Source organism: Balaenoptera ricei, chromosome 3 (assembly GCF_028023285.1).
Source record: "Balaenoptera ricei isolate mBalRic1 chromosome 3, mBalRic1.hap2, whole genome shotgun sequence".
Taxonomy (NCBI): Eukaryota; Metazoa; Chordata; class Mammalia; order Artiodactyla; family Balaenopteridae; genus Balaenoptera; species Balaenoptera ricei.
This window is the reverse complement of record NC_082641.1, coordinates 167,515,274-167,587,362: the sequence shown is the minus strand read 5'-3', so window position 1 is coordinate 167,587,362 and position 72,089 is coordinate 167,515,274. Positions and strand designations below refer to the sequence as shown.

The window sequence follows — 72,089 nt, the reverse complement described above, 5'->3', positions numbered from 1 at the left end:
GAAAATATAATTAAGCAACATAAAATAAATTGTACACACTACCAAGTAAGGTTTATGCCCAGGGTGCAATATTGATTCAATTTGCAAAACTCAGTCAATGTGAAGACAAAAGAAGGTTATTTACAAAATTCAACATCAATACATGTGGAAAACTCATTAAACTAGCAATACAACCCTAATCAGCTTGATGAAGATGATCTACCATAACATATTTAATATTGAAGGACTAAATGCTTTCCCCCAATACTATCAACAGGGCAAAAATGAATGTTCTCTCTTACCACTGCTATTCAACATAGCACAATAAGCCAAGAAAAGAAAAGAAAATCTTATAAAAAAAGAAGAAACAAGATTTCCTAACTGTATGTGACATGATGTGGAACCTACAAAAGAATCTACAAAAAAACTCTGAGAACAAAGAAGTGAATTCAGTAGTCACAGAATATGAGAAAAACGTACAAATATAAATTATATTTCTATATAAGAGCAAGGAACACATGGAAACTAATATTAAAAATAAAATATCAGCTCTAGTGACATCCTCATCTATTGAAATAAGGCATCTCTCACTTTGTCCCCACCCTCAACAAAAATAATTTGGTATTAAACCTTGGACAAAAAAATGTCTTTTTGGAAACTATAAGATCCAGTACCATATGCCAAAGGACCGTGTAGGAGTCTCACCCACCTGTGAACTGGGTAATAGGCATACTGACCTTGTTCCCAGCTATGACCCTGCAATGGCCCATGAACTGGTTCTACAAGTTCGGCTTTCTTAGATTTCACATTTAAGTGATATCATTTAGTGTTTGTCTTTTTCTCTATCTCACCTGGCATAATGCTCTCAAGGTCCATCAATGTTGTCAAAAATGGCAGGATTTCCTTCTTTTTAATGGCAGAATAATATGTATGTGTGTATGTATGTATGCATGTATGTATGTATCTATCATCTATCTATCAATATAGAAAACATATATAAATATAGGTAGATCAATTAATGATAGATAAATACCACAAAGATATCTGTACTCCCATGTTTATTAAAGCATTATTCACAATAGCAGATGTCTTTTGAATATCCTATTCTCTTGTTTCCTGAGGTAAGCTTGTATCACCATAAACTTCCCTCTTAGAACTGATTTTGCTGTGTCCCATAGGTTTTGGATCATCGTGTTTTCATTTTCACTTGTTTCTAGGAATTTTTTATTTCTTCAGTGAGCCATTGATTGTTTAGTAACATATTGTTTAGCCTCCACGTTTGTGTTTTTTTGCAGTTCTTTTTCTTGTAGTTGATTTCTAATCTCATAGTGTTGTGGTTGGAAAAGATGCTTGATAAGAATTTTTTTTAACTTTTTATTTTATATTGGAGTATAGCCGATTAACAATGTTGTGATAGTTTCAGGTGCACAGCAAAGTGACTCAGCCATACACATACATGTATCCATTCTTCCCCAGACTCCTCTCCCATCCAGGCTGCCACATAACATTAATCAGAGTTCCCTGTGCTATACAGTAGGTCCTTGTTGGTTATCCTTTTTAAATACAGCAGTGTGTACATGTCAATACCAAACTCCCTAACTATCCCTTCCCTCCACCCTTCCCTCCCCCCAATAACCATAAGTTCATTCTCTAAGTCTATGAGTCTGTTTCTGCTTTGTAAATACCATCATTTGTATCATTTCGTTTTAGATTTCACATGTAAGTGATATCATATGATATTTCTCTTTCCCTGTCTGACTTACTTCACTCAGTATGATAATCTCATAATCTCAGTATAATAGGTCCATCCATGTTGCTGCAAATGGCATTATTTCACTCTTTTTCATGGCTGAGTAATATTCCATTCCATTGTATAAATGTACCACATCTTCTTTATCCATTCCTCTGTCGATGGACATTTATGTTGCTTCCATGTCTTGGCTATTGTAAACAGTGCTGCAATGAACATTAGGGTGCATGTATGCTTTCAGAACATGTTTTTCTCTGGATATATGTCCAGGAGTGGGATTGCAGGGTCATGTGATAGCTTTATTTTTAGTTTTTTAAGGAACCTCCCTACTGTTCTCTATAGTGGCTGTACCAATTTACATTCCCACCAACAGTGTAGCAGGGTTCCCTTCTCTCCACAACCTCTCCAGCATTTATTGTTTGTGGATTTTTTGATGATAGCCATTTTGACTTGTGTGAGGTGATATCTCATTTTACTATTGATTTGTATTTTTCTAATCATTAGTGGTGTTGAACATATTTTCATGTGCCTTTTGGCCATCTGTATGTCTTCCTTGGAAAAATGTCTATTTAGGCCTTCTGCCTATTTTTTTATTGGGTTGTTTGTTTTGATGATATTAAGCCACATGAACTGTTTGTAAATTTTGGAGACTAATGCCTTGTCAGTCACATAATTTGCAAATATTTTCCCCCATTCTGTGGCTGATCTTTTCATTTTGTTTATGGTTTCCTTTGCTGTGCAAAAGATTTTGAGTTTCATTAGGTCCCATTTGTTTATTTTTGTTTTTATTTCCATTACTCTGGGAGATGGATTGGAAATGATATTACTGTGATTTATGTCAGAGAGTGTTCTGCCTGTTTTCCTCTAGGAGTTTTATAGTGTCCAGTTTCATATTTAGATCTTTAATCCATTTTGAGCTCATTTTTGTATATGGTGTTAAAGAATGATCTAATTTCATTTTTTTTACATGTATCTGTCCAGTTTTCCCAGAGCCATTTTTTGAAGAGACTGTCTTTCCACCATTGTATAGTCTTGTCTCCTTTGTCATAGGTTAATTGACCATAGATGTGTGGGTTTATTTCTGGGCTTTCTATCTTGTTCCATTGATCTGTAGTTCTATTTTTTTTTGCCAGTACCATACTGTTTTGATGACTATAGTTTTGTAGAAAGTCTGAAGTCAGGGAGCCTGATTCCTCCAGCTCCATATTTCTTTCTCAAGATTGCTTTGGATATTCGGGTTCTTTTGTGTTTCCATACAAATTTTAAGGTTTTTTGTTCTAGTTCTGTGAAAAATGACATTGGTAATATGATAGGGATTGCACTGAATCTGTAGATTGCCTTGGGTAGTATAGTCATTTTGACAATATTTATTCTTCCAATCCAAGAACATGGATTACTTTCCATCAGTTTGTGTCTTCTTCGATTTCTTTCATCAGCATCCTATAGTTTTTGGAGTACAGGTCTTTTCTCTCCTTAGGTAGGTTTATTCCTAGCAATTTTATTCTTTTTGATGCAGTGGTAAATGGGATTGTTTCTTGAATTTCTCTTTCTGATCTTTCATTGTTAGCATATAGAAATGCAACAGATTTCTGTGTATTAATTTTGTATCCTGCAAATTTACCAAATTCATTGATGAGCACTAGTAGTTTTCTGGTAGCATCTTGAGGATTTTCTATGTATAGTATCATGTCATCTGCAAACAGTGACAGTTTAACTTCCTCTTTTCCAATTTGGATTCCTTTTATTTCTTTTTCTTCTCTGATTGTCATAGCTAGGGCTTTCAAAACTGTTGAATAAAGGTGGTGAGAGTGGGCATCTCTGTCTTGTTCCTGATCTTAGAGGAACTACTTTCAGCTTTTCACCATTGAGTATGATGCTAGCTGTAGGTTTGTCATATATGGCCTTTATTATGTTGAGGTAGGTTCCCTCTATGCCCACTTTCTGGAGAGGTTTAATCCTAAATGGATGTTGAATTTTCTCAAAAGCTTTTTCTGCATCTATTGAGATGATCATATGGTTTTTATTCTTCAATTTGTTGATGTGGTGTATCACACTGATTGATTTGCAGATATTGAAAAATTCTTGCATTCCTGGGATAAATCCCACTTGACCATGGTGTGTGATCCTTTTAATGTACTGTTGGATTTTAATTGCTAGTATTCTGTTGAGGATTTTTGCATCTATGTTCATCAGTGATATTGGCCTATAATTTTCTTTTTTAGTGGTATCTTTGTGTGGTTTTTTAATCAGGGTCATGGTGGCCTCATATAATGATTTTGGGAGTGTTCCTTCCTCTGCAATTTTTTGGAAAAGTTTCAGAAGGATAGGTGTTATCTCCTCTCTAAATGTTTGATAGAATTTGCCTGTGAAGCCATCTGGTCCTTGACTTTGTTTGTTGAGATTTTTTAAATTACAGTTTCAATTTCAGTGCTTGTGATTGGTCTGTTCATATTTTCTAATTCTTCCTGGTTCAGTCTTGGGAGACTGTACTATTCTAAGAATTTGTCCATTTCTTCCAGGTTTTCCATTTTATTGGCATACAGTTGCAAATAGTAGTTTCTTATGATCCTTTGTATTTCTGTGGTGTCAGTTGTAACTTCTCCTTTCTCATTTCTAATTTTATTGATTTGAGTCCTTTCCTTTCTTTTCTTGATAAATCTGGCTAAAGTTTTATCAATTTTGTTTATCTTTTCAAAGAACCAGGTTTTACTTTCATTGATCTTTGCTATTTTCTTCTTTGTCTCTATTTCATTTATTTCTGCTCTGATCTTTTTGATTTTTTTCCTTTTACTAACTTTTGGTTTTGTTTGCTCTTCTTTCTCTAGTTGCTTTAGATGTAAGGTTCTGTTGTTTATTTGAGATTTTCCTTGTTTCCTGAGGTAAGATTGTATTGCTCTAAACTTTCTTCTGAGAACTGCTTTTGCTGTATCCCATAGGTTTTGGATCATTGTGCTTTCATTTTCACTTGTCTCTAGGTATTTTTGATTTCCTCTTTGATTTCTTCAGTGATCCATTGGTTGTTTAGTAGCATATTGTTTAGCCTCCACGTGTTTGTGTTTTTTATAGTTTTTTTCTTGTAGTTTATCTCTAATCTCATAGCGTTGTGGCCAGAAAAGATGCTTGATATGATTTCAATTTTCTTAAAATTTACCGAGGCTCATTTTGTGGCCCAGGATTTGGTCAATCCTGGAGAATGTTCTGTGTGCACTTTAGGAGAATGCATATTCTTCTGCTTTTGGATGGAGTGCTCTATAAATATCAATTAAGTCCATCTGGTCTAATGTGTCATTTAAGGCCCATGTTTCCTTATTGATTTTCTGTCTGGATGATCTGTCCATTGATGCAATTGGGATGTTAAAGTTCCCCCACTATTATTGTGTTACAGTCGATTTCTGCCTTTATGGCTGTTAGTATTTCCCTTATATATTGAGGTGCTCCTATTTTGGGTGCATATATGTTTACAATTGTTATATCTTCTCGGGTTGATCCCTTGATTGTTATGTAGTGTCCTTCTTTGTCTCTTACAACAGTCTTTATTTTTGTCTATTTTGTCTGATATGAGTATTGCTACTCCAGCTTTCTTTTGATTTCCATTTGCATGGAATACCTTCTTCCATCCCTTCACTTTCAGTCTGTATGTGTCCCTAGGTCTGAGGTGGGTCTCTTGTAGATAGCATATATAGGAGTGTTATTTTCGTATCCATTCAGCCAGTCTACGTCTTTTGGTTGATGCATTTAATCCATTTACATTTAAGGTAATTATTGATATGTGTGTTCCTATTGCCACTTTCTTAATTGCTTTGGGTTTATTTTTGTAGGTCTTTTTTCTTTCCTTCCTCTTTTGTTCTCTTCTCTTGTGGTTTGATGACCATCTTTAATGTTGTGTTTGGGTTGCCTTTTCTTTTTTGTGTGTATATTTATTATAGTTTTTGAGTTTGCTGTGAGGTTTTGCCCATGAGGTTTTGCCCAGGTTTGCCCATGAGGTTTTGATATAGCAGTATATATATATATACACAAGGTTGTTTTAAGTTGCATGTTTCTTTCCTTACTAGAGGATTTCCTTTAGCATTTGTTGCAAAGCTTGTCAGGTGGTGTTGAATTCTTAGATTTTGCTTGTCTGTAAAGGTTTTAATTTCTCTGTCAAATGGTAGAGTAATCCTGGTTGTAGGTTTTTCCCTTTCATCACTTTAAATATATCCTGCCACTCCCTTCTGGGTTGCAGAGTTTCTGCTGAAAGGTCAGCTGTCAACCTTATGGGGATTCCCTTGTATGCTATTTGTTGCTTTTCCCTTGCTGCTTTTAATTTTTTTTCTTTGTATTTTATTTTTGATAGATTGATTAATATGTGTCTTGGCATGTTTCTCCTTGGGTTTATCCTGTATGGGACTCTCTGCACTTCCTGGATTGACTGACTATTTCCATTCCCATATTAGGGAAGTTTTTTACTATAATCACTTCAAATATTTTCTCAGACCCCTTCTTTTTCTCTTCTTCTTCTGGGACCCCTATAATTCAAATGTTGGTGCATTTAATGTTGTCCCAGAAGTCTCTGAAACTGTCCTCAATTCTTTTCATTCTTTTTTCTTTATTTTGCTCTGTGACAGTTACTTCTACTATTTTATATTCCAGGTCACTTATCCATTCTTCTGTCTCAGTTATTCTGCTATTGATTCCTTCTGGAGAGCTTTTAATTTCATTTATTGTGTGATTCATCACTGTTTGTTTGCTCTTTAGTTCTTCTAGGTCCCTGTTAAACTTTTCTTGTATTTTTTCCATTCTATTTCTGAGATTTTGGATCACCTTTACTATCATTACTCTGAATTCTTTTCAGGTAGACCACCTATTTCCTCTTTATTTGTTGGCCTGGTGGGTTTTTGCTTGGCTCCTTCGTCTGCTGCATATTTTTCTGTCTCCTTATTTTATTTAACTTACTGTGTTTGGGGTCTCCTTTTTGCAAGCTGCAGGTTTGTCCTTCCTCTTACTTCTGGTGTCTGCCCCCAGTGGGTAAGGTTGTTTCAGTGGCTTGTGTAGGCTTCCTGTTGGGGGGGAACTGGTGCCTGTGTTCTTGTGGGTGGGGCTGGATCTTGTTCCTCTGGTGGGCAGGGCTGCATCCATTGGTGTGTTTTGGGGTGTCTGTGAACTTATTATGTGTTTAGGCAGCCTGTCTGCTAATGGGTGGGGTTGTGTTCCTGTCTTGCTAGTTGTTTGGCATGGGGCATCCAGCACTGGAGCTTGCTGGCTGTTGGGTGGAGCTGGGCTCTTGCCAATTAATATTCCAGGGGGCTGGGAGTTCTCTGATGGTCCAACGTCCTGGACTCAGCTCTCCCACCTTGGAGGCTCAGGCCTGACATCTGGCCAGAGCACCAACCCCTTGCCAGCTGCATGGCATGGAAGAAAAGAAAGAAAAAAAAAAAAGGCAGAACCCAAAAGCAACTGGTAAAAGCAAAGCTAAACAGACAATATCACACAAAGAAAAATATACACACACACTCACAAAAAGAAAAAAAAAAAAACGAACAGACAGAACCCCAAGACAAATGTTAAAAGCAAGACTAAACAGACAAAATCACACAATGCAACATACACACATTCACACACACACAAAGAAAAAAAACTAGACTGAATCCGAAGTCAAATGCTAAAAGCAAAACTAAACAGACAAAATCACACAAAGAAACATACCCACACACTCACAAAAAGAGAGAGAAAAAAAAAGGAAAGGAGCAACAAAAGCAATAAACAAACCCACAAACGAAGACAAACACTAAAACTAAGCTAAGATAAACATAAAACCGAAACCAAAACCCAAGTCCACAATTGCCCCCAAAGTCCACCACCTCAATTTTGGGAACACTCATTGTATATTCAGGTATTCCACAGAAGCAGTGTTTACCAAGCCAATTGCTGGGATTTAATCTGCTGCTCCTGAGGCTGCACAGAGAGATTTCCCTTTCTCGTCTTTGTTTGCACAGCTCCTAGGGTTCAGCTTCGGTTTTGGCCCCACCTCTGTATGTAGGTCACCCTCAGACGTCTGTTCCCCACCCAGAAAAGAGGGTGTTAAAGCAGTGGCTGATTAGGGCTCTCTTGCTCACTCTGGCCAGGGAGAGGGAGAGATACGGCAGTCACAACTGGAATGCAGGGAGTGTCTGTAGTGGCAGAGGTCGGCCTGATGTTGCAACAGGCTGAGGTGTGCCATGTGTTTTCCCGAAGTTGGCCCTGGATCACGGGACCCTGGCAGTGGCATGCTGCACAGGCTTCCGGGAGGGTGTAGGTAGTGACCTGCACTTGCACACAGGGTCCTTGGTGGCAGCGTCAGTAGTGGTAGCGGTCCATGCCCACCTCTGGCGTCCGAGATGATAGCCAGAGCTCACGCCCACCTCTGAAGCTAGCTTATGGCTCTCTGCCATCTGTGGGCACACAGAGCAGAAAGTCCCTCTCCTCATGCACCCAGAAACAATGCTCTCTTGCCTCTCTGGCAGGTCCAGACTTTTCCCCTGACTCCCTCCCGGCTGGCTATGGTGCACTAGCCCCCTTCAGGCTGTCTTCACACAGCCAACCACAGTCCTCTCCCTGGGATCTGACCTCTGAAGCCCAAGCCTCAGCTCCCAGCCCTTGCTGCCCCTACAGGTGAGCACACAAGCATCTCAGGCTGGTAAGTGCTGGTCGACACCTAACTTCTGTGCAGGAATCTCTCCACATTGCCCTCTGCACCCCTTTTGCTGTGTTCTCCTCTGAGGTTCCGAAGCTCCCCCCACTCCCATCCCCAACAGTGAGGGGGCTTCCTAGTGGGTGGAAATTTTTCCTCCTTCACAGCTCCCTCCCAGAGGTGCAGGTCTAGTCCTGATTCCTTTGTCTCTTCTTTTTTTATTTTTTCTTTTGCCCTACCCCAGTTCATGGGGATTTCCTTGCCTTTTTGGAAGTCTGAGGTCTTCTGAGGTTCAGTAGGTGTTCTGTAGAAGTTGTTCCACATGTAGATGTATTTCTGATATATTTGTGGGGAGGAAGGTGATCTCCCCGTCTTACTCCTCCACCATCCTGAAGGTTGCCCCCAGGATTTTCTATGCATAGTATCATGTCATCTGCTAACAGTGACAGTTTTACTTCTTCTTTTCCAAATTGGATTCCTTTTATTTCTTTTCCTCTCTGATTGCCATGGCTAGAACTTCCAAGACTATGTTGAATAATAGTGGCAAGAGTGGGTACCCTTGTCTTGTTCCTGATCTTAGGGGAAATGCTTTCTGTTTTTCACCATTGAGAACGATGTTGGCTGTGGGTTTGTCATATATTGCCTTTATTATGTTGAGGTAGGTTCCCTCTGTTCCCACTTTCTGGAGAGTTTTTATCATAAATAGGTGTGGAATTTTGTCAAAAGCTTTTTCTGCATCTATTGAGATGATCATACGATTTTTATTCTTCAATTTGTTAATATGGTGTATCACATTGATTGTTTTGCATATATTGAAGAATCCTTGCATCACTGGGATAAATCTCACTTTATCATGGTGTATGATCCTTCAAATGTGTTGTTAGATTCAGTTTGCTAGTATTTTTTTTTATAAAGAACTTTTTTTTTTTTTTTTTTAGCTGTGTTGGGTCTCCGTTTCTGTGCGAGGGCTTTCTCTAGTTGTGGCAAGCGGGGGCCACTCTTCATCGCGGTGCACAAGCCTCTCACTGTTGTGGCCTCTCTTGTTGCGGAGCACAGGCTCCAGACGTCCAGGCTCAGTAGTTGTGGTGCACAGGCCTAGCTGCTCTGCGGCATGTGGGATCTTCCCAGACCAGGGCTCGAACCTGTGTCCCCTGCACTAGCAGGCAGATTCTCAACCACTGCATCACCAGGGAAGCCCCAACAGTAACAATTTAAAACACACAAATGAACAGACAAACAAAACCCCAGATAAGTGGTAAAAGCAAAAACAAACAAGTAGAAACAAACAAACAGAAAAGAAAAAAACAAAGAACCACACACACATACAAAATAAGAAACAAAAACAAGAGAACAACCAGACAAACAAAAGAATCCCAAAACAAAATCAACAATTAAAAACAAAACTAACAAAAAGAAAAATAAAAAACAAAACAAAAGCAGAATGAAGACTGAAGGAAGAAGCAAAGAAAACAAAACAAACATACAAAAACGATTTTTAAAATGTAAAAAAAAGATAAGAACAAATAGAACAGAGGAAAAAAGATGAAAGCAAAATGGAACAAAGGAAAGAAAAAAACAGGAAAAAACACAGAACAACAGAAAAGTATCCTAAAAATAGAAATATTAGGAAATAAAAAATACATTAAATTTTTTTAAAGTAAATAAAAATGAAAACAAATAATAATGAAAAAACAACAGAACAAAAGAAAACATAAAAAATATTAATAATTATATTTTCCCGGGGTCTCAGCTGTCAGTTTCCTTGGCACCACTGTGAGTCACAGCCAACCTCTGCCTCCCCAGGGGGCCCTCCAAAACCTCTATATAGGTCTCTCGTCCTTTTGTGGGCACTGTCCGGGCAGCTCAGACTCTGACTTGGCCCAACTCCCATGTGTACTTGTCCCCAAAGTCCACAGTTGCTGGAGCTAGACTGGTTTCAGTAGTGGGAACACTCATTGTCCATTCAGATACCCCATAGATGTAGGGTTTACCAAGCTGATAGCAAGGATTTAATCTGCGGTTTGTGCAGCTGCACAGAAAAAGTTTTGTTCCTCTTTCTTAGTTGCCCCGCTCCTGGGGCTCAGCTGTGGTTTTAGCCCCAGCTCTGTGTGTGGGCAACCCACAGCAGTCTGCTCCTGAGGCTGCCCCAGAGCACTCAGGCCTGCCCCGCTGAGGACAGGGCACAGAGGTGGCACAACTTCCTGGGTCATGGGGGCCCTGGTGGCAACAGGTGTGCAGGAAAGCTGGCAGCCACCGGTGTGAGGGATCCAGCACTAGTCAGAGACTCTCCTAGCGCCTGGCAGCTGGCACAAGAAGGCCAGCCCTGGTGGGGTCTTTTTCTAGTGCCTAGTGGCAGGTGTGAGAAGGCCAGCCCTGGTGGGGGCTTTTCCTAGCACCTGGTGGGGCAGGGGCTGGCGTGTGGGGAGATAGAGGCTGCAATGGTGGCTACATCTCCTGAGCATCACTCAACAGTGGCACCTTGTTTCTATGGCTGTCTGGGTTTCCTCCACAAGCATTCCTGGTTTTGGACTTCCTCCCTCTCATCCCCTCAGGCTGTCTACTCACAGCCATCAGTGGTCCATGGATTTGCTTTCCAATCCCCACATTCCAGCTCTCAGCCCCTGTGTGTACTGACACACATCCCAGTCTGGCGTGCAGGGCTGTGGCATGGAACATCTGTGTAGGTCTCACTCTGTCCTGTCTGTCACAGACTGGCCATTTCACCCTCCTCCAACAGCTTCAGATGTTCCCCTTCTGTCCCAACTGATTTCCCCATTGGTGAGGGGGCTTTCTTGGATGTGGGAACCTCTTCTCTGCTTCAGCTCCCCGCCAAGGGCACAGATTCTGTCCTGCTTCCTCTCCTTTTGCTTTTCCCTTCTTTCTTTCATCCTACCCAGGTATGCAGGGATCTTTCTTGTCCTTTCTGGTGTCCAAGGTCTTCTGCTAGTGTTCAGCTGGTGTTCTGTGAGAACTGTCCCATCTGTAGATGTATTCTTGATGCATTTGTGGAGAGAGATGAACTCCACATTCTCCTACTCCTCCTCCATCTTGGTTTCTTGAACATCGTATATCTTTCCACCCTTTGTGTCATGTTTAATTTCTTTCATCCTTTCTTACAGTTTTCAGAGTACAGGTTTTTATCTACTTAGGTAAGTTTATGCATAGGTATTTCATTGGTTTTCAAGTGACTTGAAAATGGGATCGTTTTCTTAATTTCTCTTTCTGATAGTTCATTGTTAGTGTATAGCAATGCAACATATTTCTGTATATTAATTTTGTATCCTGCACCTTTACCAAATTCATTGATGAGCTCTATGTGTCTTTTTGGTTTTTTTGGTACCATCTTTAGGATTTTCTATGCATAGTATCTTGTCAACAGCAAATAGTAATTGTCCAATTTGGATTTCTTTTTTCACTTTTTCTAGTCAGATTGCTGTGGCTAGAGCTTCCAATACTATGTGGAATAAAAATGACAAGAGTGGGCATCCTTGTCTTGTTCCTGGTCATAGAGGAAATATTTTCAGCTTCTCACCATTGAGTATGGCTCACCACTGGCTTATCATATACGATTTTTATTATGTTGAGTTATGTTCCCTTAATACCCTTTTTCTGGACAGTCCTTATCATAAATGGATTGAATTTTGTCAAAAAATATCTGCATCTATTGAGATGATCGTATGTTTTTTATTCTTCAATTTGTTAACATGGTGTATTGCATTGATTGATTTGTGGATATGGAAAACTTCTTGCATCCCTGGGATAAATCTCACTTGATCATGGTGTATGATCTTTTTTGTTAACTGTAATTAGCACATTTTTTATTTTAATATGAATCAATGCTTCTAAAGGCCCTGAAATGGATTTAATCTCTAACATAAATTAAGCTCTTTCTACAAGGTCCTTCGTACTATTAACATGCCAAATTTTTTCTTGGTATAAATCACAAACTTCATCCTTCAAATAATCCCAAGCATATAAGCAACTAGGCTAAAAGTAATTATGTTTTATTGTAAATTATCCTCTGGGTTTCTCCAAAAATCCCAAAGAAAGAAGACGGAAAGCAGACCTCCTGCTAGGATCAAATTCTGATTAATCAAGAAGAAGGAACTATGTTTTTGGTAAAACCAATGATGGTGCTTTCTAGCCAGAAGTCCTGCCTGACACGGCCTGATGCAGGCAGGCAGGCAGGCAGCCAGGTTTGTGATTTCTCCAATCACTTGTGTTTGCACCTTCATCTATCAGGCTGAACAGAGAATCAATAACTAGTTGCCTAGCAGGATTTTTTTTTAAGTTATCACTTCAAATCCTTCATTTGATGGATGCTTAATGTAGATTATATTGACTGAGAGTTGAAAAGTTGCCTTCTGCAGGTTTGATGAGTTATCATTTTCTGCCAAATAAAGAAATTTCTATAAAGGAAGAAAACTTACTTTTCTGGGATTTGCTCTTGCCCTACAGAAACAGAAATGTGGCTAGGAGGCTTCAAGTGGAAACACCAGACAATTCAGTTGTTACCAAGGACTATGCCTGCTTTTGACAGAAAACTGCTCTTGTTCCATGCATATATTTTAAAAATCACTGTTCCTTTTTGTAGGAAAGAATTTTTAAAAGGTATTTTCTTGGAAAATTCCAAAGCAAAGCAAAATATATTAGATACCTGGGATACGGTCCTAGAATAATCCTAAGCAAGAATCAACATATATAAAAAGATGTCACTATCAAGATTCTGATTTATTTTACATGCATTCCTGTTTATCCAAAATTTTTCCAAATTCTGTGATATTTTTTAAAATTTAGATTGAAAAGAGTTTCCAGAGAGTGCCAGCTTTGGCAATGGTCATGCCTCCTTTCCATATCTGTAACTGCTTTGTCCAACAGTGAGAAACATACATTTTATGTTTAAAAAAGTAGTTTTCTTTCAGCTTTACTGAGGTGTAATTGACAAATAAAATTATAATATATGAAAAGTGTACCTGTGACAATTTGAGGTACATATACATTATGAAATGATGCCTACAGTCAAGTTAATTAACATATCCGTCACCTCATATTGTTACTTTTTTGTGTGTGTAAGAATTCAAGTTCTATTCTCTTCGCAAATTTCAACTGTACAATACAGTATTATAACCATAGTCACCATGTTATACATCAAATCCTCATACGTTATTCATCTTATAACTGAAAGTTTGTACCCTTTATCCCCATTTTCCCCACTTCTGAGCCCCTGGCAACCACCATTCTACTCTCTGTTTCTATGAGTTTGATCTTTTAATTTCTTTTTTTGTTTGTTTTTTAGATTTCACTAATAAGTAATACCATGAAGTATTTGCCTTTCTCTGTCTGGCTTATTTCACTTAGCATATTGACCTCAAGTTTTGCCTATGTTGCTGCAAATGGCAGGATTTCCTTCTTTTTTATGACTGAATAAGATTGCTGTGTGAGTGTGTGTGTGTGTGTTTGTGTGTATCACATTGATTGATTTGCTGATATTGAAAATTTCTTGCATTCCTGGGGTAAATCTCACTTGATCATGGTGTATGACCTTTTAAATGTATTGTTGGATTCAGTTTGCTAATATTTTGTTGAGGATTTTTGCATCTATATTTGTCAGTGATATTGGCCTGTAATTTTGTGTGTGTGTGATATCTTTGTTTTTGTTATCAGGTGATGTTCTCAAATGTGTTTGGAAGCATTCCTTTCTCTGCAATTTTTTGGAATAATTTGAGAAGAATAGGTGTTAATTCTCTAAATGTTTGGTAGAATTCACCTAAGAAACAATCTGGTTCTGTACTTTTGTTTGTTGGGATTTTTTAAATTACTGATTCAATTTCACTATAGGTAATTGGTCTGTTCATACTTTCTATTTCTTCTTGTTTAGGTGAGAGATTGTACATTTCTAAGATTTTGTCCATTTTTTCTAGGTTGTCCATTGCATTGGTATATAATTATCTGTAGTAATCACATAATTCTTTGTATACCTGTGGTTTTGTTTGTAACTTCTCCTTTTTCATTTCTGATTTAGTTGATTTGGGCTCTTTCTCTTTTTTCCTGATGAGTCTTGCTAAAGGTTTATCAATTTTGTTTATCTTTTCAAAGAACTAGTTCTTACTTTCATCAATCTTTCTATTGTACTTTAGTCTCTATTCCATTTATTTCTTGCTGATGTTTATGATTTATTTTCTTCTACTAAATTTGGGTTTTGTTGTTCTTCTTTTTTTAGTTCCTTTAGGTGTAAGAGTAGGTTGTTTATCTGAGACTTTTCTTGTTTCCTGAGTTAAGCTTGTACTGCTATAAACTTCCCTCTTAGAACTGCTTTTGCCGCATTTCACAGATTTTAGATCATTGTGTTTTTGTCTTTATTCCCCTCAGATTTTTTTTGTTTGTTGAAGGTTTTTGGCGGTTTATTTTTAGTAATTGTTTTCTAGTATAATAGCTTTGTGTTCAGAAAAGACACTTAATACTATTTCAATTTTCTTAAATTTACTGAGGCTTGTTTTGTGGCTTAGCATGTGGTCTATCCTGGAGAATGTTCCATGCGCACTTGAAAAGAATGTGTATTCTGCTGCTTTCAGATGAAAAGTTGTAAATAAAACTTTTAAGTCAATCTGGTCTAATGTGTCATTTAAGGCCAGTGTTTCTTTATTGACTTGCTGTCTGGATGATCTGTCCATTGGTGTAAGGGGGGTGTTAAAGTCTCCTACTATTTTTGTGTTACTCTCACTTTTTACCTTGATGTCCATTAATATTTCCTTTATGTATTTAGGTGCTCCTATATTTTGGCTGTGTATATATTACAATTTTGTAATCTTCTACTTTGATGAATTATGTAATATTCTTTTTTTCTCTTGAAATACTCTTTGTTTTAAAGTCTAATTTGTCTGATATAACTATTGCTATCTGTCTTTTTTTGTTCTCCATTTGTATGGCATAGCTTTTTAGGATTTACATAGGATTTACTGTATAGCACAGGGAACTATATTCAATATCTTGTAATAAATTTTAATGGGAAAGATTTGAAATATATATATATCCTAACCAATTTGCTGGACACCTAAATCTAACCCAATATTGTAAAGCAAGTATGCTTCAATTTAAAAAAGACAAAAATAAGGAGAATTTCAGACAAACAAAAGCTGAGAGAATACACTGAAGCAGACCATTACTATAAAAAATGTTAAAGGAAGTCCTTTAGGTGAAAAATGTTAGATAGAAATTTGGATCTACACAAAATAATTGAGTATCAAAAAAATGGGAACAGTTTCTTTCTTCCTCAAATAATTAAACATAAAATTACCATATGATCCAGCAATTCAATTCCTAGGTATATTAAGCCCCACTGACCTTTATAGCATATACTCCTAGGTATATGCCCGAAATAATTGAAAACAAATAATCACATATACAAGCATTTACATGCACGTACATAAAGACACTGTGCACAATAGCCAAAAGATGGAAACAGCTCAAATGCCCATAGGCAGATGAATGGATAAGAAAATTGTGATATATACATTCAATGGAATATTATTCAGTCATAAAAATGAATGAGGTACTGATACATGCTGCAATGTGGATGACCCTTTAAGACAATATGCCATGAGAACAAAGCCAGATACAAATATCACATTTTGATGATGTTATTACTATATCAAGAATAGACAGTCATAGAGACTGAATTCAGATCAGTGGTTTCCAGGTGTTGGGGGTAGGAAAGATGGGAAAAACTGTTCAATGAGTAAGTGGTTTTACATTGGAGTGATAGAAATGTTTTGGAAGTAGATAGAGATGTTAGTTGCACAACACTGTGAATGTACTAAATACCAATGAACTGTCATTCACTTTAAAATGGTTAATATTACTTTGTGAATTTCACCTCAATAAATTTATATATTTTATATATAAATATAATATATTATATATGTGGTTCCATTCTCCCCTGGCCTGCATAGTTTCTGCTGAAAAGTCAGCTGATAGTCTTATGGGTGTTCCGCTGTAAGTAACGGCTTGCTTCCCCTTGCTGCTTTTAATATTCTCTATTTGTCTTTAATTATTACCATTTTAATTACAATGTGTTTTGATGTGTTCCTCTTTGGGTTGATCCTCTTTAGGACACTCTCAGCTTTCTGGACGTGGATGTCTGTTTTATTTCTTCTCTGTTTTGTTCTTTAGATTTTCCAACACTTAATTAAAAACAAGCTTCTTACTCTGTGCGTTCATTCTTCTCCCGAGTTCTTTGATCATCTTTACAATCATTACCCTTAAATCTTTCCTGGGTAGATTGCCTATCTCCATTCAGTTCTTCTTCTGGAATTTTATTTGTTCCTTCATTTGCTAAAAGATCCTCTGTTATTTCATTTTGCTTAATTTTCTGTTTTCATTTCTATGTATCTGATAGATTGGTTATGTTTCCTGAACTTTGAGAACTGGCTTTTTGTAGGTGTACTTTGCATCCCAGAAGTACAGTCCTACTGGGTTACCAAAGCCATATGCTCTAGAGTTGCCCCTTACGTTGGCTGTGTGGGTCCTTCTGTTGTGCTAGGCTGGCTACTGTTGGTGTTCTTGTAGGTTTTGTTGCCCCTAGTTCAGTTAGTTGCCACTCTCTGCCTTACACAAAGGCCACTGGCCCCCGAATGTTAGGGCTGGGTCATGAGGCACTTGGCTGCAGAACCCCAGGGATCCTGGGGTTAGTGCTGGCTCACTGGCAGTCACATTAGGGGTTCAGGAGATCCAGGGGCTGGTGCTTATCCAACAATGAGTGAAGCCAGGTCTTGGTGCTTGTGTCAGTTCACTGGCAGGCAGAGCCAAGTCCTGGGGTCTGGCTTCAGGGTCCAGAGGCCCCAGAACTGGTGTTGGAGTGCTGGTGGGTCGGGACAATTCCTGACGTGACTATATGATCCAGGCTCTCTTAAAGCTTGTGTTGGCTTGATTGTGGGTGGGGCCAGGGCACAGTCAGTCCAGGGCAGGTGCTGGACTACTGGTGGGTGGCTTGTACTGCAGGATGCAGGACTGTGGTTGTCTTGCAGCTGGTGTCTGCCAGCTGGGGAATAAGCCTGGTCCTGAGTCTAGAGCAGGCTTGCTGGTGGTCAGGGCCAGGGATTCTGGGGCTGGTGCCTGCACACTAGTGCAGAGTCTCTGACTACAGGGCCCTAGGGGTCCTTGTTCTAGTTTCTGTGCACTGGTGTGTGGAGCCTGGTCCTGGGCCTGCTGAGGGGGAGGGGGGAGGGCAATGTCCAGGGGTGGCTGTGTGCTCCAGGGGTTTTAAGGCAGCCTTTCTGCTGGTGGGTGGAGCTGTGTCCCCCCTAGTTAGTTGCTTGGCTTGATGCATCCCAGTACTGGTGCCTATAGGCTGTTGGGCAGGGGCAGGGTTTAGTCTTGAGGCTAATAAGCTACACCAGGATTCCAAAATGGCACATGCCAATAAGTGTCCATGTGGTAGAAGGAGCTCCAAAAATTGGCTTCCACCAGTGTCTGTGTCCCCAGGGTGAGCTGCAGTTACCTCCTGCCTCTCCAGAAACTCTCCAAGAACAGCAGATAGGTCTGACACAGACCTTTCAAATTACTACTTGTGGCTGAGTCCAGGAGGGTGTCAGATTTTGTGTGCATACCTTAGGTGTGGAGTCTCTATTTTTCTCAGCACTCTGGGACTCACGAAATTAAGCCCCACTGGCCTGTATAGCCAAACGTTCTGAAGGCTCAACTTCCTGGCACAGGACTCCCAGGCTGGGGAGCCCAAAGTGGGGCTGAGACCCCTCACTTCTTGTGGAGAACTTCTGCAATTGTAATTATTTATCTGTCGGTTACCCACCTGGAGTTCTGGGATTTGACTATACCACAACTCCACCCCTCCTACCCGTCTTGTTGTGATTCTTTCTTTATATCTTTAGTTGAAGAAGATCTTTTCCAGTAGGTTTTGGTCTTTTTCATTGATGGTTGTCCTATAAATTGTTGGAATTTTGGTGTGCCCATGAGAGGAAGTGATCTCAGGGTCTTTCCACTCTGCCACTTTGGCCTATCTTCTTTTGGTGGTGTCTTTATGATTTTCTATATACAGTATCATGTTATCTGCAGACACTGTTTTACTTCTTCTTTAACAATTTGGATTCCTTTTATTTCTTTTTACTACCTGATTGCTGTGGCTAGGACTTGCAATGTGATGTTGAATAAGTGAGAGTGAACATCCTTGTCTTATTCCTTAACTTAGAGAAAATGCTCTCACATTTCACCATTGAGTATGATGTTAGCTATGTGCTTGTCATATGACCTTTATTATGTTGAGGTATGTCCATCTATGGCCATTTGCTAAAAGTTTTTATTATAAATGGATGTTGAATTTTTTTGCATCTATTTATATGATCATAAGATTTTTATTCTTCAATTTGTTAATGTGATGTATCACATTGATTGATATGTGGATATTGAACCAACCTTACATCCCTTGGATAAATCCTACTTGTTCATAGTATTTGCTCCTTTTAATGTATTGTTGAATTAGGTTTAGCAATAGTTTGTTGAGGCTTTGTGCATCTATGTCTATCAGTGATTTTGGCCCATAATTTTCTTTTGTGTGTGTGTGGTATCTTTGTTTTTGGTATCAGAGTGGTGCTGGCCTTGTAAAATTGGTTCAGAAGTGCTCCTTTTCTGCAATTTTTGGAATAGTTTGAAAGGGATAGGTGTTAACTCTTGTTTAAACGTTTGGTGAAATTCACCTGTGAAGCCATCTGTTCTTGGGCTTTCTTTGTTGAGAGTATTTTTGTTACTCATTCAATTTCATTACTGGTAACTGGTTTGGTCATAGTCTCTATTTCTTCCTTGTTCAATCTTTGGAGATTGTGCATTTATAGCAAACTGTCTGTTTCTTCTAGATTGTACATTTTATTGGCATATAATTGTTCATTAAAAGCTCATGATCCTTTGTATTTCTGTGCTGTCAGTTGTAATGTCTCCTCTTTCCTTTCCAGATAAAACCCAATAATAATGATGAAAAAAGACAGAGAACAAACCCAAATAGCAAATAACAACAACACCAAAAAGGAACATTACTGTAGAACCCATAGTCATCAAAAAGACAAAGGATATTGAGAAAAAACAAAAAAACAAAAAACCTCTGACAATAAACTTGACAATTTAGAAAACATGGATAAATTTTTCAAAGAACACAAATTACCCAAATTGCAAAAGAAGAAATAAATAATTTGAATCCTTTGATATCTATATAAAATATTGAATTTTTTAGAGCCCAGATGGCTTCCTTCATGAGTTATTCCAAGAATTGAGAAAAAATTATATAGCAATCTTACACACATTAGGATATAAAAAAGAGGAAATAATCTCCAACTTCTTCAGCAAACATAATCTTTGTTTATTGAAATACAGTTGATTTGCAATATTATATTAGTTTCAGGTATACTACAGTATGAGTTGACATTTGCACACATTATGAAATGAAGGAACCAATCTTGATACCTAGGCTTAACAAGGATATTTAAGAAAGTAAAATTATACCACAATATCTCTGTAAAGCATAAATGCAAAAATTGAACACTGATTCATGGGCAATAATGAATTAAGGGAGAAAATGAGAACATTTTTCCTCCCTCTTCCTAATTCCTACCTTTCACCTTGACCTAAGTGGTGTATTCTGTATATTAAATCCTTGTCAGATACATCATTTGCAAATGTTTTCTCCTATTTTATGGAGATCCTTACCTGTAATCAAATTCATGGCAAGGTTTTCAAGACAATAAGGGAACTAATAAAAACCACTATGCCCTCCACATAATGAAGGAAGAAAAATAAGGTTATGAAGACTTTACTCTCACATATGTATTGTTTTAATTAAAAATAGAACAGTTATACACAACACTAACTTTTGTTTAAGAATGAAAGGTAATTTACACACATACATATATATTCTATTTGCTTGTAGCTCCATAACTTATTATAAAACACATAATTATATTGAAGAGTATACAGGAATTATCTTTAAAAGTAAGACTAATTAGGAAGCACATGACACAAAGATTAAATATAGAGTAATACTAACTTAGGAAGAATGATACTGGTTTCAAAGCTTCAAGTCAGAAAAATGGGATAGACAAACATCAATATATGAAAGTTTCGTGTATGTCAAATGAAGCATCTTTTTCATAAAGAAAGGTTCACTTATTTTGCCACATGTACATAAAATCACTACAACTTTCAACTTACACAATGTCACATGGCATACTGTATCTTAATAAAGCTGGAAAAAAATAAGGTCTATTTAAATCCTGCCACATATACCTCCAGTTCCCTTTTCCCAACGGGCTCCAGTTTACCTTGGGATCCTGAGAAAAACTGTCATTAAATGATTGGCATTACAAGTGAGAAGAGACACATTTGCAATGACACCAGTAGCATCTGTATCTCATGCTCCACTCCAAAATAAATTACATTTAAATAAAATATTTAAGTGTAGAAATTAACACTATAAAGGAGCTATTATAAAAATGATATTTATAAAATATTCGAGGTAGAAACACCTGTCTAAAGATAGTCATTTGTGGATACTAAAGTTTGAACCTTGTTGGCCATTTCTAATTTAATTATTAGAAGAGCTACTTAAGATTGGATTTATGTATAAAGAGGAGTTCCCTTTTGGAGACTTCTGGACAGAATCTCATGGTGTCCTGAGGAATACTGAGGCAAAATTCAATTGATTTAAATAACTTTATTTCAAACAATGTTTATACTGATTACATTATTTTCAAGGTAAAGATTAAATATACCATTTTAACCATATTCAGTTTTTCAAACTTGTCCTATGCTAAGGAATTAGAAACATTCATTTTGTTCTTCATTAAAAAAATTCTACCTGAACACTACCCTTGGTGGTGATGCTGTACTTTTAGATGGCGGTATCTAAATTCTACATTTTTGAAACAGGAAGACAAGAGTACAGCCATTTTGGAAAAGGACGAGGGAATGGCCATGAGCCAGTGGGGCTTGACAAGCCCAGTAAAACAGAGCACCTAAAAGCATAGGCTTCTGAGACAATAACCAATGATCCACAGGAGTAAAGATTTGCTCTCTCATTGTTCCACCGATGTATGTACATAGTTTCCAAAGAATAAAAGCGGGACTATAAAATCCTCCACCTAGCAGTCACCCAACTCCCAGTTCCCTGAAAGATACAGATAAAGGCCTGACACACATTCCTAAGTTGTTTTTACAGGAAGCAGATGCCCACTAGATAAAAACTACTGACCAGGGACTTCCCTAGTGGTCCAATGGGTAAGACTCCGCGCTTCCAATGCAAGGGGTCCGAGTTCAATCCCTAGTCGGGGAACTAGATCCCGCATGCATGCTGCAACTAAGAGTTCGCATGCCACCACTAAGAAGCCCACATGCCACAACTAAGACCCGGTGCAGCCATAATAAATAAATAAATAAAAATAAAATTAAAAAAAAAAAAAAACAAAAAACTACTGACCACAAGAATATAGACCCCAGACAGGTTGAAACCAGAAGGTTGATGACGCTTGAAACTTCACCTTGATGCCAACCAGTCTGAGAACTGAGCACAAGCTGATCAAGCACCCTGCGGTCCCCTCCCTCGTACTGCCTTTAAAACCCTTTCTCTGAAAGTCCTCGGGGAGTTGGCACCTTTTTCTGCCTTCTCCCTTGTGCACAAGCTATCTCTTTCAATAAAAAGCTTTGCTTTCCTAAGAGTCTTGTGGGAGTGATATTCATTTCTATGGTATTGCTGTCCAAGAATCTGGAGAGGGTCCAGTAACATTTCCTTCATTTGGGATCTCTCATAGGTGAGCACACTGAATCTTCACTAAAAGGCTTGAGAATATATTTTTCATGTGCGTAATCTTTTTCTGAGATTATAATCATACGTGATTATTTTAGTCATTGGGAAGTATGCTTGAGACCATGAGATGTGATAGCTATGGAGTTGCCTGACAACACGTGATTTATTAATTAATCAGGAATTCAGCAAAGTGCTTCCTTTCATCATTTTTCCACTGGTTCCCAGGCCCTTCTTCACCCTCACATGCACTCAGTCTGGCCTCACGTGAGTTTCTGGGGTTCCAGTTGAATCAATTTTCTGCAGGAGTAGGACTCTAGCCATACATACATACCTCTATCATCAAACACCATCCAGTGTCATGTGACCTTAATTCTATGTGTAAACCTATAAAACATATATAAGCAAATATATAAATATATAATATATAAATGTATAGACATTAATTTATATATAAATTGTTTTATATATAAATCTGCAAATAAATATTAAAATGTAAACTTATATTCCTGTGTATCCTATCCTGAATAATTTCAAATGGTGTGAGGCAAGAAAGGTCCCTTGGCCTTTGCCTATCTCTTCATAATGGCTCCTTTTAAATCTGTGCTCTTTACTTCTAATGACATAAGATCTCATGTATCAATAAGATCTGCTTTATGGAACAGCTTAGACCAGGTGGAGACAAGTAAGCAGTATGGTTGGGGAGACAATATCACATTTTATAAATAAGAAATAAGAAAAAATACACGATGGAAAACAGATCTCAGAAGGGCACTTGCTGATATGTACCTAAAAAGAAGGGCAATTGTAACATATCAAATTTCAGTTAAAAATATTGAAACTCTATACACGAAAGCTATCCAAATAAGGAATAGTTGTTTCACTTCTAATTATAATCTTGAAAATGCATATAAAAAATATATATATATATTTACACACACATACATGTAAGATTGTTAAATATATATAAATGTTTCAAAAGAAACATGTAAGGACAAAAGAGGATAGTGGCTTCTATAAAAGAGTGGAAACTTAGAAACCCCTAGATGAGACTTTCAATATCCACAAGGAACATTTTGTGTTGCAACTCTTAAAAAGTTACATACATAACTCTTCATGTGTACTGATTGGCCAGTTGTTAAATTCCAGTTTTATTCATGATATGACAAGTAATCAGTTATTTAAATATTTTAGTCTATGTCTAATAACCATTTTTTTGTTGTTGTTTTATTTTAAGGTAGTGTGTAGTTAGAGGATATGAAAGAGGAGTGGCGTTTTGAGTAGTTTATAAAAACAAAATTGGCTTTCTAGTGCTGGTTGGGTTGATAAGTGTTAGTATCTTTTCTCCTGAAGCTTCTCTATTAACGGAAAACTCAGTGATATATTCTGTTTTTCAAAGGTGAATTAGGGAGCATGTGAAAAACAACAACAACAACAAAGAACTTTTGCTTGAGACCAAATAAAAAGCATCAGAATTACCAAATAATTTGAATTCAAAGTGTGATGGCTTTGTTTTGATAGAGATGTTTCACAGAGAGTTCCCTTGTGGTGGTTTGATTTCTCTAACTTGATAATTACTTGGTGTCCCAGGGAGACTATTTATTAAAAATAGGTCAGTTTAAAAGCATAGGGGCTGAACAAAGATTTAAATTAACTCTCATAGAACATGAGGGAAAAAAAAAGGCTTTAAAGCAGACTTGTTTTCTTTACTTAACAACTTCCGGGAGCTGGGAGCCCTGCCAGTTAAACCCCTGCCCTGGACATGTCAAGGGACTTGTTAGAGCACTACAATGTAACAATAAAAAGTTATAATTAAATAGAGGAAATTACAAGCACTTGCCTCTGTAGTCTGGATCCCAGGAGAAGAGCTTGTTTAAACATCCCTTGGGCTTCTAACTCAGCTCTCCCTGCATTCTGGACATTAATGAAGCCCCAGGTTCACTTAAGGGGAACTTGACAACAGTGCAATCAAAGAGAAACTTTGAGGAAAAGTTTTAGGTTTCTCTGGGATCAGATAGATGCCATTCTTCACGCATAATGCATGGGCCATTTGCCTATCATTAAACACACTGTGTCTGTGTTTACAAGTGTATTGGGAGTGGGAGGATAATAGTGTATTCATTAATTTGAAGTAGTAGAACAGCAAAATGAGCTCTCCTTGGTGCCTGTGGGATCATTTAACTCCTATGCTCATGCCTCATGAGGCCCTTCTGCACATGATGATTAACCACTGGAATAAACTGATCATTCCAAGTACAAACTCTTTTCCCTGACATACCACTTATTTCATTATCTTGAAGAAGACGTTAACTCCAGACTCATAACTTAGCTTTATTTTAATATTTTGACTATGTCACAGCATTTGTGGTAAAACTGTCACTGAGCTAAAAATATAAGTGGGTATTTTAATGGGTGTAGAAACACATGCTGTTCAACTCTCTTACTTCACAAGAGCTCTTGACTGTTTCAATTTTATACAAAATTTCACTTATTCATAAAGCCCAAGAACTGGGGCTAGAATATTCAAAAGCAAAAACCTATAAATGGTATCAATATGGTAAAACATTTAGTCGTCAGTGAAAGATACAAAAATTATAGGATAGACTGAATTGACTTATGTCAGCCTTCCTGTTAAAAAAAAAATGTTTTATTATCTTGGAGGGATCGAGGGAGAAGATGGCGGAAGAGTAAGACACGGAGATCACCTTCCTTCCCACAGATACAGTAGAAATACATCTACACGTGGAACTGCTCCTACAGAACACCCACTGAACGCTGGCAGAAGACATCAGACCTCCCAAAAGGCAAGAAACTCCCCACGTACTTGGCCGTGTGGATGAAAGGCTCTTGGTGCTCCAGCCAGGCATCAGGGCCGTGCCTCTGAGGTGGGAGAGCCAACTTCAGGACACTGGTCCACAAGAGACCTCCCAGCTCCACGTAATACCAAACAGCAAAAATCTCTCAGCAATCTCCATCTCAACATCAAGACCCAGCTTCACTCAATGACCAGCAAGCTACAGTGCAGGACACCCTATGCCAAACAACTAGCAAGACAGGAACACAGCCCCATCCATTAGCAGAGAGGCTGCCTAAAATCATAATAAGGCCACAGACACCCCAAAATACACCACCAGACGTGGACGTGCCCAACAGAAAGACAAGATCCAGCCTCATCCACCAGAACTCAGGCACTAGTTCCCTCCATCAGGAAGCCTACACAACCCACTGAACCAACCTTAGCCACTGGGGACAGATACCAAAAACAACGGGAACTACGAACCTGCAGCCTGTGAAAAGGAGACCCCAAACACAGTAAGATAAGCAAAATGACAAGACAGAAAAACACACAGCAGATGAAGGAGCAGGGTCAAAACACACCAGACCTAACAAATGAAGAGGAAATAGGTAGTCTACCTGAAAAAGAATTCAGAATAATGATAGTAAGGATGATCCAAAATCTTGGAAACAGAATAGACAAAATGCAGGAAACATTTAACAAGGACGTAGAGGAACTAAAGAGGAACCAAGCAACAATGAAAAACACAATAAATGAAATTAAAAATACTCTAGATGGGATCAATTGCAGAATAACTGAGGCAGAAGAAAGGATAGGTGACCTGGAAGATAAAATGGTGGAAATAACTACTGCAGAGCAGGATAAAGAAAAAAGAATGAAAAGAACTGAGGACAGTCTCAGAGACCTCTGGGACAACATTAAACGCACCAACATTCGAATTATAGGGGTCCCAGAAGAAGAAGAGAAAAAGAAAGGGACTGAGAAAATATTTGAAGAGATTATAGTTGAAAACTTCCCTAATATGGGAAAGGAAATAGTTAATCAAGTCCTGGAAGCACAGAGAGTCCCATACAGGATAAACCCAAGGAGAGACACGCCAAGACACATATTAATCAAACTGTCAAAAATTAAATATAAGGAAAACATATTAAAAGCAGCAAGGGAAAAACAACAAATAACACACAAGGGAATCCCCAAAAGGTTAACATCTGATCTTTCAGCAGAAACTCTGCAAGCCAGAAGGGAGTGGCAGGATATACTTAAAGTGATGAAGGAGAAAAACCTACAGCCAAGATTACTCTACCCAGCAAGGATCTCATTCAGATGTGATGGAGAAATTAAAACCTTTACAGACAAGCAAAAGCTGAGAGAGTTCAGCACTACCAAACCAGCTTTACAACAAATGCTAAAGGAACTTCTCTAGGCAAGAAACACAAGAGAAGGAAAACACCTACAATATCAAGTACTATTTAAAATCAATTCTCTTGTTTTCTTAAGTAATTGTTAACCCCCAATTTCGTGAATACTACCAAGTAAGTCACTTGAAAATCATCTAGAGCAATCTATTTCACTTAGCAAGTCTAAAGCTATAGTTCAACAATTTTATTTACAGTTCTATGACAAAAATTACTATGAACAGCTATCCCCTGGATAAGTAATCAGGTAAAGCTAGTTTGACTCACTAAATCTGATTTACTGAGTTAATAAGCCAGTTGATTTAGAATAGGTCTAATGCATATTTCTCATCCATTCTGCATTAAACTATTTCCCATGCCTAAAATGTCTTTTTTCCCATTCGTACATATCCGAATTCCCACTTCTGTGCTGTAGGGCTTGGCTCAACTACACCTGCCTTTAGTGAAACTTTTTTCACCTGCACAATTGGTGATAATTTTAGTCTCCTCAAGACTCCCACGGGGTTACCTCTGTTGTGACACTTGAGAACCTGACACTCCCAACTACTTTTTGTTTTTCTTCCTTAGGGGCTCATTAGGCAGAAGCCATGTGTGAGTTATCTTTTTTCCTCTATGGAAAGCACCAGAGACCGCCCACGTAATGGAAGTTCCAAAATAAAGAATTCTGAACGACTGAAAAAGACAGGGAATGCAAACACGTTACCTGCTGCTTTTTGCACGTTCTGCAGTACGGCACAGCCGGAAACCAGACACACCAGGTGGTAGAGGTTCAGGAGCATAACATTCTTTACCAGCAGAGTGTTTCCTTCCATTACTTACAGGTTTCTTTGTGGCCAAGCCTATGTTTGAGAAAGCATGAAAAGAAGGAATCAAGATGCACCAAAGGTCTACAAAGCAACTGTCACACGTGTACACTTTGAAAGGAATCAAACAGGCACTTGACAATGATGCCAAGGCCATTAAAAAGAGGATCGTTTTGTACAAAGGTTTTACATAAGCCAGCATTTTAAAAAAATATAACTTCTCTACAGTAACAAGTTATTTTAACTAAAACAAAAGTATTGAGATGTGCAGAAATGCAAAAATAAATTTTTAAAAAATCCCAAAGTATGATACATTTTATGTATCATGCAGAAACACTCAAGTTTATTGAATCTTTGAACACCTTTGGCATTTCTGAATCTCAAGGACAGAGAAACACAGATACACACCCATGACTTTTGCCAAACAGAATCTTCAGAATTAGACCAAAATTTCAATTTAAGATGAATTTTTCTATGTAAAAACAATAAAAGTTATAAGACTGCAAGTTGCTGGGTGGTAGGTGAGTCAATGTTACTCTCCTATAAGCCTGTCAACCTTCGCTTTTCCTTTGATTTCATATAGAAAACACACAAAAAAAAACAAATGAAACCCACTAGATAAAAGAGTGAAATGTGGAGACTTATCCTATATTTCAGTAGTAAAGAGGCAAGTATCTTTATATGAAATATTTGGTTGCAAAAACTAGACCTACGTGTTAATATTTTATTTAGAACAAGCCATATATTAAAATTCACATTTAAATATTAAATTTGAATTTCCTGAAAAAAAAATCATAGGTTAAAATGGTTACATTTATCCTTCAAATCTACTATATTTTATGTTATTTTATTTATTTATTTTAATAGATCTGTATTGGAGTATAATTGCTTCACAATTCTGCGTTAGTTTCTGTTGCACAACAAAGCGAATCAGCCATATGCATACACATGTCCCCATATCCCCTCCCTCTTGAGCCTCCCTCCCACCCTCCTATCCCACCCCTCTAAGTCATCGCAAAGCACCGAGCTGATCTCCCTGTGCTATGCTGCTGCTTTCTACTACATTTTAGCAGCATTAGGATGGAGTGTAAAATAGAGTGTATGTGGTAATATAGGATAAATATTTCATAGAGTGTAGCTTATTGATAATCACCACATGAACCTGTGTGATTTACATGCCTCTTAAAAATATATAGGAGCTCAGTTCATTTTGTGCTATTTTATTGTGTTTTTTAACTTAATTACCCTCAAAAAAAAATGTTTGTATGCATGTGGTTTGTATGTGTATACCCTTCCTTTACTTTCAGAAACTAATGCAAATATATTTGTATTAAAAATTTTTTTAATTACACTTTTCTTGTTAGAATATAAAAAAATTTCTAATAAAAGTTCCCATTTTTTTTTAGGCATACATAATTACAACATAAATGTGACACAATTCACACCATTATTTCACCCCTATACTCACCTGGATCTAAGTGTATACCCAGATATTGATTGGGCTTACCTCTATGTCTCCAAATAACTGAGGCAAATACAAAAAAAAGCCCAAGAAATAAAATTACTCTTAAAATAGCTCAATGAGCTTGTATACTTCAGTTACATTTCCACCTTGTTTAATCACGCTAAATAAAAAAAAAAATTTTAATTGTTTTATTCTCATTCCATGATGCCCTATTATATACCACCAGGTACTAATATTATAGAATTCCTAATACGTTTTACATATACATGTTTTATTTATATATATTTCCATTTCTAATATTATAGAAAAAGTCAACTTAGCTATTTTAAGAATGCTTTACATATGATATAAATTTTTAATAATAATATGTAATTAGTGTGATATCACAAATCTTAACTTCTTTGTATGTACTATTTGATTATTAAAATATCACTGTCTTGAAATAACAATTGGCAGACAAATCATAAGCTTTTTTTTGACTTAATAAACACTCTTAACGACTTCTATTTAATACACTATTGCCCAAGCAAGTTGATTAACAGAGAATCAAAAACATACATCTTTAAGTAGAAAAAAAAAAAAGCTGTCTCTATGAAGATGTTTACAATAGTTTATTATAGGTTATTTCCAATATTTCACCAATATGAAAAATTGACCAACTCAATGAAACCTTGTGAATACAATGTTAAAAAGTATAACTATGAATCATAAAATTTAAATTTAATATGAAATGATAAGAATGGCTAATTATATTGAAGCTATGTGGAATTATGTTTGTAGATAACAGGAAGAGAAAATGAAAATGTAAATATTGCTTGATAGGATAATGAGATTACAGGTGATCTTTTAAATGTTTCATTGTTATGCTAATACAATACCTTTATAAAACCTAAAAATCTTCAAACAACACATTTTTTAAAAATTGTGGTAAAATACACAAAACAGAAAATTTATCATTTTAACCATTTTAAAGTGGACAGTTCAGTGATATTAAGTCAACAAATTTTTACAATTTTCAGATGGCACCTGAATAAAAGATGTGTTGTCCATTGGTGATTTTAATGTATATGGTATATAACTAAAGTCACCACAAAACATTTTCTGGGAAATTGGCAGATCATAAATATAAAAAATTTATTTTGCTTTATATTAAACCTTATTGTTTTACTGTTTCAAAATTCAAATTTACTCACAAGGAAGAGTCAGTTTCATATTAGATTTGGTTTAACAAGTGCTGCTCCTGCTATTCATTCTTATCACCAAAAAAAAAAAAAGACTATTTGTGACTAACGATAATATGTTCCAGAAAATTAAAAGTTAAGGTCTCTTAGAAACAATGCAAACATTATCAGAAGTGAATTATAGCAAATTTATATATTCAGGAGAATGTGAAACTTAGACCATTGATTGTTAAAGGGTTTTAAAAGCTTTTTATTACATTTGGTAACAAAATTATAGGCTTAGTTGTAAAATCCTGGGTTAACTATCATTTGGAAAATTAAATATACATTACAGTAAACATTTAGAAAATGTTTTTCTAAAATGTTCCATCTAGGTCAATAAACTTGTCTGTAGAAGTCTTTTATAAGGATAATACATATTTCAACTTTTTTTTATCATTGAGAGAAACAAGATATTGCCTGACTCAAAAATTTCAGCAAGAATTTCTAAGAAAGAAGCAGGGAACAATGGGAAGGTTGGAACTGGGAAGAAATTTTGCTTCTTATAGCACAAAAGGTAATTCTTCATATAAAAAAACAAAATCATCCCTCAAAATCACCACTACTAAAATTATCATCAAAGTGCACCCCAAATTTCAATTGCAAAGTATTAGAAGTAATCATCAACCAGGAAATATTTTCAAAATAACAAACTTTTTATGAAATCCAGACAATAATGTTGGTTAATATTAACATCTCTTTAAATTCATTTATTATATCTGTATTCTACAAATTCTCATAAGTATCAAAATAATTATAGGCCTCCTAATATGCATGTGGTTAATATTGGTTGTTTTAATTTTAGCACACTGGAAAACATAAGGGATATAAGTTCTAGTAGCGTTAAAAAAAAGAGTTACCAATTCTAATAGTAGCTTTTGCTTTACGACCACTTCCCAAAATTATAGTTCTCTTTTTCTGTCTAGCAGCTTTGGATGGTTCCTTCACCGATGGAGAAGTTATCTGCTGGTACTGAGAGAGAAATGATAAATATGCCATTTAAGCTACAGGTAATTTATGAGGGTTTGATCTTAATTGGAAAATAAGATATTTTAAGTTAATAAAAGGTTTTCAATCTGCATTTCTGGGAACCTAAATTAAAGCATCACATGACATTTTCAAAAACAGAAGAGCCATTTCATTTGACTAAAAACTTAGTTTTAAGACGGCAGAAAGTACCTTGATAATTTTCTTTTAAGAAAGAAAGAAAAACAAGCCATTAAAGAGAAATTCTTCCAAGAGAACTAAAACATGTTACATACCTCTGACTTGGCACTCCTTCCATTCTGGAGACCTTTATTGATAACTGCTTTCATCACAGAATGATCTAAAGTAAAATAAATTGAAACTAGAGTAATTATTTCCCAATGAGTGGCTATTTCCATTTAAAACCAAAAGCCAACTAATTATTGTTTTTCCCATAAAATTAAATACACTTATTTCCCCCTTTGTGTATTCTAATTTCTTCCTCAAAAACCTAAGATGCCATCTTGCAGACTGCCCCCAGTGGCTACTATTTTGGCAGGAGCAAAGGTCAACTTTAAACATTTTGCATCTAAGGTGGCTTTGGATACCTCTGGATAGAAAGTACAGTCTGAGCACTGTCCAGACACTTAGATACCTAAAGCACATCTAAGATAACAAACCAAAGTCCTGATATTCCCTCAAAAGCTGCTCCTCCCATCAGCTCCCTTCTTCTAAGTGATACCACCCAGTTGCACACATAATCACCAACGACTTGTCTCCTTGTTACGATTTCCTTCATACCTCACATCTAATATATCTGCAAGTCTTGTTAGCTACACCCTCAAAACACAGCCTGAATTCAACCACTTTTCACTTGCTCCAAACTTCCAGCCTAAGCGAAGCCATAAACATCTCTTATTTGGACCACTGTGATAGTCTCCTAACTGGTCTCCCTGTTTCTCTTCTTTATCCTCCCAAGTCTATTCTCTATACCAGGTCACCTTATTCAGATACTACTTGGATCATGCCTTTTTCCAGTTCAAAACCCTCTACTCATTTAGAATAATCCACATCTTTACTCTGGCCTTCAAGACTTTACAAGATCAGACCCCTGGCTAGCTCCTTGACCTCATGTCATACCACACTCTTCTTCACTCAGTACTCTGGCCATGTTGGCCTCCTTGCTTTTCCTTAAATACTCCACCCACCTACATGCCTGCATACTCATTGCCTCCTTGTCCTGGAGTGTGCTTACCCCAGATCTTCCATGGCTTGCTCCTCTCATCATTCAGGTCTCCGTTCAAATGCCACTTCTCCAGTGAAGCTGTCCCCTAACAAACCTATCCAATGTAGTCCTACCTGCCCCTCCTCACTCTCCTTACATTACGATATTTCTGCACTTCCTATTGCCTAAAATTATATTACTTATCTGTTTACTCATTTCTATCTGAACTCCTTCACTAGAATGTAAGCTCCACGAGGGCAAGACTTTTGTCTGTCTGGTTCACTGCTTTGTCCCTAGTGCCTAAACCCGTATCTGGCACACAGAAGCTATTAAAAAAATTACTTGTGAAACTGACAAATGAATAAAGTACTCCTTGCAAGAATTCACAGGTTGCACAAGAAGGAAATAATGCTCTTGGTAGAAGCAGGCTTAGTATCTAGGTTCACCTCTATTCAGAGTAGAGATAAGAACAATTTAAAGGTATAACTCACTTTAATTAGTACATTATCTGCTAAAAACATAAGGGAAGTGCAACATTATAAAAGTACAGTTGACGCTTGAACAACATGGGTTTGAACCTCGCGGGTCCACTGACACACGGATATTTTTCAATAAATATGTACTATCGTCCTACACGAGCCAAGGTTGGTTGAATCCACAGATGCGGAACCACTGACTATAAACTTATACCCAGATTTTCAACTGCGTAGGGGTCGGCACCCCGACCCCCACGTTGTTCAAGGGCCAACTGTATATGATGAGGAAAGTTCAACACGTTAAGTTTTAAAAATTGTCAATACGTGAACAAATTCTTTTTGTTTTGCTATGTGTTTATCAATTTAAAAAAAAAGTGACCACATATCAACGAGTGGATTTTTTCTTATATCCAAAACGACCAGAGTTCTGTTGGTTTCAAGGGTCTTTAGTAAAGCCTTTGCTCCTTCACTGGTGAGGCCACACTGCTGCAGGTCAAGTGCTTTCGATGAAAGACAAAAGGTCACTTGCTAACTCTATACAGATTTAACATATAGACAACTCTCATTTTCTCACGTGTGGAAGAGGCCTGCACAAGACCAGCCATGGCAGGTTTGTAATTTTGGGTACGGAGAAAAACAGAAACGTATACGCACACACATAATGCATAATCCAATTTAAAAACCTCTTCTTGGAATGTTCATTGCAGCTCTATTTACAATAGCCAGGACATGGAAGCAACCTACGTGTCCATCGACAGATGAATGGATAAAGAAGATGTGGCACATATATACAATGGAATATTACTCAGCCATAAAAAGAAACGAAATTTAGTTATTTTTAGTGAGGTGGATGGACCTAGAGTCTGCCATACAGAGTGAAGTAAGTCAGAATGAGAAAAAGAAATACCGTATGCTAACACATATATACAGAATTTTTTTTAAAAAATGGTTATGAAGAACCCAGGGGCAGGACAGGAATAAAGATGCAGACATAGAGAATGGACTTGAGGACACGGGGAGGGGGAAGGGGAAGCTGGGACGAAGTGAGAGAGTGGCATGGACATATAGACACTACCAAATGTAAAATAGATAGCTAGTGGGAAGCAGCTGCATAGCACAGGGAGATCAGCTCGGTTCTTTGTGAACACCTAGAGGGGTGGGATAGGGAGGGTAGGAGGGAGACGCAAGAGGGAGGAGATATGGGTATATATAAATGTATAGCTGATTCACTATGTTACAAAGCAGAAACTAACACACCATTGTAAAGCAATTATACTCCAATAAAGAAAAAAACAAAACAAAACAAACCTCTTCTTGGATGTGCAATGATAACCCTGCCTTTAGCACCAATAAATCATCCAACATATTTTACAATTACAGAACTGAAGAATAAATATATATAACCTATGAGCAAAAAACATCACAAAATGAATCTCAGTTGAGAATTAGCAAGGGCGAGGGTGGCAGTGGCAGTGTAAACCTCACAAGCAAAAACTGGTGGAGCTCAGAAATGCACTGCATTCTTTTGATCATGATCTTGAGCTTCAAATCACACTTGAAACTAGTTAAAAGGGGAAAAAAAAATAAAATAGAAGAAATGTAACAACTGTTAGTTTTAGAGCAAAAAAGACAAGTCTAAGAGGATACACATAATAACAAATTCAAAGAATGTATGAATAGAGACTACATACTAAAAACCTATCATGAAAGTATGATGGTCAAGAACTCTCTGAGTAACAGGTCAGACAAAAACTGGAACAAATGATCATGAATTCTAGTAGTTCTGGGGCTGAACAACCTACTCATTTAAACCAAAGGGATCATCACAAAAGCACAGGTATTAAAAAATATTACATGAAAGGAAACTACCATGAGTCATCTTTTTAAGTGTTGTGTGGACCATCACATTAAAATAACTGGAGTCTTTCAACACCCCACAACACACAGAAATAGCAAGTCAGACATATGGATCTGACAGGATATGATACAACCCTTACAAACTCTCACTACAGAAGAATGGACACAGGGTGTAATTAACCAACTAGCCAAATTAATACAAACAGCCAGTAAACCTCACGAGTAAATCAAATGAATACAAAATAAAACAAACTGTGGTTATTCTCCTATCAGATTAAACCAAGGCTTTTAAAGGCTTTTATTCTGTAATAACTGAAAAACTGGACACAGCTTATATACAAGAATGGATAAGCTATGTGTACTGTGGCATATTCATATAATAGAACACTGAACAGTCCCAAAAAATGATGCAGTAGATGCAAATTTACTGACTTGCTAAAATGCTCATACTAAATTAACTGAAAAAAGTTATAAAATTTGGAGTAATCCCACTTGCATGAAAAAGGCAGAGGTACTCATTTTTGTAGTTTTACAGTTTTTTGAAAGTGCTACAAGCCAGTGTTTGTGAGAGGCAGGCTTCACATCCACTGTTGGGGTGGACTACAGATTGGCATAGCGTTTCTGGGTGGTAATTTGGCAATGTGTATGAAAAGTCTTAAAAATATGTCACACTTAGTCATTCCACTTCTAGTACCTTATTCTACAGAGGTAATCCCAATGGACATACAGATGTATATACAACGTATTCACATTGTTTCTGACAGGGAAAAGCAAACTGTCTAAATCTAATTGCAAAGTATTGATTAAACTATGGGACATCAATACGATGGAATACTACATGATACATCATTAAGCGAAAAAAGCAGGAATATGAAATAGCAAGTATACTACAATTCTATTTTTGTAATCACTAAGTGTACAAATATATTTACAGAAAAAAAAGACTGAAAATATATACACCAAAATGAACAGTGATTATGTCTGGGTATTAAGATTACAGGTAATTGTTCTCTTGTTACTCTGTATTTTCTATAAAGAATATATGCAACTCTTAGAGAAAGTTTAAAAGCAACATAAAAGCTAACAGAAAAATGAGGCTTTAAAAAAAAAATCCTATCACAACAGTATCATGCCAAAAGCTAAGCATATCTCATATTAAAAATTCAAGGGCTTCCCTGGTGGCGCAGTGGTTGAGAATCTGCCTGCCAATGCAGGACACACGGGTTCGAGCCCTGGTCTGGGAAGATCCCACATGCCACAGAGCAACTAGGCCCGTGAGCCACAATTACTGAGCCTGCGCGTCTGGAGCCTGTGCTCCGCAACAAGAGAGGCCGCGGCAGTGAGAGGCCCGCGCACCGCGATGAAGAGTGGCCCCCGCTTGCCGCAACTAGAGAAAGCCCTCGCACAGAGATGAAGACCCAACACAGCCAAAAATAAATAAATAAACAAAGTAAACAATGCGTTTAAAAAAAAAAAAAATTCAATACTTTCAATTTTAGAATTTACCTCTAAGCCATAAATCCTCACTAAGAGATTCTGCAAAAGCACTTGCACCCAGGTCACCAATGAGCATGCTGCAGTTCAGAGTGATGCGCCTCAAACCAGCCATACAGTCGAGATCAGGTCTCCTGGAACGAAGACTCTCAGCCCAGGTTGCTTCATGCCTTCTGGTAGTCTGATACTTCAAAGATTTAATGGGATGAAATTACGATGCTTGAATAAGGAAACAGTGTGTGCCTACTGAGTATGGCTTATTATGTCAGAGATTTACACACACGCATATCAAGCATATATGCCAGGAGAATCAACCTGAGAAATTAAACAGTCAGTTCTGGTTTACGAGTCCAGTGACCCAGATTCTAGTCGGTCAGTGATTAGATTCCAGCCACTGGATGACCTGCTTTTGAACACTTATGTAAAGTTGGACAACTCAATTACAGTCTATGAATTATTTTCCTTACCTTCTAAGTCAGGGAATTGGTTCTAAATTCTATCGTTGCTGAGGCTCTAAATGTCATCATTCTGTCCTCCAATGGTCTCCAAACACCTGACTGGGCAACCCAAAGAAAACTTTTTAATATGCATCTTATTTATTAACAAATTATACACATGAAGTTCTATACATATAATTTATGTACATTATAAACTACACAGATATTTTTTAAATGATACAAAGGTAAATAGGTTCTAATATTTTCTTTTCCTAACTCCTAAGGCATTATTTTATTTATTTTTTAAAAATATTTATTTGTTTGTTTGTTCGTTTGGCTGTGCCGAGTCTTTAGTTGTGGCATGCTGGATATTTTAGTTGTGGCATGTGGGCTCTTAGTTACGGCATGTATGTGGGATCTAGTTCCTTGAGCAGGGATCGAACCCAGGCCCCCTGCATTGGGAACACACAGTCTTAACTGCTGGACTGCCAGGGAAGTCCCAGGCATTATTTTAAAAACTATATTTACAAAATGGATCTCACATGCTCCCTAGGGTATGCACACAAGCTTTAGAGGCCTGGACTATGCAGAGCCAGTTTGATGTGCCTTGGGAAAATAATGGTTTAACATTTAACCACAAGTATTGTCTTAAAGACATTCAATTCTCTTTTTTTTCTTTTTTTTTTTAAATTAATTAATTTATTTATTTATTTTTGGCTATGTTGGGTCTTCGTTTCTGTGCTAGGGCTTTCTCTAGTTGTGGCAAGCGGGGGCCACTCTTCATCGCGGTGCGCGGGCCTCTCACTATCGCGGCCTCTCTTGTTGCGGAGCACAGGCTCCAGACGCGCAGGCTCAGTAGTTGTGGCTCACGGGCCCAGTTGCTCCGCGGCATGTGGGATCTTCCCGGACCAGGGCTCAAACCCGTGTCCCCTGCATCGGCAGACGGACTCTCAACCACTGAGCCACCAGGGAAGCCCCAAGACATTCAATTCTTTATATTCATAAAATAAATTTTGGTAACAGGGAACACTGACTTTAAATGAAAAAAGTCTTGTTACATTCTTGAAAAAATAAAAGACTCAAAGTGCCTTTGACACTCTAAAAGGAAAATCATCAGTGTCATTTTTCTATTAACAATAACTTATAAAAGCTCCAAGGAGAAATAACAGCAATCACTTACACAGTGCTTAGTATGTGCCAGGCACTATTTATGCAAATGAGTTCATTTAAACCTCATAATGAGGCACAGGCGTTAAGTGATTTGTCCATGGTCACTAGCTATGAAATGGGAGAAAGGGAATTTGAACCTAGGCCATTTGGCTTAGGCACCCAAGTTCTTGACTGTTTTCTACCCCAGGGGTCAATGGACTTGCCCTGTATAGGCTCAAAGAATTTTTCAATTTTTAAAATCTAAATTTAAACATTTCCAGCTTTGTGGGCTATACAGTTTCTGTTGCAACTACCCTACCCCACTGGCATAGGGTGAAAGTAGCCACAACTACCATGTAAACAATGGGTGCAACTATGTTCCAAAAAAAACTGTCTTTACAAAACCAGGTGCATTTTAGCAAGTCAGAACCAGGCTGGATCTGGCCCACCAGCCATAGTTTACCTATCCCTGATCTGTACCACCAAACTATTAAAAAGGCTTCATGTCAAAGTATTAAATAACTTTAGGCCTAAATACCGTAATTATAACCACTGTAAAGTTAAGGCATTATTTTAAAAACTGTATTTACAAATCGCTGATGTAGTGATTTTTATTAGTTTATAAACTACAGCAGCTAATAAACAGTTGATTTATTTAAGTCTTGAAGACTATAATGGCATAGTTTCTTCACAGTATCACAATCAATGTTTTCAGTAACTAAAAATACATAAAAGTATTATTATGTATTATATATTAAATCTCTTATTTCTAAAATTAAGTGGACTATCTTTACTAAATGGTAGAATCCCAAACTAAAAACTGGTCATATTCTGTCAACAAAACGAAAGCTGCACTCACATGTATCAAAAGACAAAAATTAACTGCCATCTGGGTCAATGTATTAATATGCTTCAATCACATATGTTTTCATGAAAGTTTAAACATAAAATCACCTTTAAGATCTTGGCCATGTGATCTGCTCCCTGCCATGTCATATTACACCCCGTGAAGTGTACTGTCTTAAGAGTGATAGAGTTCTTTATACCTTGACAAATAACTAAAAGGAAAAAAAAAACCACACACACAAGATGAAGAGCCTATACATTTGTAAATCTTGACTTATTTGCTTTTCTTGAGTCAATTGGAGGTTTATAGCCACAGTCTTAAAATCATTAACTACAATCTTCCCAAACAGGTAATTGACGAACTGATGCATTCTAAAACTTGTCAGTAACAAAGTGTTATTCCAGTTTACAGCAACAGTTTACTTCTATTTAGATACTAAAACTGAATACACTGAATACTGCAAACTTTATTCCCAACCACTCATTAAAGTACTACATACCGGGCTTCCCTGGTGGCGCAGTGGTTGAGAATCTGCCTGCCAATGCAGGGGACACGGGTTCGAGCCCTGGTCTGGGAAGATCCCACATGCCACGGAGCAACTGGGCCCGTGAGCCACAATTACTGAGCCTGCGCGTCTGGAGCCTGTGCTCCGCAACAGGAGAGGCCGCGATGGTGAGAGGCCCGCGCACCGCGATGAAGAGTGGTCCCCACTTGCCACAACTAGAGAAAGCCCTGGCACAGAAACGAAGACCCAACACAGTCATAAATAAATAAATAAATAAATAAATAAAGTACTACATACCTTTTGAGACACAGGAAAAAAAAGAAACACCTAAAAAGAATAAGATTTTTCCTATTTTCATTTCCAATGATATATCCCAATCTTGATTACCAATCAGCGATTTAAATGTCAACTATAAACCCAGTATTTTATTAGGTGCTATGCAGTATACTAGAGCAATAGAAGAGAGAGGACCTCAAACCCTCTGTTCCCTCAAATTGAAAGGCAGGCTTCCTGACCCCTCCAGACCACTACTGGACACAGGGAACACACTAATGTTTCAGGACCCCAACCAACAGTCACCTGCTTTGTGATTACTTCCGTGACACACCCTCACCAACACCACTGAATTTGCTGCTCCTACGGGATGTTACATTTATTTCCTATTTTAACACATACCACAGTGCATTACAATTATGATTGCAGATACATGTTCTAACAATCTAAAGAGAATGATGACTTTCTTGCTCTTTACATCTTGCTATTTCCCTTCTCATGATATTTCTTGAAGAGAAACCATAAAAATATAAACAAACACAAAAAACAGAAATTATACAAAATGTGTGTTTTGTGGCTTAACACAAACGTAAGTAAAATTAGTTCTGACAGCATCCAGCATGACAAACTTCCATGGTACATATGAGAATGGACCAAGGTTTGAGCAGGTACAGGAGACAATCCAGGCATGAACAACACCAAGAAAAGGTAGACAGGAAGTAACATGGTGTGTAGGAAATCACGAGACCAGTCTGATGGGAAGAGACTTAAAGAAGACTGAAACTCACTTTCTAAACCTCCATCTCCAATAGGACAATTCACAAGACACAGGTGCACCAAATTGGCTGATTTATTCAATCCCTTTAATGGGGAGAACAAGTTTAAACTTTTATTGGTTTAGTTTGCCCCAAAAGCAACTATCAAATGTTGGCAGGACACAATGAAAGCTTACCTTTGTTAACATAGTTAAGTCTCTCTCTCTCAGAACTAGCCCATTTAGCTCCAGGTTCCTTAGCGCACCCGACGCACTTACACAGCATTCATGAGCTTTACACAACTGGAAGGTCACATCTTTATTTCTTATCGCAGGAACACGACTTCTGTAAACTTTATTTCTGTCACAACCTAAAGCAAAATTATTGTAAAATGAGTAATTTAAACGTTTTATCACCATTAAAAAGCATCTAAAAAATAAAAAAAAAAAAGCATCTGCTCTGTGCTAAGGATTAGAAATGACTCCTGCCCTTAAAGCCTTCACTAAGGAGGGACATGTGTAAACTCAAAATTTCAATCACATGAGATAAAGAACCATAACCTTTATGCACAGAGGTTCCTATGGAGGCAAAAAGTTATATCTGACGGCTTCATGATAACCCTGAAGTAGAATCTAGAAAGCTGAGGCTCTGCACAGTTGGAGGAGGAGGTGCATTAAATGCAGAGGGAGCACCCGTGCAAAGACACTCAAGCCTGACACCTGCTGGGCACTGTAAATACTGCAGGTAGGGATGACTAAAGGCCAGGGGTCCAAGTGTGAGAACAGACAGAAATGAAAATAGAGATGTTGGTCGAAGCAAGCCTGGGAGAGAGCATGGCTTGTATCCCACAGGTGATGAGCCCTGGGGCTACCACAGGCTGAGTAAGGGTGCCTCCGCTGATTAGAAAAAGGCGCCCCGCTGCTGAAGGACTGATTAGATAAAGGGAGTGATCACAAAAAGCTCCCCTTCCTCAGGGCCAAAGAGCCCCAGGAGGCTTGGCCGAGCACAGTTCAGACTACACGCCTCTGGGCAGGGCACACGCTGGGCGGCTAGTACGCACTAACTCTGTGTGGGCAAGCCATTAGCAGCATTATTTTAAGCATATCTTTTCATGTTAGAAGATCACTCAACCCGAGTAGGCAGATGAACTTAGAGGAACAGAGCCCAGGAGCCACGAAACCACCCAGGAGCTTCTGCCATAGTCCGGGCAAAATGGAATGTGGATGAAGAAGCAAATTGAGGAGGAGGCCAAAATCTACAAGCTAGACCCACTGCATGCAAGACATAAAGAAAGGTCAGTGAAGGAACTCTGAAGAGAATGGGCTCTGCAATAAATTGTTTTTACATTCAATGTAAAATATTAGGCAAAATTAAGTACACTGGCCTTTAAGGTCCCTTCCAGCTATAATTTCTTTTGATTTCTAACCTATTACTCAGGTTAAGTAAAGTCCCTTCAGAGGTACAGAGTTCCTACACCTGAATGGGATGCAAAGAATAATCTGACTTCTCTTCACCAGGGATGAGTTGAACTGTCCTTGCAGAAGAGATAACAGATGGTGTGAACCCCAGATCCTAGAAAAGGGCCAGGCACACAATAAGTATTCAGCTTTTGGAAAACAAATGAACAATCATTTCCTCTCCTAGATCTTCACACCCTTCCTCTGCTGGCTACTTTCTCTCAGCTTATAAACATCCTCAAATATACCCACTTAAAAAACTCTCAGACCTATGATTCTTTGGATCTTCTTGTGGGTAACCTAAGTCTCTCCCATGCCTTCAAATACCTGTCCTCCCAAAAAGCCCAGATCTGTACCTTGGGCCCAGACACGTCTACCAGGCCCCTCTAAAGCACTGAAGATTAAGTAAGATCCTCTCCCCACCCCAATCCCTTCCTACTGTGCTCTGTATCTCACAAAAAGATGCAGCTGTAAACTGTCACCCACGCTTGCTGCCCTCCCTTTTCTAACTGGTCACCAGGCCTCACGCATTCTCTCTCGGATCTCCAAAATCCAGTCCAACCTTTTATAACTTAAGTGGGACCCTTAGATTACAATTCACCCTGCACCCAATCAAGTGCCTTCCACATGGAGGTCTGAGTGAACCTCTAAACCAGAAGTCCATCTCCTTGTTCTTTAGGGTTTCCCACAGCCTTCAGGATAAACATCCAAACTTCTGACAGGACAAACAAGGCCCCTTTCTGTTGGGCCCCAGTAGGTTTCCAGTATCAACTCTCATTTCTTTCCCAAACCCTGAGTTCCACTCCTGTACCTTAGTTTTGCCATATTTTCTTATGTTTCTCAAACTTTGACACACACTGCTCCCTCCTGCCACCCCAGGAACTTCTACATATCCTTAGAAAGGATGGCACCTCCTCCAAGAAGCCTACCCTGAACTTTCCCTTCTAAGACTCTGTGCTCTGCAAAGGGGAAAGGTCGGGGGGAGGGATAAATTAGGAGTTTGGGATTAACATATACACACGACTATATATAAAATAGGTAATCAACGAGGACCTACTGCATAGCACAGGGAACTCTACTCCATATCCTGTAACAACCTGTATGGGAAAAGAATCTGAAAAAGAATGGATATACATATAACTGAATAACTTTGCTGTACACCTGAAACTAACACAATACTGTAAATCAACTATACTCCAATATAAAATAAAAATTAAATTTAAGAAAAAGATTCTGTGCTCTGTAGCACCAGAACTCACTTCTTCCAGAGCACTGACTACTGTGCTTGTTTACTTGCCGCCCAGTAGAAGGGGAGATTACCTAGGGCAGAAGCATTGTCTCCAGCAGCCGTTAGTTCTGACAAGTCATTCAAGTGCCAGGATACTTTACACACATAACCTGCTTAATTAATTCTAAGAACCCACAGAAAGAGTGGTTTTTAATGTCATTTTACAAGTGTGGGGATTGTAGTGCAAAAGAAACCTGCCCAGGCCACAGAGAGCATAAGCCCTGGAATTCAAACCCTAAGCTGCCTTCACACCGGTGCTCTTTCCACTATATGATACGACTATTGAAAAAAAATTTTTTTTTCCTGAGCCCTGTTTTAATGGAAAGGAAATGAAGCTGGGATATATCCATTTCCTAATCGCTTTGGCGTGTACCAGGCAAAGTCGTTCAACAGACCAGGTAACATCTGTGCAACAATTAACGATGCTCCAAACTGTGCTAAGTGTCCTACATTGTAGAGTCTACAAGCATTAACAGAATGCGACCTTGTAACCGCCACAGAGAGTGAGCCCTGTTCAGCCCATGCTACAGATGAGAACACTGAGGCCTAGAAGCCTTAAGGCACTCGGCCGGGGTCACCGAGCCGGCAGGAGTCCTCGGCTGCACGCCCCGTCTAGTGCACGCACACCCGGGCACTGGGCACCGGTTCTAGTGCCCACCCTCCACCTTGCATCATCTAAAACCCCGCTTCGCAGCGCCCACACGAGAGCCCCTGGAAGCGGGAACTACAAACCTGTCTCGACAAGCCGTGGTTGGAAGAAGCTCTGGATACAGATCACGGGCAGAGGGTGCTCAGGAGCGGCGTCCATTCCACCCCGCGGAAGCGGTCGTTAAGTCCAGCAGGCCCTCCCGCAGGGAAGCGCGCACGGCGGGCAGAGGCACCGAGTCCTGTAGCGCACACAGGTCCTCACAGCGCTGGAAGAGGTCGGCCGCGCTGTCGCAGCGCAACTTCACCGAGTGGTCATGGCCCGAGCGCGGCCTCAGGGACGCTGGCTGCGGACACGATGCCCACACCCGCCTGGGGACCCCGGCTCGCCTCCCGGCCCCTCGGGAGCCCCCCGCCCGGCGGTTGCGGACGGTGGACCCCCGTCGCAGCCAGAAGACGCAGGGCCACGGGCCCCAGCTAGGCCGGCCCCTCGATGCCGCGCTCCCGCGCCCCCTCCCGCGCCTCCTCGCGCGCCACATCGCCGGCCGCTGGCGCCTGTCTCATAGCCCTCCGCGCCGCGAGGCTGCGGTTCAAGCCTGCGGGTGGCCCCGTGGGGGCGGGGCTCGTGGACGTCAGCACGCTCGCCATGCGTCCGCACGCAGCCCCACCTCCTATGGGGACCTGGCCTGAGGAGTAAACTAAATGTAAATGAATTAAACAGTACAATCAAAAGGTAGATATTGTCAAACAGTTTTAAAAAATGTCTTCTATAGGAGACACTCCTTGGATTCAAAGGTCTAATGCGTACAAAGTAAAAGGGTGAAAAAATATACATCATGCAAATAGAAACCATAAGAATGCTGAAGTGGCTTTACTAATACCAGAAAAAATAGACTTTAAAACAAACAAAAAAGTTACTAGATATGAAAAGGGACATTTTATGGTAAAAATAGGGAAGATACAAAAATTATTAACATATGTGCCCTGAATAAGATAAAACCAAAATACATGAAGAAGAAAATACCAAAATACATGAAGAATTGAAGGAAGAAATAGATAATTCCACAACATTAGGTAGAGGCTTCAGTACTCCACGGTCAATAATGGATAGAACAATTAGGCAGAAGATCAACAAGGATATAGAAGACTTGGAAAACGTTATGAATTAACAAGACCTAATAAATGTCTACAGAACACTCAACCGAATAGTAAAATACACATCCTTCTCAACATGTGAAATGTTTTCATAGATGACATGCTAGGCTATAAGACAAGAGATTGAAACCCATCTCAGCATCCTGGCCGTCAGCTCTCACTCCCAGCTCCACACCCCCATGAACTTCTTCATCACCACCTTGTCCTTTGTTGACATCTGTTTCACTTCCACCACGGTCCCAAAGATGCTGGTGAACATCCAGACACGGAGCAAATCCAACACTTATGCAGGCTGCATCACCCTGCAAAAAATACCAAGATGTATTTTTTCTTGGTTTTTGGAGGTATGGACACTTTTCTCATCACTGTGATGGCCTAAGACAGATTTGTGGCCATCTGTCACCCCCTGTACTACACAGTCATCATGAGTCCCTGGCTCTGTGGTCTGCTGGTTCTTGTGTCCTGGTTCATCAGCTTGTCATACTCCCTAATCCAGAGTCTCTTGATGTTGCGGCTGTCTTTCTGTACCAACTGGGTCATTCCACACTTTTAATGTGGACTATCTCAGGCCCTCACACTTGCCTGCTCAGACACACTGGTCAATTACATCCTGCTGTATATGGTGACTGGATTTCTTGGCATTGTTCCCTTCTCAGGGATCCTTTTCTCCTACACCCGAATTGTCTCCTCAATCCTGAGAATCCCTTCAGCTAATGGGAAACATAAGGTATTTTCTACCTGTGCCTCTCACCTGTCCGTGGTTTCTTTGTTCTATGGGGCAGGCCTTGGTGTGTATCTCAGTTCTGATTCATCTTCCTGGAGAGGCATGATTGCCTCAGTGATGTACACTGTGGTCACCCCAATGCTGAACCCCTTCATCTACAGCTTGTGGAACAAGGACATAAAGAGGACTCTACAAAAAGTTCTTGGGAGAACACTCTGTATTCAGAGATGGGAACACCGGTCCAGGGGTTTTGAGTTGACAGTGGTAGCAGCAGTTAGCTAAAGAAATCCTGCCTCTTTTTAAAAAATTTTATTGAGGTATAGTTGATTTACAGTGTTGTGTTAGTTTCAAGTGTACGGCAAAGTGAATTAGTTATACATATACATATATCCATTCTTTTTCAGATTCTTTTCCCATATAGGTCACCACAGAATATTGAATAGAGTCCCTGTGCTCTACAGTAAGTCCTTATTAGTTATCTACCTTATATATAGTAGTGTGTGTATGTTAATCCTAATCTCCCAATTTATCACTTCCCTCCACGTTTCCCCTTTGGTAACCATAAGTTTGATTTTGAGATCTGTGAGTCTGTTTCTGTTTTGTAAATACATTCATTTGTATCATTCTGTATTTGATTCCCCATATAAGTGATATCATACGATATTCGTCTTTCTCTGTCTGACTTACTTCACTTAGTATGAAAATCTCTAGGTCCATCCATGTTGCTGCAAATGGCATTATTTTGTTCTTTTTTATGGCTGAATAATATTCCATTATATATATATATATATATATATATATATATATATATCACATCTTCTTTATCCATTCCTCTGTCAGTGGACATTTAGGTTGCTTCCATGTCCTGGCTATTGTAAATAGTGCTGCAATGAACATTGGAGTGCATGTATCTTTTCAAGTATGGTTTTCTCTGGATATTTGTCCAGGAGTGGGATTGCTGGATCATATGGTAGTTCTATATTTAGTTTTTTAAGGACTCTCCATACTATTCTCCAAAATGGTTGTACCAATTTACATTCCCACCAGGAGGGTTCCCTTTTCTCTACACCCTCTACCACCAGAAATTCTGCCTCTTAATCACATTGAGTTTTGTTTCTCATACATCCTCCATAAGTGACTTTGGTCAGAATTGCCTTGTGAATACTTTGTCTTAACCTTTTATGGTGATTGCTCTGTTAGCCTCAGTCCTGCTCTCTGCATCCCTCCTTTTACTTATCCATCACTGCACGTCAGGTTGGATTTCCAGTCCTGCAGGTTGATACCAGCCACTTCAAATACAGACTCAGAATCGTTGAATAAGAATAGTGAAATAGTGCATTTTATCAATACCATTGCTAGTTCTTATCAAATTCATTTATTCGACAATACTTACTGAGCACCTTTGGTGTGCCAGGCTGATGCAAGTATCTGGAATACAGAAGTGAAGGGGGAAAAAAGACAAAAATCTTTGCCCTCATAGAGCTTAAATTCTGGATCTCCGAGTTTATCAGATCACGCTATATGTCCAAACAGAAAATACACTGACGGATGAATTATTTATTTAGTTATTGGCAAGGTTGAACTCTTCTCCATATATTTAGTATATTTGCAAAATAAGCTACGAAAATGTATCACTAGAGATAGAAAAACTGCATGGTCCAGAATATTAGAACTGATCAAGTGCTAGTAAGTTGTTGGCCCTAGTTGCCTCATTTTCAACGTGAATTTACCGAGGTTGAAGCACAAGATCCAGATGGTGATGAAATCTGGCTGAAAGGGGACATATCTTCAAGTATGGTGCCAGGGCAGAGTGCTGGATTACAATTCAGGAGGGTAGGAATTGAATCACAAAATTGCCACCCTCTAGGTACATGATGCTGAGCAGCTTCAAGGGATGCAGAATATCTTAAGACAACTGTATCTCTTGGTTAAGGTTTATTTTCATATCTACACGATAAAAAATTGGATGATGTGCTAAGTCTTTGGATGGTCGTGTTTGCCAAGGCACTGTAGGCAATGGCAAACATATACACATAAATATTCATCTCGGTAAAGAAGAATCTTTGTCTACTCTAGGATTGGAATCTGATGGAATCATCTTGCTACCAAGTAGTGTCCTTGAAAAATGTCACCATTTTGGAGAACAATAATGGGCTTCCAAAAGGGGGGCCCACCTCCCCCTTTAATTCCTTTAATCTCTAGGCTTTGAGACTGAAATCAGGCTTGGTTCTGGAAACTGCAAAAAGAAGCATGATTTTCAATCGTGGCAACTCACTTCTGCCTTTTGCTGAATTGCTTTTGATATTTTTGGTTATCTAAATCACACAATGCTCTCGATGTGTGCTCACCTACGATCTTACCATTCCAGATTTGTTGCCTTGACTCTCACTGTTAACGCTGTCATTTGAGTTTAGAACTCGAGTTACTTGTCAACATAATTTAAAACTGCTGCTTCAGTACGTAGGTTAGCTTACCAGAACATATTCAAAACCCAAAGAATTGCAAAGTTGCAACAACAGTGAAAATTTTGGATATCCATTGACTAAGACTACCTTAAGGCTCACCTCAGCTTAATTAAACTTTACACAAGTTTCTACCTGACTGTCTGTTCCAGACCTCTCTTTTCTTAGAGCACTTACATTAGATAACTTTCAAATTCTTTCTCTGCTCCTTTCAAATTAGATAAATCTTCTCCAAGCTTCTTGTCCTTTTTACAACCCAAGAATGATTTTCTTAATGCCATCCCTTTGAAATGTAATCAGCAAGAAAGTTAGTTTCCCAATCTCTCATCTTCTGTGGGAGGGTAGGAGCTTAAATTCAAAAAGTAGCAATTAGCAAAAAGAGATGGCCTAATCCTATCAACCTCCCTCCCTTAATATCTTCCAGTATTTGTCCTTTAGCTTCCCCCAGCTTTAAAAATCCTCCCATCTTTTCTTTCAGTGGAGATAGGTTCAATCTCCTCCCCTATTGCAAAAATCTTGACTTCGATTGCAGTAGTGTTGGATAAAGTCTTCCTTACCTGTTGCACTATGATGCAATTTTCCTTTGGCACAATCAACAACTTTATAGATTTCATAACAAATTTCTATCAAGTATTGTTTAGGCAATGAAACTGTCCATTGTCTTGCCTGTTTAAATCAATAATATCACATCTCACGAAGGACGTTAGCCTGGAAGAGGAGGAAAACTCACTTTCTTGATGCATCAGTTTAACTTGGAATAGGATAGCTGAGGCAGCTTGTGCAAAGATTGACCCTCATAATACTCAAAATGTGTGAGTCACTCAGAAAGTAATAATAGTAAAAGGGGAGCAGAGACTAACTTGATGGAGAGAACATTAGGAGAATTTAGATGGGAGGTCAGGGAAGGCATCTTTAAGTGCTGATATTTAAGTAAAATGTTGAGTAGGAAAGAGGAAGAAAATTCTAGACATAGAGAAATAAATGCAATGGTCTAGAGGCTGGAAAGAACATGGTCGGTTTGAAGAACTCTGAGAAAGCCAATATTTCTAGACAAGTGGATACTCAAGTTTATTGTGTAGTGGAATCACCTGGTGGGCTTGCTGAACTAGAGACACCTGGGTTCCAGCCACAGTGGTCTGATTCAGCAGGTGTGGTGTGGGGCCTGAACATTTGCATTTAGAAGTTCCCAGATGATGCTGATGGTGCTGGCCCATGGACCAGTGAGGGAGCTGGAAAGGGATGGAAGAGGCTAAATAATGAAGGGTCTTAGAACTTTGTCAGAGAGCTCCAATTTTATCTCAGGAGGAATAGAAAATGACTAAGAAGTTTTAAGCAAAGAAATCATAAGTTTTGGTTCCACCTAAAAAGTCAGTCTGGATGCCACATAAAGGGAGAGAAACTGAGTATTGAGAAGCCATTTAGGACACTCTTGCAAGAGCAAAATGGCTATATGAACAGTTTTTGAAGGATGGGGAAATTAAATTATGTAACTGAGGCATAGTTTTCAGATAATTTAATTGCTTTGATATGGGAGAAAGGAAACAAGGATCTAAGATGACAAAATTTGGGAGATTGCGTGACCTGGAAACGTTTAGGTTTCTCACCTGAAAATCTGAACAGCTACACGCTACTGAATTTTGACAATGGAAACAAGAATAAAGTAGTATGTCTGCAAAATGAAGATAAAGCACCTTCTGCAAGTTGGTGTCACCTGTCTCTCCATTCTAATGGACAAGCCTCGGAGTGTTCCTCTGTTCTTCAGAAATATCCTCTTCCCAGAATGGCAGGAATGTACTCAGTGTTAAACACTGAGGTCACCCCCATAATCAACGTCTTCAAAATCTAATGAGGGGCTTCCCTGGTGGCGCAGTGGTTGAGAATCTGCCTGCCAATGCAGGGGACACGGTTTCGAGCCCTGGTCTGGGAAGATCCCACATGCCGCGGAGCAACTGGGCCCGTGAGCCGCAACTGCTGAGCCTGCGCGTCTGGAGCCTGTGCTCCGCAGCGAGAGAGGCCGCGATAGTGAGAGGCCCGCGCACCACGATGAAGAGTGGCCCCCGCTTGCCACAACTAGAGAAAGCCCTCGCAGAGAAATGAAGACCCAACACAGCCATAAATAAAATTAAAAAAAAAAAACCCATTAAAAAAAAAAATCTAATGAATGGAAGAACTTTGGGACCCTTATCAAATTTGTAACGAAAATCGGGAATGGGGAAGCAGGGAGTGCTTAGGGTTTGACAATTGACTCTAGAAATTTGAGGAGCAGAAATTTCAGGAGGATGACAGCAGACAAATAAATTATTATTCATAAGTCATATTTTATTTCTACTGTGGGGTCAAATATTTTAAATATATTTATAAAGTATAATACACATGCAGCTATGTGTGTTACCTTATTATTTCAAACTCTGCACTTTCTTTCTATAAAACATCTCTGAGTTTGGACTTCCAGATTCATTAAGATTCTCTATGGGGACCTCCTTGCTGCCCCAAAGTGTCTATTCTTCATCTCCTCTCCTTAAATCTTCCCATCACTGAGCCCAGCAACAGGTTTGTAATTCATAGAACATTGCTCACTATTCAAAGAACTACCTTGGAACTGTCTCTTTGGCCTTCTCAAATTAATTTTCTTAGTAACAAGGTGTCCAAAGTTGAGTTCCTTGGGAAGCTGACTGAGACAGTGATTAGCATGCAGGAAGTTTACCAGGCAGTGCCCTGGAGTCAAAACTTATGGAAGGGCATATGTACAGTAAGGAATTTGGCCTTACCTAGAGAGAGAGATGACCTTTGTCCCAGTTCCTGGGAAGTAACTTTTAAACCCTTGAAATTTCCTTAGTGATAGGAGTGATTGATTATTCACGGTGGGCCCTGTGGACCATATCTGATACTTTATGCTAATGAGATGATTCAAGATTGGGTCCAGTCATGCCCAAAAGGCAAACCATTGAAGGGTTGGAGCTTTGGGTAAAGTGACACCAACCCAACCTCTGGGGAGGGAAGCTGGAAATTGAGTTCAACCATATGGGCAACAATTTAACTAATCATGTTTATGTAATAAAGCCTCCATAAAAATTCTAGACGCTGAAGCTCAGATGAGCTACCCAGTTGGCAATTTTTGGGGGGGGGGGGGGCGGGGTTATTGTTATACATTGTAGCCAGGAGGAGGTAATGGGTCTGGACTCCACAGAGAGAAGACAACAAGAAACTTCACATACGGGACCGTCCAGATCTTTCTCTATGTGTATCTTCCTTTGTCTGGTTCAAATTTGTATCTTTTTGCTCTAATAAAACTATAAGCCTAAGTAGAGTCTGTGAGCCATGCTAGGGCAGTATGGAACCTGAGGGAGGTCCCTTAATTTGAATATTGTAGAAAATCATTGAGTGTGAGGGAGTCCCTGAATTTGTAGCCAACTGGCCTGCAGTGAGGGTCCCCCGGGAACCACTGAATTTGCGCTGGTGTCTGAAATGAGGGCAGTCTTGTGAGGACTGTTCCCTCAGACTTTGCAGTTTGGCAAACTGTTTGTAGCAAGGAAGGACAGTTGAAAAATTCAAGCCAAATTGAAGCCCATCGTAGCCCTTTGAAAACCACCAGGGAGCTCTGGAGCTAGGATGAGCCCTTAGAGTTAGCTGGAGTTGGGGCAAAGGAGCCAAATGCTTACACACTGACATTGTACAGTCATCGGATGTAGGCTGCCTGGTGGTCTCTGTAGCTGAGGCCGACCCCTCTAGGACCTGATTCCTCAGGGCTGAGTAACACCCAACATGGGAGCATATGTCCCTCATTCCTGACAGGAGATTTTCTTTTATTGCGGTAAAATGACATAACATAAAACTTACCTTCTTAACCATTTTTAAGTGTACAGTTCAGTGGCATTAAGTACATTCACCTTGCTTAGCAACCATCACCACCATCCATCTCCAGAATGTTTTCATCTTTCCCGACTGAAACGCTCTTCCCATTAAACACTAACTCCCCATTCCTCCTCCCAAAGCCTCTGGCAACCACCATTCTACTCTCTGTCTCTGTAAATTTGACTACTTTAGGTGTGGAATCATTCAATTATTGCCCCTTTGTGTCCAGCTATGTGATATGATTGGGGAGAAGTTAAATGGAATGGGAAAGAGAATTATCAGAAAACCTGGGAATCAACTTTGTTTTGGTAGGTATTCTCCCACCTGCTCCTTGGAAAGCATACACCCCAGTTTTCTTAGGAAAGTCCCAGTTGATAACTGTGTATCCAAACTCAGTATTAATAGGGTCCTATTTCAATTTCAAAAACCTTGGGTTGGAAATAAAATTAAATAGCCATCCTATTTGTTCAAAAATCATTAAGGAGCAAAAATATATTAGATGTCTTTGTCATTAAGGTAGGGTTTAGATCCACCAAACAAACAGGGAAAAATCATAGGAAAAGTATAGAAACAATAAATAACAAAAAAGAGAGAGAGCTATGATTATTTTGCAATGATAGAAACAAGACAGCCCATTACCAAGGGTCCAGGATAATGTATAAAGAAAGTGAGAGAGTATACTGAGGTGTTATGTAAAATCCTGGAAGGGCTATGACTCACAAGGAGGATCCAAATAATTTCCCAATTCCATTAGAGCTATTCTAAGATGAAAAATTGTGTAAACAGAAAGCAGAGAGCCATAAAGGTATATTTTTGCTACATGACAGCAGATTCAGAATTTCTCGTTGCACATATTTGATTTTGCGGCCTTTTCCAGTCCTATGAACCAAAAAAAGATAGCATGGGTGTTGACATTAGGTATTTTGCTGATATCCTCCACAGGGCACTCTTGATGTCCTTGTTCCTTAGGCTGTAGATGAAGGGGTTCAGCATAGGGGTGACCACAGTGTACATCACCGAGGCCACTGCCGCTTTCCTGGGGGAAGATGAAACAGTTGAACTGAGGTACACACCAATGCCTGTTCCATAAAATAAACAAACAACTGACAGGTGAGAGGCACAGGTGGAGAAGGCTTTATACCTCCCACCTGATGTTGAGACTCTCAGAATGGAGGAAATAATATGACTGTAAGAGTAAAGGATCCCTGAAAGAGGAATTCCACCAAAGATTGTACCAATGAAATAGATTAATATGTTATTGGCGGAGGTGTCAGAACAGACAAGGTTGAGGAGTTGAGAAAGGTCACAAAAGAAATGAGGGATTTCCACATCTGCACAGAAGGTAACATGTGACATCACCAAGGAGTGCAGCAGGGAGCTCAAAACGCTGATGGAAAATGACACCAGGACCAACAAGCCACAGAGGTAGGGGTTCATGATGACCAGGTAGTGTAGGGGGTGACTAATGGCCACCAACCGGTCATAGGCCATCACTGTCAGAAGTAGACTCTCCAAACATCCAAAAAGAGAAAACAAGGTCACCTGAGCTAGGCACCCTGCATAAGTGATGGATTTGCTGTGTGTCTGGAGGTTCACTAGCATCTTGGGGATGGTGGTGGTGCTGATACTGATGTCAGCCAAGGACAGATTGGAAAGGAAGAAGTACATGGGGGTGTGGAGCTGGGAATCAGAGCTGACAGCCAGGATGATGAGAAGGTTCCCGAGCACAGTGACCAGGTACATGGACAGGAACAGCCCAAAGAGGAGGGGCTGCAGGTCTGGATCATCTGAGAGGCCCAGGAGGAGGAATTCTGAGACATCTGTTAGATTCTGTGCTTCCATGTTTATGGGACACCTTTTGAAAAAGAAGAGAGTGTTGAATAAACAAACAAATGTAGAGGCACCCTAATAATTTCCATACTTTGGATTTAAGAAATTCACAAATAAAGTATCCATGCTTGAAAACCGTACACTCCAGCACCTTCAGCAATATTTCTCAGTTGTGAGCACATTTTTATTGATGCCCCAAATATTCACCATTTCTTTATACACCTATTTTAGAGGCATGAGGCTAGAGAGTATGAGAGAAGTAAGGACAATCTGAGATCACAAATCCATGAACACAATAAAATATCTGTACCCTCCATTTGAAGGAAGCAGATGGAATTAAAAGTATTCTCTCTTACAAAAAAAAAATCATTCTAGTTAAAGGACACCAAAAAGCACCCAAATGTACTGTATCTTATCCAAATACAGTACAGGAAATTTCCTTGATTTGTAATTTAGTCCTAAAGAGCTAAAACCACACTAACTGGATCCTAAATTAAAATCAATGTTCACAGATGTAATTTGTATGCCAGTTATCTTTAAGGGTTTTTCATCTTTACTTGGTTTTTTTTTTTTTTAAGCTTTTCAATTAAATAATGACTTTTTAAAAAATTATTTATTTATTTATTTTTGGCTGTGTTGGGTCTTCATTTCTGTGCAAGGGCTTTCTCTAGCTGCGGCAAGCATGGGCCACTCTTCATCGCGGTGCGCGGGCCTTTCGCTATCTTGGCCTCTCTTGTTATGGAGCACAGGCTCCAGATGTGCAGGCTCAGTAGTTGTGGCTCATGGGCCTAGTTGCTCCGCGGCATGTGGGATCTTCCAAGACCAGGGCTCGAACCCGTGTCCCCTGCATCGGCAGGCGGATTCTCAACTACTGCGCCACCAGGGAAGCCCCTTTACTTGGTTTTATGTCATCCGTCTTCCATGGAGATAAGTGCTCACTCAAATGTGTGGGTTGTCTGGTCAGAGTCCCTTCACATATAATTCAAATACAAATATTTGACCTTGGTGGAATTCACATTCTGATAAACATATTTTTGTTAAAAGCATAAAATCATACAGCATCGCTGATCCTGAAGATAGCATTAATATATGATGCACCAATGAAGAAATAATAAACTTTTAATAAATGCTCATTATTTTCATTTTTGCAGGGTTTTTTTCTATCAGCACTATACACTCCCAGAGAAACTTCTGAGCCTGAGTTTGCTTTTTGCTCTTTTTGTTTGTAGTGGCTATGTAAAATTTCTTAAAAATGTCTCTACTCCTAAACATTTGTGAAGGGTTGATTTCTCATCAAATCCAACCCTCTTATGAACAGTTGAAAAAGTGGGAACCAAAGTCAAGCTCAAACCCTAAGTTGTTCTTCTTATTCCAGCATAAGAGCTTTTCAAGTCATTCTTCCTTATTGAGAAATTGTGTTTCCCCTACATTCAGCTCCCTGAAGGAACTCAGGTCTTCATTTCTCCTGACAGGTCAAAACATGATTAATTAGGGGAAAATCAAAAGGGAAAAAGCCAAAGACTAATATCACAAATACATGGGTAGTTTGTGCATCTGTAGAATGTTTATATTAATTGAACTGATCTTACAGTGTTTCTGTAAGAAATTAAATTAAAATAAAGTACTTAACAGTGGTTTTCCATGCTAGCTGATTATTATAATTACCTTTTGACCTTTCAAAATTTAACTATGGACAGGCCACAGCCTAGAACCTATTAAATCAGAATCTCTACTCGTTAAGTCCTCTGGGCATACTTACATTTAGCCAGGGTAGGGAACCATTGCCAGCATATTAAATGCTGCATTAATGTTATGTATTAATAATACCATTTTACCATATTAAAATATAAATATTTAATAATACTTTAGAATTCACATTTATTACTGATAAAACCTGAGTATTTCTTGCTATTTCTGCATGATTTTATTCCCCTGAACTTCAATGTTGCCCAAAGGTAAACATTGTCATGAATTTGGTATATGCATTTTCCTTTCAATGTTTCTATAATATTGGTGTTGATTTATGTATTTGTAAGCAGTTTTCTTGAAAACTTACTTAAATACTATTACACAATGCATATTGTTTACTGAATTCTGATTTACAAAATATTGCCTTTTAAGCCTCTCTGTGAAGCACATACATCTATTTCAATGCATAAAATGAGCATAGTATTACCTGAAGGATAAACTTCATTTTATTTTTCAAGTTCTCATTATGACAGTTAAGGAAATTCTTGTGCCATCCTCCATATTACATAAGTTAGAATTTCTAAAAGATATATGCATACAAGATTATTGTTTCAATTGTAAAAATGGAAACTTGTGAAAGTTTACTATTAATTACTTATAATAGTTTTCCTAATGGAAAAATCAGACTAGATCAAGCACATACTCTGATTTTCAGGATTAAATAAAAAAGATTCCTAAAGTCTGACTAGAAATAGTTTTTCATGATAGAGCCACATGAAGATTCCTGTTTTGTATAAGGAATGTTATTTCCATATGTCAGATTTCCAAAATGGGCTGGAAAATGCATTACTATTCATAGAAAAGTCTATGGTCCATTATATTCATGCAAAAAGTCCCCTGCAAACCACTTGATGCATTCTGCTAATTCACAGATGAACTTACCAAATCCAAATAGAAGGACTCCATGGTTGTACTTCCATTTGATCATCTGGGACTAAAGCAGGTTTGGAAAGAAAACAATCAATCATTCCACTCCAGTGGGACAGAGCCCTGGAATGGAAATCAGGAGGCATTAGTCTTGAGTCCCATGTCTTTCACCCACTAAATGTGGAATGTGTGTAGATCTCTCCACCTCTCTGCACTGGTACCCCTTACACTGAAGTAGCGTCAACAGCATCCATCTGCAGGACATGCGTGGTGTCAAGGAAGGGGAAATTTCCCCTTCTATCCCTCTTGAGTTCTTGTGCGTGGAATAATAATAACATTGATACAGACAGATTAACAGGTGAAAAAGAAACAAATTTTAATTCATGCATATGCAGGTCTCATAGAAATGGGACCTAAGAAGTGGCCAAAGCAGGCAGCTTTTATACTTTTTAGAGGAAGAAACAATAAATTGGTGAGGGATTGACAGGACAAAGAATCTTGGTATTTGGGTGCTTAATTAGTGAAGAATCTAAACAGAGTTTAGGCTTGGGATAGTACATTAAAGAAACAATAAGATTTGTTTATACAGGTTTCTAAACTCCAAATTCCCTATGTCTGATGATAAGGAGGTCCTTCTACCTCCAGATGCAGGGAGTGTTCCTTTCATATGAGAGATTTCTTTCCTGCTTCCAGGGAGACAGAGAAGGTCAGAGTTTCCCTCTTGTATCAGCTCCTTCACAAGCAACTTCAATTCAAACTGATCAATATATTATTTCAGCATGTTTTGGGGTGACCCATCCTGAGTCCCAGTAGGGACATCTAAGAGAGGTCAGTACTTGATAAATAGTCAGTGATTTTTTTTTTTTCTTTTTTTGTTTTTGGGGTTTTTTTTGGGCTGCGTTGGGTCTTCGTTGCTGCTCATGGGCTTTTTCTCTAGCTGCGGCGAGCGGAGGTTTCTCTTCGTTGTGGTGCATGGGCTTCTCATTGTCGTGGCTTCTCTTGTTGCAGAGCAGGGGCTCTAGGCGAGCAGGCTTCAGTAGTTGCAGCACGTGGGTTTCAGTACTTATGGTGCACTGGCTCAGAAGTTGTGGCTCACGGGCTCTAGAGTGCAGAATTGGTAGTTGTGGCACACGGGCTTAGCTGCTCTGTGGCACGTGGGATCTTCCCGGACCAGGGATCGAACCTGTGTCCCCTGCATTGGCAGGCAGATTCTTAACCACTACACCACGATAGAAGTCCCTCAGTCATGGTTTTTAAATCACAGTTTGAATCATCCTTGGAGTAGTTAGGTATTGATGACGTACAATCCTAATAAAGGTTTAATGATCTTATATTCTACCGTAAGGGACAGACATAAAAGCCTACCATGTTTCAATGAATTCATTCACAGAATGAGTGGAAATCCTAAAATGTGTCTCAGTCCATACAGTTAGATTAATTTCCCTTTTTCTTTCCCTCTCTCTGTCTCTCTTTTATTTTTATGATCCACTGGGTTTTTTTTTTTTTAATAACCGAATGTTGTAGATTCTATTAAATGGAAAATAATAGCTCCTGCAGAAAGTGACACAGAGGCTTACAAACACTGATTCATCTTTTGTCTAGTCCTACATCACTGGAAGGAATGTCAAAACAAGCAGGAAAGTGCCCAGTGTGTGGAAGCCATGTTGCCCACACAATTTTTTGAGAACCAAAGAAGGGTCTATTCAATATTTAGCAGAGATTTTTGTTCTTGTAGCCTATTCCGTGCCAAGTAAGCAGAGTCTCTGAGAATTCAGAAATGAAGGAAACTCAGATGTTTCCTCCCAGGCACTCTGCATCTACGTGCAGAAGAACAAAAATAAAATGTTCTCTCAGGATTTAGGGAAGATCAAACTTCAGATCACAGGATATGGTACTTAACCTTGATGCTGCTGCTGCTGCTACCGATAAAAATACCTAAAGTTTATTTCGGCTTTACTATGGTGTAAGCATCACACATTTAGTCACATGCTTAGGGCCCATTTTGTTTAATTCTTACACAATGCAGTTCTATCAACTGATATCAATTTAGACGACAACATTCAGGCTCAAAGATATTAAGAATTTGATCAGTGTCATTCAGATAATAACTAGAGCAGATAAGATTCAAAATTAGATTGTGGGTCTCTGAGGCCTATGCATTGAACATGTCCACTCTGTTTCCCTCCACTTCAGAGACTTTAAGCAGAGGATCAGAAGTCTCTTCCAAACTTCCTAAGGTATACCTTTAAACTGTTCCTTGTTTCCTGCCTAAAAATAGAACCCAAGACCCTGAGTCTATACTCCATTAGAGAGCAAGAGGGTATACATTACAAGCAGGAAGGAGCAAGTGGAGAGTGAAACAAAATCCAAGAACAGGGGCAAGAGAGAGAACTGCCTTGAATCGTCATGAGCTCATTCTTTCTGAGAGCCCCACCGTCAGCTCAGCCTTCTTTCCTATAGTTGATGTAGCAGGTACCACCCATGCTTACCACTGTGGTCTGTCATGAATCCCCAAAGGGAAGAGCACAGTGAGCAGGGGGTCTCTGCCTGGGATGAAAGGAAGAGAGTTTGCTTGTTACTATCTTTGTTTGTAGTGGCTTGATGAAACTTCTTAAAGATGTCTCTAGGGGCTTCCCTGGTGGCGCAGTGGTTGAGAATCTGCCTGCCAATGCAGGGCACACGGGTTCGAGCCCTGGTCTGGGAAGATCCCACATGCCGCGGAGCAACTAGGCCCGTGAGCCACAATTGCTGAGCCTGCGCGTCTGGAGCCTGTGCTCCCAACAAGAGAGGCCACGATAGTGAGAGGCCCGCGCACCGCGATGAAGAGTGGCCCCCGCTTGCCGCAACTGGAGAAAGCCCTCGCACAGAAACGAAGACCCAACACAGCCAAAAATAAATAAATAAATAAATAAATAAACAAACAAACCCAAAGTTAAAAAAAAAAAAAAAGATGTCTCTAATCCTAAACATTTGTGAAGGATTAATTTCACATCAAATCCAGCCCTCTATGAACAGTTTAGAAATTTAGGACCAAGGCCAGGTCTGAAACCCAAAGTTGGTCTTTTATGCCAGCTTAAAAGCTTTCAAGCGAATTCTCCCTTATAGAGGGATTGCATTTCTCCTAAATTCAGCTCTCTGAATACAGGTTGAGTTCTCAGGAAAGAATACTGTCTAGGTGCCCTATGAATGGAGTTTCATTGTCTGCATTCAAATCTGAATTTACCCCTTTTCTACCCCAGGACCTGATAAAAAATTATGTTAAAGTCCTGTGTCCTTATCCTCAACTGTAAAATGATGCTAAAGCATGGTTTGGGATTAGTAATGCAGATAAAAGGAAACAAGCTACATAAAATCTTAGCTCAGCTCCTGGCATGTGGACTCCCTAAGAAAAAGTTTGTTATATTGTGGTTACTGCCATAATTTTCATCGTCATCATCTTCATGATCATCTGGAGCACTTAAGGGCTGGTTTAGAGGGACCTATTTCCTGCTCAAGTAGAGAAGATGCCTACAGAAGATGGAAACAGTGTGGGAGGAAAATAGAAATTTAAATAAGAGTTCTAGGATTCACACCAGTACAAACAACATAAACTTCATAGGCCTCTGAACTGATCTTCGCATTGTGTTGCCCTCCCACTGGCTATCCCAACTGCCCCACTGCTTTATGGTGAGCAAACAAGGCTCCCCCAATCCCTCCTGCATTCAGCGTCTCCCAAAGCACTTGACACTTGCTGGGATGTGCTGTGTCTCTGCTGGAGCAGGACTGAGGGATGCTGATTGCCTGCCCCTCCCCCACCTGCAGTTGGGTGAGGGCTGAGGCTTTGTCCTCAGGACTGGTAGGAAGACAGCCTCAGGTTTGGGCTTCCTGGTGCAGACAGCAACTCTGGGAGGATGAGACACACAGGTGCAGAACCCATTGGACTGGAGATGGCTAACTGAAGGGCTGGGAAGCACAGGCTGATTATTGACAGTTGTGCAGCCTTCAGACCTTGATGCATGTAGCACATAATTAGCCAAATTGGTCCATGTTTTCTCAATCTCTGAGGATTTGCTAATTTCATAGAGGAGAAAAAGGAGAAAAGTGAATGCATTAGGAAGGATCTAGACCATCCCTCTTCTCAGGAGGAGGTTGACCTCATCTCTGAATTCCAAGTTGTTTATCTCATCATAAAATTCGGACACATTTTTTCAATTAGAGAAAACAATATGTGACTTTTATATCTGCAAACCCATTAAATTAGTCATGTAATTTAGAGAGATTTAGGTCTTCCTTACCAAGATTCTGACAGTATTTCTATTTTCTCAGTTAAGATTTATATCTCTGACAACTTCATATTTTTCTTTATGTAATCTTGGTTTGGGGTTTTGGATTTTATGCATTGGAGATTTATGGTATTTGCTTTTTTTTTAATTTTAATTATTTTTGTCTTTTATTTTATTTTTTGGCTTCACTGCATGTCTTGTGGGATCTTAGTTCCCCAACCAGGGATTGAACCTGTGCCCCCAGCAGTGGAAGTGTGGAGTCCTAACCACTGGACCATAAGGAAATTCCTGGTTTTTCCTATTTTGAATGACAGTGCAAATTCTGGTTCTAATTTTACTAGAATTTAAAATTTTAAATTATAATTAATTTAAAATTCTATCTCTAATTTTTCTGCTCAGTTGATGTATGTTGTTACATTATGTAACTACTTATTTTGACATATTTATCTGGTAACTTGCTTGTTTGCTTAAACACTTCAAGGGGCCTTAGACAGCCTACATACAAAATGTGGCCGGGGGGGAGGAGTACAGATGGCAGAATAGACGCCATGGAATTCGTCTCTCCTCACAAGTATATCAAGAATACATCTACAAATGGAACAATTCTCACAGAGCACCTGCTGAACATGAGCAGAAGACTTCAGACACCTAAAAGGACAAGAAAAACTCCCCTTGCAACTGGGTTGAATGAAAGAAAGAAGAAAAGAAAAGAGGAATCAAAAAAGGGACCAGCAAATCTGGTAGGAAGCTGAAGGTGAGGAGAGATTCCCGCACTCAGAAAAACCCACTCACAGTGGAGAAATCAGCTGAAACAGAAAGAGACATTGGGAAATTGAAGAAAAACACAGTGGACAGTCTGTAGAAGGCAGGACAAAGTATCCATCTCAACACCAAAACCTGGTTCCATCCACATGCCTGCAGGCTCCAATGCTGGACACCTCAATGCAACCAACGAGCAAGACAGGAACACAGCCCCACCCACCAGTGGACAGGCTGCCTAAAGTCATACTAAGCTCACAGACACACCAAAACACACCACTTGATGTGGCCCTGCCCATCAGAGGGAAAAGATTCAGCTCCAATCACCAGTGCTCAGGCACCAGTCCCTCCCACCAGGAAGCCCACCCAAGCTACTGGACCAACCTCACCTAGCAGGGGGCAGACAACAGAAGCAACAGGAACTATACCCTGCAGCCTGGGGAAAGGAGACCATAAACACAGAAAGTAAGAAAAAATGAGATGACAGAAAAATATGTTGCAGACAAAGCAGCAAGGTAAACCCATAAAACCAAATAAATGAAGAGGAAATACCTACCTGGATAAGAATTCAGAGTAATTATAGTAAAGATGATCCAAGATCTCAGAAATAGAATGGAGCCATGGATCAAGAAGTTACAAGAAATGTTTAAAAAGGACCTAGAAGAACTAAAGAACAAACAATCAGTGGTGAACAACACAATAACTGAAATTAAAAATACACTAAAAGAAATCAATAGCAGAATAAGTGAGGCAGAAGAGCGGATAAGTGAGCTGAAAGATAGAATGGTGGAAATAACTGCCACGGAATAGAATAAAGAAAAAAGAATGAAAATAAATGAGGACAGTCTCAGAGACCTCTGGGACATCATTAAATGCACCAACATTCGAATTATAGGGGTCCCAGAAGAAGAAGAGAAAGAGAAAGGGTCTGAGAAAATATTTGAAGACATTATAGTTGAAAATTTGCCTAACATGGGAAAGGAAATAATCAAGCAATTCCAGGAAGCACAGAGAGTCCCATACAGGATAAACTCAAGGAAAAATGCCAAGACACATATTAATCAAACTAACAAAAATTAAATACAATGAAAAAATATTAAAAGCAGCAAGGGAAAAGCAACAAATAACATACAAGGGAATCCCTATAAACTTATCAGCAGATTTTTCAGCAGAAACCCTGCAGGCCAGAAGAGAATAGCAGGAATTACTTAAAGTGATGAAAGGGAAAAAGCTACAACCAAGTTTACTCTACACAGCAAGGATCACATTCAGATTTGATGGAGAAATCAAAAGCTTTACAGACAAGCAAAAGCTAAGAGAATTCCACACCACCAAACCTAGCTTTAGCTTCACAACAACTGCTAAAGGAACTTCTCTAGGCAGGACACACAAGAGAAGAAAAAGACCTACAAAAACAAACCCAAAACAATTAAGAAAATGGTAATAGGAACATACATATCAATAATTACCTTAAATGTAAATGGATTAAATGTTCCAACCAAAAGACACAGACAGGCTGAATGGATACAAAAACAAGACCCGTATATATGCTGCCTACAAGAGACCCACATCACATCTAGGGACACATACAGACTGAAGTGAGGAGACAGAAAAAGATATTCCATGCAAATGGAAATCAGAAGAAAACTGGAGCAGCAATACTCATATCAGACAAAATAAACTTTAAAATAAAGACTGTTACAGAGACAAGGAAGGACACTACATAATGATCAAAGGATCAATCCAAGAAGAAGATATAACAATTATAAATATTTATGCACCCAACACAGGAACACCTCCATACATAAGGCAAATGCTAATTGCCATAAAAGGGGAAATCGACAGTAACACAATCATAGTGGGGGACTTTAACACTCCACTTACACCACTGGATAGATCATCCAGACAGAAAATTAATAAGGAAACACAAGCCTTAAATGACACATTAGACCAGATAGACTTAATTGATATTTATAGGACATTCCATCCAAAAGCAGCAGAATACACTTTCTTCTCAAGTGCACATGCAACATTCTCGAGGGTAGATCACATCTTGGGTCACAAACCAAGCCTCAGTAAATTTAAGAAAATCGAAATCATATCAAGCATCTTTCCCAACCACAACATTATGAGATTAGAAATTAGCTACAGGAAAAAAATGTAAAGCACACAAACACATGGAGGCTAAACAATATGGTACTAAATAACCAAGAGGTCACTACAGAAATCAAAGAGGAAATTTAAAAAATATCTAGAGCAAATGACAATGAAAACAAGATGACCCCAAACCCATGGGATGCAGCAAAAGAAGTTCTAAGAGGGAAGTGTATAGCAACACAATCCTACCTCGAAAAACAAGAAAAATCTCAAATAAACAACCTAACCTTACACCTAAAGCAACTAGAGAAAGAAGAACCCCAAAGTTAGTACAAGGAAAGAAATCATAAAGATCAGAGCAGAAATCAATGAAATAGAAATGAAGAAAACAACAGCAAAGATCAATAAAACTAAAAGGTTTTTCTTTGAGAAGATAAACAAAATGGATAAATCTTTAGCCAGACTCAACAAGAAAAAAAGAGAGAGGACTCAAATCAATAAAATTAGAAATGAAAAAGGAGAAGTTACAACTGACACTGCAGAAATACAAAGGATTATAAGAGACTACTACAAGTAACCGTATGCCAATAAAATGGACAACCTGGAAGCAATGGACAAATTCTTAGAAAAGTACATCATTCCAAGACTGAACCAGGAAGAAATAGAAATATATGTACCATCCAATCACAAGTAATGAAATTGAAGCTGTGATTAAAAATCTTCCAACAAACAAAAATGCAGGACCAGATGGTCTCACAGGTGAATTCTCTGAAACATTTAGAGAAGAGATAACACCTATCTTTCCGAAACACTTCCAAAAAATTGCAGAGGGAGGAACACTCCCAAGCTCATTCTACAAGGCCACTATCACCCTGATAACACACCAGACAACAATATCACAACAAAAGAAAATTACAGGCCAATATCACTGATGAACATAGACGCAAAAATGCTCAATAAAATACTAGCAAACCAAATCCAACAATACATTAAAAGGATCATACACCATGATCAAGTGAGATTTATCCCAGGAATGCAAGGATTCTTCAATATACGCAAATCAATCAATGTGATAAACCATATTAACAAATTGAAGGAGAAAAACCATATGATCATCTCAATAGATGCAGAAAAAGCTTTTGACAAAATTCAACACTCATTTATGATAAAAACCCTCCAGAAAGTAGGCATAGAGGGAATTTATCTCAACATAATATAGGCCATATATGACAAACCCACAGCCAACATCGTTCTCAATGGTGAAAAACTGAAACCATTTCCTCTAAGATCAGGAGCAAGACAAGGTTGTCCACTCTCACCACTATTATTCAACATAGTTTTGGAAGTTTTAGCCACAGCAATCAGAGAAGAAAAAGAAATAAAAGGAATCCAAATCAAAAAAGAAGAAGTAAAACTGTCACTGTTTGAAGACGACATGATACTATACATAGAGAATCCTAAAGATGCTACCAGAAAACTACTAGAGCTAATCAATGAATTTGGTAAAGTAGCAGGATACAAAATTAAGGCACAGATATCTCTTTCATTCCTATACACTAATGATGAAAAATCTGAAAGAGAAATTAAGGAAACACTCCCACTTACCATTTCAACAAAAAGAATAAAATACCTAGGAATAAATTTAAGGAGACAAAAGACCTGTATGCAGAAAACCATAAGACACTGATGAAAGAAATTAAACATGATACAAACAGATGGAGAGATATATCATGTTCTTGCATTGGAAGAATCAACATTGTGAAAATGACTATACTATCCAAAGCAATCTACAGATTCAAAGCAATCCCTATCAAACTACCAATGGCATTTTTCACAGAAGTAGAACAAAAAATTTTTAAATTTGTATGGAGACACAAAAGACCCTGAATAGCCAAAGCAATCTTGAGGGAAAAAAAAAAAAAAAAAACGGAGCTGGAGGAATCCAACTCCCTGACTTCAGACTATAATACAAAGCTACAGTAAAGTAATCAAGACAGTATGGTACTGACACAAAAACAGAAATATAGACCTATGGAACAGGATAGAATGCCCAGAGATAAAGTGATGTATCTATGGTCAACTAAGGTATGACAAAGAAGTCAAGAATATACAATGGAGAAAAGACAGTCTTTTCAATAAGTGGTTCTGGGAAAACTGGACAACTATATGTAAAGAATGAAATTAGAACACTCCCTAACACCATACACAAAAATAAACTCAAAACGCATTAAAGACTTAAATGTAAGCCCAAACACTATAAAACTATTGGAGAAAAGCACAGGAAGAACACTCTTTGAAATAAATCACAGGAAGATCTTTTTTGATCCACCTCCTAGAGTAATGGAAATAAAAACAAAAATTTAAAAATGGGACCTAATGAAACTTAAAAGCTTTTGCACAACAAAGGAAACCATAAACAAGATGAAAAGACAACACTCAGAATGGGAGAAAATTTTTGCAAATGCATCAACGGACAAACGATTAATCTTCAAAATATACAAACAGCTTATGCAGCTCAATATCAAAAAAAAAAAAACCCAAACAAAAAATGGGAAGAAGTCCTAAATAGACATTTCTCCAACAAAGACATAGAGATGGCCAAGAGGCACATGAAAAGGTGCTCAACAGCACTATTAGTTAGAGAAATGCAAATCAAAACTACAATGAGGTATCACTTCATACCAGTCAGAATGGACACCATCAAAAGATCTACAAACAACAAATGCTGGAGAGGGTGTGGAGAAAAAGAAACACTCTTGCACTGTTGGTGGAAATGTAAATTGATTCAGCCACTATGGAGAACAGTATGGAAGTTCCTTAAAAAATTAAGAATAGAACTACCATGTGACCCAGCAAGCCCACTACTGGGCATATACCCAGAGAAAACCATCATTCAAAAGACACAATCTCCCCAGTGTTCATTGCAGCACTATTTAAATGCCCATCGACAGACGAACGGTTAAAGAGGATGTGGGGCGGGGAATTTCAAGTGGCAGTGGAGCATAGGAGACCAGTAGATAGTAGACACGGCACCCTCTTTAGGAGAGACCATGGACTCCTTAGTCGCACCCTGGTGGCCTCCAGGCCTGGTAGTCATGAAGACCGTTCTCTTTGTATAAGAAAATTTCTGTCCTATAAAACACAATGTCCAATTGTGTGTGACAGTGTGACAGTCACAGAGCCGGACCTGAAAAATAACCACGTATTAGATGAACTGGTAGAAAGCTTGAATTTTGCACGGAATCCTTTGTTGCAGTTTGCCTTAGAGTCACCACACATCTCTCCTGCTTCCTCCTCTTCAAAGAACCTTGCTGCCAAGTACACACTGATACCAAAACCAGACAAAGATACTACAAAAAAAGAAAATTACAGACTAATATCACTGATGAATATAGATGCAAAAATCCTCAAGAAAATACTAGCAAACAGAATCCAACAACACATAAAAAGGATCATACACCATGATCAAGTGGGATTTTTCCCAGGGATGCAAGGGTCCTTCAATATACACAAATCAATCAATGTGATACACCATATTAACAAAATGAAGGAGAAAAACCATATGATCATCTCAAAAGATGCAGAAAAAGCTTTTGACAAAATTCAACACCCATTAATGATAAACCTCTCCAGAAAGTGAGCATAGACAGAACCTACCTCAACATAATAAAGGCCATATATGGCAAACCCACAGCAAACATCATTCTCAATGGTGAAAAACTAAAAGCATTTCTCTAAGATCAGGAACAAGACAATGGTGTCCACTCTCGTCACTATTATTCAACATAGTTTTCAACTGCCTAGCCACAGCAATTGGAGAAGGAAAAGAAATAAAAGGAATCCAAATTGGAAAAGAAGAAGTAAAACTGTCACTGTTTGCAGATGACACGATATTATACATAGAGAATCCTAAAGATGCCACCAGAAAACTACTAGAGCTAATCAATGAATTTGGTAAAGTCGAAGGATACAAAATTAATACACAGAAATCTTTTTCATTCCTATACCCTAACAACAAAAGATCAGAAAGAGAAATTAAGGAAACAATCTCATTTACCATTGCAACAAAAAGAATAAAATACCTAGGAATAAACCTACCTAAGGAGACAAAAGACCTGTATGCAGAAAACTATAAGATACTGATGAAAGAAATAAAAGATGACACAAACAGTTAGAGAGATATACCATGTTCTTGGATTGGAAGAATCAATATTGTGAAAATGACTATACTACCCAAAGCAATCTACAGATTCAATGCAGTCCCTATCAAATTACAAATGGCATTTTTCACACGATTTGAACAAAAATTTTGCAATTTTTATGGAAACATAAAAGACCCTGAATAGCCAAAGAAATCTTGAGGGGGGAAAAAAAAAACAGAGCTGAAGGAATCTGACTTCCTAAATTCAGTCTATACTACAAAGCTACAGTAATCAAGACAGTATGGTACTGGCAAAAAAACAGGAATATAGATCAATGGAACAGGATAGAAAGCCCAGAGTTAAACCCATACACCTATGGTCACCTAATCTATGACAAAGGACACCAGAACATATAGTGGAGAAAAGACAGCCTCTTCAATAAGTGGTACTGGGAAAACTGGACAACTACATGTAGAAGAATAAAATTAGAACACTCCCTAATACCATACACAAAAATAAACTCAAAATACATTAAAGACTTAAATGTAAGACCAGACACTATAAAACTATTAGGGGAATACATAGAGAGAACACACTTTGACATAAATCGCAGCAAGATCTTTTATGACCCACCTCCAAGACTAATGAAAATAAAAACAAAATAAACAAATGGGAACTAATTAAACTTAAAAGCTTTTGCACAGCAAAGGAAACTATAAACAAATGAAGAGACAACCCCCAGAATGGGAGAAAATATTTGCAAACGAAGCAACTGACAAAGGATCAATCTCCAAAATATACAAGCAGCCCATGCAGCTCAATATCAAAAAACAAAACAAAACAACCTAATCAAAAAATGAGTGGAAGACATAAATAGACTTTTCTCCAAAGAAGGCATACAGATGGCCAAGAGGCACATGAAAAATGTTCAACATCACTAATTATCAGAGAAATGCAAATCAAAATTACAATGAGGTCAGAATGGCCATAATCAAAAACTCTGCAAATAATCAATGCTGGAGAAGATGTAGAGAAAAGGGAATCCTCTTACACTGTCAGTTGGAACGTAAATTGGTACAGCCACTATGGAGAACAGTGCGCAGTTTCCTTAAAAAACTAACAATAGAGTTTCCATGTGATCCAGCAATCCCACTCATAGGTATATATCTGGAGAAAATTATAATTCGAAAGGATACATGCACCCCAATGTTCATTGCAGCACTATTTACAATAGCCAGGACATGGAAGCAACCTAAATGTCCATCGACAGAGGAATGGTTAAACAAGATTTGGTACATATATACAGTGGAATATTACTCAGCCATAAAAAGGAAGAAAATAGTGCCATTTTCAGAGACGTGGATGGACTTAAAGACTGTCATACAGAGTGAAGTGAGTCAGAAAGAGAAAAACATATATCATATAATATCACTTATATGAGGAATCTAGAAAAAATACAGGTGAATTTATTGACAAAGCAGAAATAAAGTCACAGATGTAGAGAACAAACTTATGGTTACCAAGGGGGGAAGGAGGGGAGAGATGAATTGGGAGATTGGGATTGACATATATACACGATTGATACTGTGTATAAAATAGATAACTAATGAGAACCTGTACTGTATAGCACAAGGAAATCTACTCAATGATCGGTGGTGACCTAAATGGGAAGGAAATCTTAAAAAGTGTGGATATATGTATACATATAACTGATTCACTTTGCTGTACAGCAGAAAATAACACAACATTGTAGAGCAACTATACTCCAAAAAAATTTTACTTGTTCGCAAAGCAAGTGCTGGAGGATGGATTAAACTCAGGGGTGTCTAAGTCAAAACCTTACCCCAGATGACTGATGTTGTTATGGTTCTTGTTATGTTGACTCCATGTCAGGGTGCACAATTCCTCGTTAGTGAAGCAAAATTTGCCTAGGTCCATTCAGCTCTAAACATTAGGATACTAATGATCTGTTCATATGTTTGGAGATTTTCCTAAACCATTGATTCTCAAGAATAATGGAGAAATGTATTAAAGCACCCAGAATTTAATGAGTCAACTCTTGCCTGTTTTGGGCAATCAATAACCATATTCTCAGTGATCTTAACACAGGAAGTAGAAGTGTCATTGAATTGATCCTGGCACATAAACTAGGGATTCCTTAAACCTACCTAAGGAGACAAAAGACCTGTATGCAGAAAATTATAAGACACTGATGAAAGAAATTAAAGATGATAACAAATAGATGGAGAGATATACCATGTTCTTGGGTTGGAAGAATCAACATTGTGAAAATGACTATACTACCCAAAGCAATCTACAGATTCAATGCAATCCCTATCAAACTACCACTGGCATTTTTCACAGAACGAGAACAAAAAATGTCACAATTTGTATGGAAACACAAAAGACCCCTAGTAACCAAAGCAATCTTGAGAAAGAAAAACAGAGCTGGAGGAATCAGGCTCCAGGACTGCAGACTATACTACAAAGCTACAGTAATCAAGACAGTATGGTACTGTCACAAAAACAGAAATATAGACCAATGGGACAGGATAGAAAGCCCAGAGATAAACCCATGCACATATGGTCAGCTTATCTTTGATAAAGGAGGAAAGACTATACAATGGAGAAAAGACAGCCTCTTCAATAAGTTGTGCTGGGAAAACTGGACAGCTACATGTAAAAGAATGAAATTAGAACACTCACTAACAACATACACAAAAATAAACTCAAAATGGATTAAAGACCTAAATGTAAGGCCAGACACTATCAAACTCTTAGAGGAAAACATAGGCAGAACACTCTATGACATAAATCACAGCAACACCATCTTTGACCCAGCCCCTTGAGAAATGGAAATAAAAACACAAATAAACAAATGGGACCTAATGAAATTTAAAAGCTTTTGCACAGCAAAGGAAACCATAAACAAGACGAAAAGACAACCCTCAGAATGGGAGAAAATATTTGCAAACGAAGCAACTGACAAAGGATTAATCTCCAAAATTTACAAGCAGCTCATGCAGCTCAATATCAAAAAAACAAACAACCCAATCCAAAAATGGGCAGAAAACCTAAATAGACATTTCTCCAAAGAACACAGAGATGGCCAAGAGGCACAAGAAAAGATGCTCAACATCACTAATTATTAAAGAAATGCAAATCAAAACTACATTGAGGTATCACCTCACACTGGTCAGAATGACCATCATCAAAAAGTCTACAAACAATAAATGTTGGAGAGGGTGTGGAGAAAAGGGAACACTCTTGTCCTATTCGTGGGAATGTAAATTGATATAGCCATTATGGAGAAGGGTATGGAGGTTCCTTAAAAAACTAAAAATAGAACTACCATATGACCCAGCAATCCCACTACTGGGCATATACCCTGAGATAACCATAATTCCAAAAGACACATGTACCCCACTGTTCATTGCAGCACTATCCTAAATATCCATCAACAGATGAATGGATAAAGGAGATGTGGTACATATATACAATGGCATATTACTTACCCATAAAAAGGAACAAAATTTGGTCATTTGTAGAGACGTAGATGGACCTGGGGTCTGTCATACAGAGTGAAGTAAGTCAGAAAGAGAAAAACAAATATCGTATATTAACGCATATGTGTGGAATCTAGAAAAATGATACAGATGAATCAATTTGCAGGGCAGGAACAGAGACGCAGATGTAGAAAATAGACGTGTGGACACAAGGGTGCAAGGGGGGTGGGATGAATTCAGACATAGCGATTGATATATAAACACTACCATGTGTAAAATAGATAGCTAGTGTGAACCTGCTGTATAGCACAGGGAGCTCAGCTCAGTGCTCTGTGATGACCTAGATGGGCAGGATCGGGGGAACAGGAGGGAGGTCCAAGTGGGAAGGGATATTCTTATACATATATCTGACTCACTTCATAGTACAGCAGAAACTAACAGAACATTATAAAGCAACTATACACCTCCCCCCAAAAAAACCAGACTCACAGACATAGAAACCAATCTATGGTTACCAACTTGGAGAGGGGAGTGGGAGGGACAAGTTAGGAGTATGGGATTAACAGATACAAACTACTACACATAAAATAGATAAGCAACAAGGATTTACTGTATAGCACAGGTAACTGTATTCAATATTTTTAATAACCTATAACAGAATATAATCTGCAAAAAAATCCCTGAATTACTATGCAGTATGCCCCAAACTAATGTAATATTTTAAATCAACTATACTTCAATGAGCAAATTAAAAAGTCATTTAGTATATGCTTTGTATCTTTGGTTTTGGTGGACTTCAAATTTTGGTAAATATGGTTTAGTTAAGTGCACATAATCATACAGCACTGATAACTACAAAGAAGATATTAGTGTACAGAGCATCTGTCAATGTTTAAACAATAATGAAATTGAAGAAACACTCTTGAAAAAGTTTTTTTTTATTTTATACATGGTTAATTTTGTCAACCTCATACAATCTCAGTAAAATGTCTGGTGTGTGACACTTCTCTTTGATTTTTTTAGACTCTACTCTGTAGTGGCCTGATAGCACTGCTTCATTTTTTTCCTTTTTTTTCCAGCTTTACTGAGGTATGATAGAGAAATAAAAATTAAACATATTTAGGTTGCACAACATGAAGGGTTTTTTTTATGATGTACAAAATTCTGATTTAATATACTTATTAAGTGATTACCACAATCATGTTGACACATCCATCCCTTCACATAGTTTCCATTTGAGTGTGTGTGTGTGTGTGTGTGTGTGTGGTGAGAACACTTAAGATCTACTCTCTTAGCAGATTTCAAGTATACAGTAAAATATTGTTAAATATAGTCACCATGCCATACATGAGATCCTCAGAACTTGTTCTTACACCTCTTACAACTGAGAGCTATCTTACAACTGACAGGTTATACTCTTTGACCAACATCTCACCACGT

At 38.6% G+C, this 72,089-nt stretch overlaps 2 protein-coding genes and 1 pseudogene across 2 annotated transcripts; 1 reads left to right on the top strand and 2 right to left on the bottom strand.

The window, feature by feature from the left end:
- Positions 1-20,990: 20,990 nt before the first annotated feature.
- Positions 20,991-43,789, bottom strand: LOC132363974 (centrosomal protein of 78 kDa-like). Its single transcript, XM_059919708.1, is given in 13 exon segments — positions 20,991-22,557; positions 27,086-27,221; positions 30,731-30,842; positions 31,133-31,197; positions 32,041-32,044; positions 32,928-33,037; positions 35,901-36,075; positions 38,429-38,532; positions 39,888-39,960; positions 40,052-40,224; positions 43,332-43,385; positions 43,388-43,429; positions 43,432-43,789. Coding segments are annotated over 13 exon segments (1,428 nt in total). The 5' UTR covers positions 43,784-43,789; the 3' UTR covers positions 20,991-22,529.
- Positions 43,790-43,890: 101 nt separating this feature from the next.
- On the top strand, positions 43,891-45,405 carry LOC132363452 (olfactory receptor 7D4-like; annotated as a pseudogene).
- Positions 45,406-52,316: 6,911 nt separating this feature from the next.
- LOC132363451 (olfactory receptor 7E178-like) lies at positions 52,317-53,303 on the bottom strand. The gene has a single exon (XM_059919145.1). The coding sequence runs from the start codon at positions 53,277-53,279 to the stop codon at positions 52,317-52,319; it is 963 nt and encodes a 320-aa protein (XP_059775128.1). The 5' UTR covers positions 53,280-53,303.
- Between the last annotated feature and the right edge of the window lie 18,786 nt (positions 53,304-72,089).

Coding starts and splice junctions, on each gene's coding strand:
- LOC132363451 (XM_059919145.1), bottom strand. CDS start 53,279: ATGGAAGCACAGAATCTAACAGATGTCTCAGAATTCCTCCTCCTGGGC.